The 72,089-nt window shown below is 43.5% G+C and overlaps 3 protein-coding genes across 10 annotated transcripts in view; 1 reads left to right on the top strand and 2 right to left on the bottom strand.

Annotated features, from left to right (window-relative positions):
- The window catches only part of olfml2bb (olfactomedin-like 2Bb), a 59,751-nt gene extending 44,696 nt beyond the window's left edge, over positions 1 to 15,055 (top strand). The window contains exons 6-9 of the mRNA XM_034215428.1: positions 9,830 to 10,354; positions 10,712 to 10,888; positions 12,433 to 12,629; positions 13,629 to 15,055. Of these exons, the coding sequence (XP_034071319.1) occupies positions 9,830 to 10,354; positions 10,712 to 10,888; positions 12,433 to 12,629; positions 13,629 to 14,018 (1,289 nt within the window). The 3' untranslated portion in view covers positions 14,019 to 15,055. The remainder of the gene's footprint in view (positions 1 to 9,829; positions 10,355 to 10,711; positions 10,889 to 12,432; positions 12,630 to 13,628) is intronic.
- Positions 5,378 to 8,104, bottom strand: LOC117545594. Of its 8 annotated transcripts, none has more exons than XR_004568864.1 (7): positions 7,947 to 8,104; positions 6,725 to 6,896; positions 6,309 to 6,491; positions 6,172 to 6,222; positions 6,046 to 6,090; positions 5,832 to 5,896; positions 5,378 to 5,586 (listed from the first exon to the last, which is right to left on the bottom strand). XR_004568864.1 is itself a non-coding variant. In XM_034215446.1 (7 exons), the coding sequence occupies exons 1-7, from the start codon at positions 7,971 to 7,973 to the stop codon at positions 5,431 to 5,433; spliced, it is 651 nt and encodes a 216-aa protein (XP_034071337.1). In that variant the 5' UTR covers positions 7,974 to 8,104; the 3' UTR covers positions 5,378 to 5,430. The 8 variants fall into 8 exon arrangements, 5 of the variants coding, with proteins under 5 accessions (XP_034071337.1, XP_034071329.1, XP_034071351.1 ...); XM_034215446.1 differs by lacking the exon at positions 6,172 to 6,222 and having other exon boundaries at positions 5,378 to 5,523; positions 5,571 to 5,586; positions 6,259 to 6,491; XR_004568862.1 differs by having other exon boundaries at positions 6,172 to 6,491.
- A 13,569-nt stretch (positions 15,056 to 28,624) lies between the features above and the next one.
- On the bottom strand, positions 28,625 to 68,770 carry LOC117545744. The gene is made up of 6 exons (XM_034215687.1): positions 68,705 to 68,770; positions 66,451 to 66,604; positions 65,656 to 66,275; positions 43,547 to 43,703; positions 42,316 to 42,843; positions 28,625 to 28,640 (listed from the first exon to the last, which is right to left on the bottom strand). Exons 2-6 carry the CDS (start codon positions 66,483 to 66,485, stop codon positions 28,625 to 28,627), a joined length of 1,356 nt encoding a protein of 451 aa, XP_034071578.1. The 5' UTR covers positions 66,486 to 66,604; positions 68,705 to 68,770.
- Between the last annotated feature and the right edge of the window lie 3,319 nt (positions 68,771 to 72,089).

The following is a 72,089-nucleotide window of genomic DNA, read 5'->3' as shown; positions in this document are numbered from 1 at the left end:
TGAATCAATATCTAACTAGTTGCATACAGTTGCTCACTAGTGCAAAAAAAGCCAACTAGTTGAAGGAAAGGCCTTTCATGTAAGAAAAATGTGTAACATGTCAGGTCAAAGTCTAACATGTTTATAACAGAACCTGACTAGTGAGAAAAAATGCCCTCCACTAGTTAACTAGTAAGAAAAACATTTGTGTCTCTATTTTACTAGTGACTCCTCTAAGGCTTCACTAGTTAACTAGTGAAATAAAGTGTGTAACTAGTTAGCTAGTAAGGTAAAAACAATTGTACTAGTGTATGTAGTGGACAATTTGGACCTCACTAGTTAACTAGTGCACATTTCGAGCCTCAATAGTCAGCTTGTAAGACCAACAGAGGCTTCAACTAGTTAACTATGAATATTTTGCCTTCACTAGTGTTAGCAATTCTAGAACCCTAAGAGCCGGAGAGACTGAAAAGAGTCAAGGGAAGCTTATAAAAGTTAACAGCATTTAATTTCACAAAAGATGCGGTGGTGTACAAATGAAATTTCAAGCGGAGGAGCTCTCCTCATGTGTTGGTCAGCCGAGGTCAGGAGAAGAAGAGATTAGTGATGGGTCGTTCGTGAACGATTCGTTCTTTTTGAACTTTTTGAGAATATGAATAAATCGTCACCGATGTAGAGGATATATATTTTTATTCACTTTGAACTCGGCCAAATGGAGTTTAATGCTTTGGGATTTAAGTTAGGCCACATAGTACGTGCATGGGTTTGAAAGTATAACGTGCTAGCCTGCTGTAATACATCGTATAGTCAGGCACCAGGGGCGTCGCCTGGACCTGGAAACATTCGGGGCTTAGCCCAGTGTCGCTACAGTCAAATGTTCTACTGCAAGACTCCCCACACGCACATATACAATTGCGCCATCTGGTGTCACAAACTTAGCTTTGTTATGGCAATGGATTGTGGGAGATTCTCATAGCACGTGAGGATCTCTTGAGGGTAAGGTGCCTGTATTATCTCGGTGGACAAAATGTATGTTTTTATTTTATAAGGACAATAACGTACTGTTGTGTTTGTTTAGTTTAATGTTAATTGTTTAATGCTCACAGTCACAGCAACATGTTTTTTGTGAGATTTGTCTATATGATTTATCAACGTGATCATCAATAGCTAATCTGAGCACCAGAACCCAGCTCACGTGTCCTTTTATGCTGTCCATTTAAATGCAGGTATGTGAGTTTTATACACCAGTTTATTTATGTTTAATGTTTCACATTGCTCCACATGATGCCTTGACTACAAAGTCTTCCATGTTTCTACGCTTCTTCCTCTGTGTCACAGTTTCGGGAATATCAAGATCATTGCACAGGGCCTTGGTCTTGTCATAGACCTCATGTGCTTTCTCGTTACTTCGGTAACTTTTCAGTGTGTTCTCAACTGCTGTTTTGTAATCTACTGGCTGCACCAAGTCAAGTGTTTCTTTCTGCAGGTAGTTGTGCAGGCCCTGAGTGGTTGAGAGCAGTGTCTGGAACATGACAGCATGTAGATGGTACTGAATTTTCAAAGCTTGCTTTCCAGTCCCTTTGCTAGAGGGGCTGAAAGGCTCCCTAAAGTCTTGATCAAAGCAGGGAGGTTTTTGACATGCCCAGCGAACAAGTTGTTTGTCCCCTACCTCTAGCTGTTTCTGAAATGTTTGCAATCTCTGATGGTGGACAAGAGATGTGGAGAAGAAAGAGTAGAGACACTCCAGGAGATCAACGCAGGTATGTGAGTTTTGTACACTAGTTTGTATAAGTTTAATGTTTCACATTGCTTGTGAAAAATATACTACAGCTATACGATCACTGATGTTTTGTTGTTGACTGGACACTTATTTTGTAAAATAGATAGCATGAGAGGATCTCTTAAGCAATGCAGCTCATGTGTCCTTTTTATATGCTGTCCATTGAAATGCAGGAAAGTAATCACCAGCTCTGAGTGATCTGTTGCAGAGGGGACACTACACCGGAGTTACATAAGCAGAGATAAAGTGCTATTTTGGGGGGAACTCACCTCCTCTGGGGTCCCCCAGGAAGACTTTTTTTAAATACTGAAGTTAAAAGCATCAATCTTGTGCACTTTGAGAGCAGCATTAAGAGATATGGATACATCTCTCAACACCCATATGTCAAAAATAAATCAAAGAATCAGAAACGGGTTTATTATTTAAAAACACTTATTATTAACATAAATTATTAGAAGTTGTTAGTAATCAGATTAAACAGAAAAAAGGGATGGAAGGAGGAAATAATAATCCCTCATCTCTTGCTGCTTCCCACATCACTTGCAGTTTGCGGTTGAAATTATCTCTTTTGCTGGCCAAATGGAAAGCAGTGATGTCTCACTTGCCTTGGCCCTGTATCTGCAGTCCCTAAATCAGTCATGTTACCCATTGACTCTTGTCTGTTCTGGTGTTCCTGTTCATTGTTGTCTCCATTGTCGTTCTTGTCTGTTGTATCTCCTTCTTGTGTGTCCCTTTCTCCTGTTCTTCATCCTCTACTCTGTTTGGCTCATCTGTGATGACTGTGTAGGTAAACACAAACAAGTATGTATCAGTTTCCAGCTCTGTCAAATAAATGAATTTCAAGATACACACTTCATTAAAATGAGTGTCACCACACTGTCACAAAATGTAATACTAACCAATTGAAAATAGTTAAATTTACATCTCTTGTAGATATCACTGTTAGAGTAGTTATCTGCCAATAGGACAGAATCATTCCTATACAAATGCAGTTTGAGTAATTCACTTAATATATTTACTTAAAACTTTAATATAGTCATTTTCACTTAATACTCTAATATAGTCATCTTTCTGCATTCAACACTAAGGAAAGCTGTACAATTTCACATGATAATGAGGAAAAAAGGCCTCCGACAATGCAGATCATTTTTTGATCATATCAATTTTAAGATGCGGGTCAAGGCTTAATATTTGGGAGCATAGTGTCCCTTGCTCCCTTTCAGGAGCCCCACTGGATTGGCTTTGATCTGAAATATTTGTATAAAAAGCTTGTTAGCTGGCTGTCCATCTCATAATGTTCACATAGAAACTAGCTGTCAATAGGAAATATCAATCAGAAGAATTATATTTTCATGCAAAATCTGTCACAAAAAGAGGTTGCACATTTAAATGCAGGTGTTGTTATGGCAACGTCAGTGGCCAGACAGCCACATTTACTGCTGCAAATACGTTCAAACATGCTGTCGACACGTAAAGCAGTGGCAACTATGCCACCATTTCAGCTGACTTTTTCTCAGAAATACTGTCACATAACATCCATATATATATATATCAGTGCTAGGTTGATGCTTAGCTAAGCTAACTATGAAACACTTTAACTGACAGGACTCAGGAATCAGGATCAACTGTGTACTACTGTAAGGTAGCTTCTAGCTTCATGTCGAACACAGACAGTAAGTCAACATTTCCCAGAGAGCTTTCTTTGAAATCACCAAGTAACGCTAAAAAACACAACATTTAGATTGTTTGACAAAGTGTTTATTTAATATATCTGGCTAGCTATAGCTACTTGCTAACGGTTTAGCTTACCCCCGCGATTCAAAGTAACGTCAACATAGCTATAATGTATGCTTTGCTTACATGTTCGCATAACTTGTAAGTTTACTGACAGGTACATACCTTGTTCATCTGGCTCAGGTGGTGGCTCTGGGGTTGTTGTGTGAGCCACCACTTGAGAATTGCCGTCTTTTTTATTAAATAAATGTCTAATGTCCATCTTCAGAATCTCCGCGTCCGGGGGTGACAGTTTAAAGTTTAAACATTGTCACAGAGGAGAGGTACGTACCTGTCAGCCAATAAAACACGTTTATTTCCATGCAACTCTCTGATTGGTCTGGTGGCGTCGTCTTGCCTCTGTGTTGCATTCACTGAACATGGGAAATTACAATTCTGCCGTCCGTCCTATAGGTAAAGTAGGTTAATGTATTATATTATTGAGGGAGAATTTGTCCGGGGCTAAAGAAAAAACATCCGGGGCTAAAGCCCCGGATGCCTACCCCAGGCGACGCCCCTGTCAGGCACACATTTATGAGATTTAACAATGGCCAATTATATTTCTTAAATAATATGTAGCTTATTCCCAGAGCATAATTTATGGGGCAACAAGGTGAGGTGTAAAGTGTGTTTTAATATCATACATGTTACGCCAGCAAACTTCTTGTACGGACTTCGGCAGTAGTGAAGACTCACTGAACGAATTAAGTACAAAGACGAATTGTTCGCGAACGTGCAAATCACCCGAAGTTGTTCGCGAACCGGTGAACGAATCTTTAAAGTGAACTGAATCAAAAAATGCATGTCCCCGAAGCGAATCTAAATGCCCATCACTAGAAGAGCATCCATGGAAGAGATCGATTCTTGGCTTACCCTTCCTGTTGTCATCTGAGGTATTCTCCTGTTGGCCGGCGTCGTGGGGGCGGGTCCAATGCAATTCCTGCCTTTTTCTGTTGCTAAATTACATCATTCTGGTGTCTGTGGTTATTTAAACATTCCCTAATAAACGTGATTTCAGCGTCAATAAATGAGTGTTAAACCCTGTGTGTTTAGGGTACAACATCACATGTCACTTCACCTTCAATTCACGGTTTGAAAACGTAGCATTTCGCCACATGCTAATGCTAACCGGAAATGAAGAATTTTCAGAATAAAAGTTTTAAGTTAATAGTTAGTTTGAACTTCCGTTTTTTTCAGAATAAAACTGATTTAAATTAAATAGTGTATTTAATTCAAATTACGCCATATCAACATTGATTTTAATTTATAACACTAGTTAACGTGTAAGCTGCAATATGTATCCACTAGTTAACTAGTTGCCGTTCATATCAATAGTATGAAGCTGCAGCGTCGGAGACGACACTTGTAGAACCACACACACAGGTCCCGCGTCACGAGCACACACACAGGTCCCGCGTCACGTGACGGGAACCACACACACAGGTCCCGCGTCACGTGACGGGGTCCCACGTGACCCGCGTCACGTGACGGGAACCATATTCTGTTGCACGTTCACATGAATGTTTATATGTATATTCTGTTAATTTAGTTGAGAATTTCAAAAATGAATAAAAATGAATTTCAAAAATATATTCTTTTATATGTATATTAAACAACACTGTTAATTTAGTTTTGGGTATGTTTATAATTCTCGTTTCATTATTATTCAAAAGAAAACAACACTGTTAAACACTGTTCCTTCTACAGTATCATAATTCTCGTTTCATTATTATTATTAATAAATCAAAGGTGTCTTCGAAGAGGTGCTAGATTACTGAAAAACAACTGTTAGTGTGTTCATGCACCAGCCTGCAAAAGATAAACAAGCAGTTTGACCGAGAGGCATTTCAGTTCAGAATACATTTTTATTTATTTTTATTGCGGGGTCTGCTGATTCTTCACTGGGGGTGAGGCGGGGTCTGCTGATTCTTCACTGGGGGTGAGGCGGGGTCTGCTGTTCCCTCTCTGGTCGTGGCACTCTGAATATTGGCTGAAGGGTTCCCTCCAGCAAGCTTCTGGCCTCCAGAGTCCAAAAGGCAAACCTTTGGCCATGCCTTTGAAACAATAAGAACAAGACGTCATCTAAAGTATTGCATAGGGAAAGGCTAAGGCATTGGTGCACAATTGATATGCATTAATAATCTCAACAGATATTGCCATCCAGAGTCTTACAGCTCTTGTTACTGATGGTCTACTGATCTGTACATGGTTAACCTAATATAATAGATCATCTACAAGTGACCCTCAAAATAAAGTGTTACTTAAATCAAAACACACATATTGTTAAGGGCTTTCATACCCTTGTATTTCAAACAGCTCCATGAGAAGAAGACACCACCACTTCCTAATCAAAGGCATGTCCCTCTGAATGAAATTAGAAAGTGACAAAGACAATTTTTGATTCACAATGTCCACAATAAATCATTTTTCTTCAACATGAACAGTATGATGCAACATAAGCAACACTTTAAGTAGGCATTTACTTCTTTAGTAAATACAAATCCTAAACTAACCTCCTGGAATTGAAACCCGGCGTTTGTAACAATGGACAGAGTGTACTGGAACAGAGAAGATGGAAAACAAAGCATTATATTTACAATGTTTACAGAAGCCTGCAAACGTGCCAACTGATACCCTACCATAAGCATAAAAATCCCGCAGTCATTTCCACAGATCTGGCGTGGCAAGCCCTAAAATCAACATCAAAAAAAGATAACATTAAATACATGACTGATAGATAAACCCCAAGTCTTCTCCGTCACATGATGATTTGTACATGATGTGCAGATGATGGGGATTGCTGGATCTGGGATGATGGGGGTTATGGCAGAGTGCTTTGCCTTGCACAAAGCGAGGTGCTTTACAAAGCCAGATTTGCGAGTATGCATGGATTGGCAGTAGCAGCAGTGAAAATGATAGTCTGGTCGGCAATTTAATCCACATCTGTGAATGGTATACCCTTAAACATAAGAACATAGAATTGTAGTATTATTATTTTGTGATCATATTATTTAAAAGTGTAAATTATGAATACCAAACATCTGGATCAAGTAACTGGTCACCACAAACAAATCATAGGACTTGTTTTGATGTATTGCTCAAATGGAACTGATCATAACATTTAGGCTGCTTTTAATGCAGACACATTGCAACTCCATTTGCATTTCACAAGAGAATGTAAGCTAACTTTACCTTCATGGAGAACTGCACGCTGGAAGTGGCTCTCGAGATGGCTTTTCACCTTGCAGTGTTTTGTTGGAGAGAATAAACGAGAGACACAGAACGGGCAGTGGAAGTCATTGCAACACGTCGTGCACCGTTGAAGGTCCGGCAAGGATCTCCCCTCTCGGATTGTAATATGCATCTTGAAAAAGAGAGAGCCTAATTGGTCAAACTGAACATTTTGAAACAATTTCACAGACAGACATAAATTAGGCTTAATTGTTAGATTCTGACACGACAGATTCTAACCTACATAATAGGCCGACATAACTGACTAAAACACCTCATGCAATATTACAAAACATGTCAAAATGATGACACTGTCTGATAAACGGTAAACAGGCAGTCAGCACAGTGAAGATTATTTACAATGAATTCAAATTGTAATACAATGACTATTAAAGAAGCATTTACACTGAAGACAGAACTTAGGCTACTGCTGATTTAATGTAGTGGACATATTGACATGCTTTTGTCATCCGTTGAAGTTTAATTAATTAGCTGACTATAATTAATCATTAGGGTTGGGAAGTTTACTTTTTTAAATGTAGTAGGTTACAGATGAGTAATTACCCTGTTAAAAATGTAATAAGTAATGTAACTTGACTATGTAACTATTTGTATTGAAATTCTAATGTTAATTATGGTTATTTTATGTTTTTTGTGAGTCACTTTGGATAAAAGCCTCTGTCAAATAACATAACCATAACATACAGTTTCATTAAACAAATAAACAAAACAGTTGGTTTTGCAGCGAGTCATCATAGGCTAACAGATGACATTTAGCACTTGTTGCTTGTATGGCTGTTCAATACAACAGAATAGTTGTTAACTTAAAAAAAAAAAACATGATTCACATTACTCACACTATTACTGTAATTAGTGATTCAATTAATCAACTATGACACCTAGTTGGGCTTGCCAAAATCACGCTAGTTTCATTAAACAAATGATCAAATATGCTAACATAGCTAATGCTTTTGCTAATGCTTTTGCCGAAAGCTATAGCTAATGAATAGTTGTTTTTAGAGACTTTAATACGGTTAGAAGCTATCATAAGCAAACAGATGTTTGTTTGTATTGCCTTAACACTATCATAGTTCATGTTGGCTAATCACACTTCATTTCAAGACACCGGAATTGTTATTAATGTTAAACAAATAAAACTGTAAAAGCACTTCACATTACTCACATTCTCTGCGTTGACGTTCACATTCATGTGAACGTGCTCCGTCACGTGCCGCCGTGACGCGGGACCTGTGTGTGTGCTCGTGACGCGGGACCTGTGTGTGTGGTTCTACAAGTGTCGTCTCCGACGCTGCAGCTTCATGCTACTCGTTCATATGGCCAACACGTTAACTAGTCAGCCATATGCAAATGAAGCAGGAGGGACCCAGATTCTGATTGGTCAGTTCAGCTCTGTGAGGGAGAGCCTTAGGGGGCGTTCTCCTTGTTTTTAGCAACGTCTCGAAGACGTGAGGTGCATCAGTCGGGTATTTAGTGCCTACTGTTAAAATATTGTCCGTGGGAAGTCAGTCAATGTGTGTTTTTCCTAGAAAAAAAATACATGTTTCTGTTTCTGCTTTGTTCCGCTTTGTGTGTGTGTGTTTTTGTTGGTGCGAGTGTGAGTGTGTGTATGCTTGTGTGTGAGAACACCGGGCACTCGAGACACAAAAGTAGTGGATATGATCGTGGGATATTTTATAAGCGGTGCTCATGAAATTAATAAAGCAGAAACACTGGACAGATCTTAAAATCAGGATAACGATAGATCTGCATGAAGATAAACAACCTCTCCGTATTTTGCCTTAGACTAATATTTACGGAGGTCACGGCGATCTCTCAAAGCTGTGATCCGAAGAGGGTTACTTCCTCTTTCAATCCATCAATAATGTCCCCCTGTTATCACAATGCCATTCTAATCCAAGCACCTTTCAAATTGCAGCTTAATAAAATATTTTAAAGAGGATCTATATTCCTGCCTGCAGTCCTAAGGCAACTTTCTAATTTTAAGAAAGTCTTCAATGTTCTTACCTAATTTGATATACAGTCATATGATCATCATTTTTTTGGTAAATATGGTCATATGACTGTATTTTAAAACACAGTGTATTTAAGCTCTTAAAGAAACTATTTGGGCTGGGTGGCGCTCTATAGCTTAGGGTCAATAGGAGACCTCGATGCATTCTTTCCCCTCCTCCTCATTAGCATGCTGTGCAACTAGTGTGACTAGTGAGCATTTGGGACAGAGGGTCAGAGGGTCACTAGTTCATCAAAAAGCTTACAAGTTGGGACTTTGGCGCTACTAGTGCTGCTCCTGGCGTCACTGGTAAGGCTTATGTGGTAACTAGACGGACAAAAGTGCCACTAGTTGCTGAAAAAGAGTGACTAGTGCAATGTTTTATTTAACTAGTAAAGCAGAGTGCTAAACTAGTTTGACCATATATCTAACAAGTGAAATCAAAGAGCCAACTAGTGTAGGCAGCTGCCGTCTGATATCAAGGATATGGAATAACTACTCAAATGGCTTGCCATACCCATCCCTACTTGGTATGTTAGATGTTTTCCATCATATTTTAAGTTATCTCACAAACTTCTTAGCAAATAAAACATACAAAACATGTTATCATTCATTCAGATTGTAATCACAGTCTTCATATTCTTTTTGCTTTGTGTTTGGCCTCCACCAACTCCTTAGAATTATTATTGTTATTTAGCAGCTAAATGCTGCACTATGCTCACCATCTTGCTGATCATTTTGTTTGTCTGCTATGATGGGCAAGTAGTGTTCAGTGAGTATACAGATGTCGGCTACTGTTGCGTATGACACAATAAGAACATTTAGGCTGAATCTAAACACTGACGTTGCTGGCTGTAAAACCAAAACAATGAGCTGAAAAGAGCTAAAATATTGTTGGTTGTGGTTGTGTAATCATTCGCTGTAGGTTCATTACAATAGCCGTCTCTTTAATCAATCTTGATCCATTGTCAATACAAAAATATTGATTGTAGTCTCTCTGAGGTTCTGGATTGTTGCCTTCTCTTCATCTATCTGTCATTTAACTTGTTTTATAGCGACTACAAACACTTCCGTGGACTTAGCGATCGCTGAGCCCCCTCTACCTACCAGGACATTCCCCTCCAAGAGTCCGGGACCTTCCACTACTAGCATACAACTAGACTCTACACTCTCATCAGGGAGCGTGAGCAGGCCTGCAACCGCCCAGCAACCAACAGCCCCCCAAACTACCACCAAACAAACCACTACTACAACCACACCAGTTCCCACCACCAAACCAGCTGCTGAATCAACCACTAGCATACCGCCTACAACTCCAAAAACAACTACAACCATCAAACCAACAACAGCATCAACCAATACAATAACACCAACAACTACAAAACCAACTACAGCCGAACCAGTTCCTACCACCATCAGACCAACAATTACCCAACGCAACAATCAGCAGACCATCTCACTCTCAGATATGTCTCCACCCATCAATGCATCCCCCACAGCAAAGACTCAGCCGGCATCGAGAAGTCGGCTTACCTGGACGGAGAGCCCTGCTGACCAACCAAAGACCACCAAGAAGCCTTGTAAGGATACATGTTGTACAGTGGTCTATCCAGTAGTGAGTGCATGTCTATCTGTCTGTCTGTCTGTCTGTCTGTCTGTCTGTCTGTCTGTCTGTCTGTCTGTCTGTCTGTCTGTCTGTCTGTCTGTCTGTCTGTCTGTCTGTCTGTCTGTCTGTCTGTCTGTCTGTCTGTCTGTCTGTCTGTCTGTCTGTCTGCCTGCCTGCCTGTCTGTCTGTCTGTCTGTCTGCCTGTCTGTCTGTGTCCACCAACTCCTTTGAAAATATAGTTTTTTAGAAGCTAAATGCTTAAAACTACTACAATATGCTAATCTCTTTATAGACTCTTGGTTCACAATGTTACCTGTGTGTGTTCTTGCAGCAGTGTGTAAGGACACATTAGCCAGCATCTCTGAACCGGTTCAGCTGAACTCTTACGGCCTCAGTGATGGAGCCTGGATGAAAGATGCTCACGGCCATGGCAACGTCATCTACCTTACTAATGGTGACTATGGCAACAACCTCCTAGAGTTCCGAGACATGGAAACCTTCAAGTCAGGTAAATATGAAGCTACTCAGAGCATCTTTTGCAGTTATGTGGCTAAACAGTTTCCAGAAATGTCCACCTGTATAGCCCATGTATTGATTTCATTCAGCAGTGGGAACAGTATCAGCCGCATGCCTGGTTAGTGTTGCGTGACATGATTTCTGTGTGTTTATACGTACAGTATAAGTGTGTGGTCGCATTCTAGTCTAGTCACTTCTGAGTCAGGCAGCATGAAACTTTGCATCTGACTGCTACTGCTTGTAACAACTGCTTGTTCTTCTTGCCGTATTTGCCATGAACTGTTATTGTTGAGGTTAATCTCGCCCCCGGCTCCAGCATAACCCTGTTAAATATTCAGTTCTTGGTTCTCGCAAAGCATTTTTTTGGTTCCAAATGTGAACCAGTGTTCTGGGCCGAGAGCCGGCAACGTTATTGTGCAAACAGAAATAAACTGGTTTGCAATCGGGCACTGGCTCGGTTCTGGCCTTTGAACCGCTTTGGTGGAATATTCCATAATTAAATAGATGGTTTCCATTGGCTTTCTGTCAAAGGGAAACAGGGAGATGCTGACTTTTGGGTTGGCCTGCAAAAACACATCATCCCTGAAGCAATCCTTTAAAAATCCTTCATAGGTAAAGCTTCATAAATATGTGCATCATAAAGGTGATTTAATTATGTCATCATATTTCGCTCCTGTATCAGACTCCACTGACAACTGGAAATGTCCTATCAAAGAGGGAAATGATCTAGCTGCAGTACATCTACACCTGAATAAAAACCAAGTATAACTGAAAAACAAAACAAAAGGAAAAGGCATTTCGGCCAGATTAAAATAATCACAATTTGGAGATTTAAAACACAAGATCTTGCCCTTTTTTACAGATAAATGTGGCCTAGAATGTAATGCCATCAGTAAAAGGTGTCTTTACAGGGACATATTTTGAGTTGTAGCACACTATTTGGGAGAATATGTGTCTTGTTCTTATTTCAAGCATTTATACAGTATAAGGATTTGTCTCTTAAAGAGGCCCTATTTAGCTTTTTGGGGGTTTCCTTTTCCTATGTTATATAGGTTTTTGTGCATGTAAACGGTCTGCAGAGGCTAGAATCCCTGTTCCCTCCAGAGGGAGTTTCTCTCCCCCCCTGCCTGAAACGCCTACATCGGACTCCTTTGTTTACTTCCATAACATACTGACATCTAGTGCTTCTATTGGCTAGCGCTCCATGAGGACATCTCTAAGTGATTGACCAATCACAACAGAGCCGGCCAGCTAACCAATCAGAGCAGACTGGGCTCTGGTTTCAGACAGAGGGTGAAAAGAGGTGCTGCAGCACAGGCAGACTTGTCTACATCCAACTCACAGATGTAACCTTGCTTTGATAAAAAAGATTATTAATTTACCCCTTTTAGAAGTGAAGATATAGTCATTTGTTCTGGGCATGTCATTTTCGAGCCTGAGACCTGAAAAACAGGCTCAGGGCTTAACAGGTTAAAGGGCTTGTAGTGGATTGAGACTGAACAGCTGCATGTGTTTCCTGTCATTCCTCCTGCTCAGGTCAGGCGAGTAATTCTTACAAGCTGCCCTACAGTTTCACTGGAACAGGCCACGTGGTGCTCAATGGAGCTTTCTACTACAACCGGGCCTTCAGCAGGGACATCATCAGATACGACCTGAGACACAGATATGTAGCTGCCTGGACAACACTACATGATGCTCTGCTGGAGGAGCATGCTGTCAGGACAAACACTGATGTAAGACACATGCTCTGCTGTGTGTGTGTGTGTGTGTGTGTGTGTGTGTGTGGTGTGTGTGTGTGTGTGTGTGTGTGTGTGTGTGTGTGTGTGTGTGTGTGTGTGTGTGTGTGTGCGCGTGCGTGCGTGCGTGCGTGTGACCGTACCAGTGGGATATACACTAGGGACACTTCAGAGGGTCATAGAAGGTCAGCGCGGGGAACAAAAACACTACAAATCACTAGAGGTCAAAAGGGCACATAGTGGGGTATACACTACTGCTGGAGTTAGTTCACTGTTCATTTACAGACTCAAATATAAAGACATTTTACTGACTGGACCCACATAAAATATTTTCAAAGGAAAAGTAAAGATTATGCAGAAAGCATTTATTTATTTAGTTTCAGAAAGTGAGAAGAGAAGATGAATACAGTCTTTGAGTCAAGTTCATACAGTATGGCCAGTTAAAAAAATATTTCGGTATAATTACTCCAAAAATATAAAAACTGTGTCAAACAGAGCGTTAGACGGCAGAGACAGCTTTATTGTTGACGTCACGTTGTTGTTTACGCCATCTTGTTTACGGGTGTCATGTTCTTGCCAGAATTGATATATCTTATAAACAAGATCAGCGCCACAGGATTGCCCTCATACTATATTTTTCTAGAAAAAACCCTGACACTGGTTAATTGGATTATAAAAACTTTCGGATTAACTTTACCCTAAAATACACCCCAATTACACAATAATACACCCCTATTACACCCATGTTAACCCCATGTTACTCTCACTGTTATTACACCTATATTTTACCCATGTAGAAGCAATTTTACACTGTTATTAGACCCATATTAGATCAATGTAACAGCAATATTTTCCAAATATACCACCGTATTTACAGTGTTATTACACCCTCTTTACACATTGCCACAGCCTGTCAAATGAATGTATCCCCCAGGATACAGAGACATGTAAGGGTTGAGTGAGGGTCCCCCCCAGTGACAGCATGTGTGTCTCCAGGTGCAGTTTGCTGTGGATGAGTCCGGCCTGTGGTTGCTGTACCCGGCTCTCGACACGGAGGGCTTCCACCAGGAGGTCATCCTGCTCCTCCACCTGCGCCACCGAGACCTGCAGCCCATACAGAGCTTCCGCACAGGTCTGCGGCGCGGTCGCTACGGAAACAGCTTCCTGGTCTGCGGCGTGCTTTACGCAGTGAACAGTATGGAACATCGCTACGCTAACGTGACCTACGCCTTTGACACACACACGCTCACACACACCGTGCCGAGCCTGGCATTCACCAACATGCACACACACACCTCTCAGGTGGCCTACTGCCCCCTGGACAAGAAACTGTACGCATGGGACAACGCTCACCAGATGACCTATGACCTCGTCTTTGCTTATTAGCGCTATGAAAGGACAAGCACCCCTGCAAATCCAGTAAAGAAAGGACAGTAGAAATAAGATAATACTATTTATCAGCGTTTTGTTTCTGAAGGACTGTAGATCAGTCTGACTGAATGTGTTTTTTATAATGTCCTCAGCGTCTGCTTTGTCACACACACACCTGAGTCAATAACAAGTAGCGAGAGTAGCATTTAACTCAGAAATGATGTGGAAATGTTCTTACATTTGGAAATAGAGAAAACTCCAGGGACACATGAATGAATGTATCCATTGTGTGAAATCTGTGTTCATATATTTTTATTTTTATCCAAGTGGAAAGTTTTCAGTTTGAAAATATGTATACCTGTCCCTCTGCATATTCAGACTGTGATGGGGACATCTCTGTGGAGTATGCACAGCACTCTCTGTCTTTGTCCCATTCTGTAACATGTGCATCCTGAAATTGTGAACAGTTTATTGTTCATGAATTATTATGAGTTTGGAGGATTTCCCCCATGTGTACACACTTTGAATTAACGTTTAAAAACACAATGGTCATCAGAGCGTCCTGGCTTTTGTTGCTGTTACGACCCTCTATGAGTTCAGTGCTTTGCAATAGGAGTTATTAGTGTCATGTTAAGTGGGATTGATGAAGTCTGTAAACCATTATAGATTTTTTCAACTCTTATGTCTTATCATTTCATTTCAAACCTTTATTTACCCAGGTGCATCCCATTGAGATCATTGATCTCTTTTTCAAGGGAGACCTGCTAATATGTTTTTATGTTGGCCGACTGCTAGGAATATTTGCTTTAAATAAAGCAAATATCGATTTGAATAATGATTCTACTTGAACATGTTTCATAAAAAATCAGAGTAATAACTACATTTTGAGTGTGTATTATATGTGTGCTTAGCGTGTTGCATGTTCACTCCTGTGCAGTAATGTTCTCTAATTAAGGCTCTGCTTGTTCAAAAAGTCTCCAGACAAAGTTGATTTCAACTGCTTCCCCACAAGTTTGCCTTTTTTTAATTTATAATAAAATATTTGAAAAAGATGAAGGTTTGGTTTAATGGTTTTGCACAATTTAAAAATGCACAAACATAACAGATAATAAATTATAAACAGTGCAGGAAGAGTCGAAAACCCATTTCACTTATTTATTGCCTCTCCCTAAACAATGTTATAAATCACCATTTTATATAAAACACAAGATCAATATACAAACAACAGCTTCAATTAAATCAAATGGCAAACTTTGAGAACAACATATACTATACTTAACATATAAATGAAATAACACCGATGTGAACACAGTATAAATGTCACGATCTGTCTTTATGGTGTCTTGTCTTGTCTTGTTTCATGTTTTATGTTGAAAGGTCTTCACTTCCTGTCTTGCCTGTTTCTGTCTGCGTTGTGTCTTGTTTAAATCTGTCTGTGGTTCCCGGTCGTTAGTTTCCCTGGTGTGTCTAATTTACCCGATTGTGTTCACCTGGTGTCCCTGTGTTTTCTCCTCCCTCCTCACCTGTGTCTTGTTTCTGTGATTAGTCTTGTGTGTATTTAAGTTCTGGTTTTTCTGTCTGTCTTTGTCGGTTCGTCTTTTGTCATGACTTGTTCGTCGGTGAGTGTTCTGTTTTGTCGTTGTTATCACCTAGCCTTGAAATAAAGGAATTGTCACTTTATTCTGCATTTGGGTCCTACCTGCTTCACACACCGTGACAGAACGAACCGACCACAAAATGGACCCAGCAGATGATCCATGGGAGGTTGAATTACAGCATTTAACCTTCTATCTGGCTTGCTGCTTCGATTGGTGGAAGGGAGCGTCCAGTGTTCGGCAGAAGAGGGCCGATCTGGTAGAGGCGCTCCGGTTGGCAGCAGAGAAACCATGTTTTGTTGAGTTTTTACCTGACTGGATTTTGGACTTCCTTCAAGCATGTGATTCCAGGCATGCTAGCTCCTTGTCTCCCAATTCCCAACCTGGCACCATACGCCTTGGTGGGTTCCGCCTGAAGTCAACCCGTGCTTCTGCCCCAGTTCCTGCTCCTGTCCAGGAGTCGTATTCCGGAACTCGTCAGGCTTATGGAGGTCCACGGAGTATTCAGGAGGCTGCTAAGAGGAGTCGTCGCAAGGCCAGGCTAGCAGCCCGAGCCCCAGCAGCCATGGTTCCGGCTCCAGTACAGGCCCCAACAGCCATGGTTCCGGCTCCAGTGCCGGACCCAGCAGCTATGGTTCCGTGCTCCAGTACCATCCCACATAGCCATGGTACTGTGCTCCAGTACCACCCCACACAGCCATGGATCCGTGTTCCGGTTCTTTGCCCAGCAGCCATGGTTCCAGCTCCAGTGCCGGCCCCAGCAGCCATGTTTCCGGCTCCAAAACCGGCCCACACAGCCATGATCCAGGCTTCAGCTCCGGACCTTACAGCCATGTTTCCGGCTCCAGAACTGGATCTTACAACCGTGGTCCCTGCACCAGAGCTGGCCCATGGTTCCGGCCCCAGTTCCAGCCATGATTCTGGCTCAAGTACCGGGCCCAGCAACCATGGTTCCGACCCCAGTTCCAGCCATGGTTCCGGCTCAAGTACCGGCTCCAGCAGTCATTGTCCCGACTCCAGCACCTCGTCTCCTGCTGGCTCCCCAGCCGACGCCAGCTCCCCGAGTCTTGTCGGCGTACCGGCCGACTCCAGCACCTCGTCTCCTGCTGGCTCCCCAGACGACGCCAGCTCCCCGTGTCCTGCCAACCCTTTGTCCTGTCCCGTTGGAGGCCCCGTCGACTACTCCTCTGCCGGGGGTCCTACCAATCGTATGTCTGTCCCGTTGGAGGTCCCGCCGTCTACTCTCCTGCCGTGGGTCCTGCCAGCTTCTTGTCCTGTCTCGTTGGAGGTCCCGCCGACTACTCTCCTGCCGGGGGTAATGCCAACCCTTTGTCCTGTGCCGTTGCAGGCCCCCGCCGACTACTCTCCTGCCGGGGGTCCTGCCAACCCTTTGTCCTGTCCCGTTGGAGGTCCCGCCGTCTACTCTCCTGCCGGGGGTCCTGCCAACCCTTTGTCCTGTCTCGTTGGAGGTCCCGCCGTCTACTCTCCTGCCGGGGGTCCTGCCAACCCTTTGTCCTGTGCCGTTGGAGGCCCCGCCGACTACTCTCCTGCCGGGGGTCCTGCCAACCCTTTGTCCTGTCCCGTTGGAGGTCCCGCCGTCTACTCTCCTGCCGGGGGTCCTGCCAACCCTTTGTCCTGTGCTGTTGGAGGCCCCGCCGACTACTCTCCTGCCGGGGGTCCTACCAACCCCTTGTCCTGTTCCGTTGGAGGCCCCGCCATCCTCTGTCTCACCGGGGGTCCTGCCAATCCCGTGTCCTGGTCCTCTTCCGTGCGGGATCCTGCCGAGGCCTGTCCCACCAGCTCCGGTTCCTGTCCGGCCGACACCGGGTCCTGCCCGGCCTCCGGCGCTGGCCCGTCAGCGCCTGCCTGCTCGGCCTCCGGAGCTCTCTGGTCTTCACCCTCGAGCCCGGCCCCCTGAGAGCCGCGGTCTTCGCCCTCGAGCCCGGCCCCCTGAGAGCCGCGGTCTTCGCCCTCGATCCCGGCCCTCTGTGAGCCGTGGTCTTCGCCCGCGATCCCGGCCCCCTGACTCTGTCTGTGGTTCCCTATCAGTTTCCCTGGTGTGTCTAATTTACCCGATTGTGTTCACCTGGTGTCCCTGTGTTTTCTCCTCCCTCCTCACCTGTGTCTTGTTTGTATGATTAGTCTTGTGTGTATTTAAGTTCTGTTTTTTCTGTCTGTCTTTGTCGGTTCGTCTTGTGTAATGACTTGGTCTGTGGTGAGTGTTCTGTTCAGTCTTTGTTAATAGTTTAGCCTTGAAATAAAGGAGTTATTTTTGTCACTTTAATCTGCATTTGGGTCCTGCTTCCTACACACACCGTAACACGCTTTTAAGTCAAATAAATCTGCCAATAGAACAAGTGAAAATGTGCTTGGTAAGATTTCATGAAATAATACGAGATGTTTAGATAAATGAGTCATTGTATAACTGGTAAAACTTATTTGGAACTCTATTTTACCAGAATCAGGAAAAGTTGTGTTACAAAATAAGCCAGAAATGCTCAAAAGTTTTCTGTTTCACAACATCACAACTCAAAATAAGATGTTTTCAATAGTCTTTGACTTAAAAAGATACTTAAGACGCTGAAAAAACTGAAGCATTGACTTTTAAGTTCAACTTAAAGGTCACCTATTATGCAAAATCCTGTCCTTTATACATAAACATGTGTCCCCTCTGCGTTAAGAGGTTCTGAAAGTTTCAGGAAAAAAGATTCTCTCACTTTTTGTCTTGATCCATTTATATAAAAACCTGTCTGAAATTGAGCTGATCAGATTTTGGCCACTTTATGATGTCATAACGATTTTTTTGGCTTGTGTAACCATTAGCCAACCACCAACCAAGGTAACCCCGGAGTCACACCGGAGTACATTTCCCGTTTAGTTCCGATAGTTCCTGGGATTTTGCGTTCACACCAAAAAGAGAACTTAGTTCATGAAAACTTTTACCCCCTTTTTAGTCCCTGCTAGAGAGGTGGTACTTTCCTGGGGAGAAAAAAGTTCCAATTTCTGATTGGCTGGGCGAATTGCAAACCACACCCCGTAAAACTCTGAAAAGTTTTGTGAAGCCGCCATTGTATTTGCTGGCATTAGCATTATTAGCATTAGCCGCCCCGCGCACCAACCCAGCAGCTTCTACTGATGCCAGTCCCCAACTCCGGGGACTTCCGGCCGGGGACTTCGGGTGGCAGTATACGCCGTGAAGTCGGCTTCATTTGCATAATCTTCCCTCAGGGAACTTATTCCGGTGTGAACGCGATCGGCTTTTAGTTCCATGGAGGAACTAAGTGCTGGGAAGTAAGTACGGCAAAGTACTTGGTGTGAAAGCGGCTAATGTGTTCATTTTAACGTAGGCGTGTGGCGCAGTGGACTAGTGCATTAGTGTTCGGATCAGGGGAGCACAGGTTCAAACCCCACTGCAGTCAGCATGTCGTTGTGTCCTGGGCAAGACACTTCAACCCAAATGGCTCCTGTGGGGATTGTCCACAGTATTGAGTATGTAAGTCGCTTTGGATAAAAGCATGTAACATGTAACGTGGGGAGTGGCTCCTTGTTTTCATCTAAAGTAACAGACAGAGAATCAGCACTTTTGAAAAAGGGCTGAAACAGAGGGGATTATGGGATGCTACAATGATCTGTTTGGTGTTTCAGCCAAACACTTCAGAGACATGTTTTGTATCTGAGACCTATAATATATTGATGAAAAACAGTATAATAGGGGTGTTAGGATCTGTTTATTTTTATGTTTTATTTTGGAATTGTCTAGGACTGTCGGCTTCCTGTTTTTCATTCAAGGATGTTCACCCCCTGTCTGTCATGTATGTATTTGTTTCCTGTCTGTTTTTTCCCTCCTGTGTGATTACCTGATTCTGTTCACCTGTGTCTTTGTGTTTTCCCTCCCCTCCCCAGCTGTGTCTTGTCGTCTTGATTGGCCATGTGTGTATTTAAGTTCTTGTTTTCTGTTGGGGTTTTGTGGGTTCCTTTTTGTGCTTAGAGGGAGATAGAGTTCCTGTCTGGTTTTTTGTTGATCCTGTTGCCTTGAATAAAGTTTTTTGCTGTTAAACAATCGCCTGTCTGCACTTGGGTCCTCCCTGCGCTGCTCAACCTTAACAGAAGGAACCCACCAAGAATGGACCCAGTAGACAGCCTGTACGAGGTGGCGTACAATTTAATGTGCTTAAAAAATGACTGTCGATATGCCTCCAGTAGAGAAGAGAGGCAGTCAATTATCTCTACGGCATGCCAAGAAGTAACCTCAAGGCCCTGGTTAAGGGAGTTGCTACCCGAGTGGGTGGAGGACTTTTTCGGTAGCTTTGAGGTCAAACCTGTTTCCCGGCCTGCTAGCCCCTGGCATGCTAGCCCCCTGCCGGCCACAGTTCCCAACAAGGCTCCTTTCAAGGACCCTTTCGCTGGGTCTCGTCTGGCTTTTGGAGGAACCTCTGAGCCTCCACAAGGCTTCAAGGCAGCATGGAAGGAAACGCAAGTCCAGGATTCCAGCCCGTGCCCCAGCAGCCATGGTCCCAGACCCAGAAGCCATGGTTCTGGCTCCAGTACCGGCCCCAGCAGCCATGGTCCCTCCTCTAGTCCCTACTCAAGTCCCTTCTCAAGTCCCTACTCTAGTCCCTCCTCTAGTCCCTCCTCTAGTCCCTTCTCAAGTCTATTCTCTAGTCCCTTCCCAAGTCCCTTCTCTAGTCCCTACTCAAGTCCCTCCTCAAGTCCCTCCTCTAGTCCCTTCTCAAGTCCCTTCTCTAGTCCCTTCTCAAGTACTTACTCAAGTCCCTTCTCTAATCCCCTCCCTAGTCCCTTCTCTAGTCCCTTCTCAAGTCCCCTCTCAAGTCCCTTCTCAAATCCCTTCTCATTTCCCTTCTCTAGTCCCTTCTCAAGTCCCAACTCTTGTCCAAACTCCATGCTTTGTTCCGTTGGGGGTTCTGCTGGGGGTCTTGCCAACTCCATGTCCTGTGCCGTTGGGGGTCCAGCCGACACCTGTTCTGCCGGGGGTCCTGCCAACCCTTTGTCTTGTCCCTTTGGGGGTCCCGCCGACTACTATCCTGCCGGGGGCCCAGCCAACCCCATGTCCTGTCTCGTTGGGGGTCCCGCCGACTACTGTTCTACCGGGGGTCCTGCCAACCCCATATCCTGATCCGTTGGGGGTTCCGCTGGGGGTCCTGCCAACTCTGTGTCCTGTTCCGTTGGGGGACCCGCCGTCACCTGTCTCGCCGGGGGTCCTGCCAACTCCTTGTCATGTTTCGTTGGGGGTTCCGCTGAGGGTCCAGCCAACTCCGTGTCCTGTCCTGTTGGGGGTCCCGCCAACTACTGTTCTGCTGGGGGTCCTGCCAACCCCATGTCCTGTTCCGTCGGGGGCCCTGCCGACTCCATGTCCTGTTTCGTTGGGGGTTCCGCTGAGGGTCCTGCCAACTCTGTGTCCTGTTCCGTTGGGGGACCCGCCATCACCTGTCTCGCCGGGGGTCCTGCCAACACCTTGTCCTGTTTTGTTGGGGGTTCCGCTGAGGGTCCAGCCAACTCCGTGTCCTGTCCCGTTGGGGGTCCCACCGACTACTTTTCTGCCTGGGGTCCTGCCAGTCCCATGTTCTGTTCCGTTGGGGGTCTCGCCGGGAGTCCTGCCAACTCCGTCGCCTGTCCTGTTGGGGGTCCCGCCGACACCTGTCCCACCGGGGGTCCAGCCAGCTCTGAATCCTGTTCAGTCAGAGATCCAGCTGCCACCAGATCCTGACCCACAGGTGTTCCTGCCTACACTTTGTCCAGTTCTGTTAGGGGTCCCGTTGACGTCTGAGGTCCAGTCGACACCAGCCCTTGCTCCGTCCGGGGTTCCACTGACACCAGCCCATGTTCTGTCCAGGTTCCCGTCTGTGCCTGTCCTGTCGGGGGTTCCGTCTGCACCTGTCCCGACGGCTCCGTTTCCTGTCCGGCCGACACCGGTTCCTGTACCACAGGGGGTTCTGCCATCTCCAGCTCCCTGTGCTCCCGATTCCGGCGATCCAACTGACCCCGGAGGGGCCCCATCGCGGCCTACGCCGTCTCCCTGCCCGTCCTCCGGAGCTGTCCCGGCACTGCCTTCCTGCCCGTCCTCTGGAGCTGTCCCGTTGCCGCCTTCTTGCTCGCCATCGAGCCCAGCCCCCTGAGTTCCCCAGCCGCGGCCTTCGCCCTCGAGCCCGGCCCCCTGAGTTCCCCAGCCGCGGCCTTCGCCCTCGAGCCCGGCCCCCTGAGTTCCCCAGCCGCGGCCTTCGCCCTCGAGCCCGGCCCCCTGAGTTCCCCAGCAGCAGCCTTCGCCCTCCAGCCCGGCCCCCTGAGGTCCGCGGCCTTCGCCCTCGAGCCCGGCCCCCTGAGGTCCGCGGCCTTCGCCCTCATCCGCGGCCTTCACCCTCAAGCCCGGCCCCCTGAGTTCCCCAGCCGCTGCCTTCACCCTCGAGCCCGGCCCCCTGACTTTCCCAGCCGCTGCCTTCGCCCTCGAGCCGGGCCCCCTGACTTTCCCAGCCGCTGCCTTCTCCCTCGAGTCCGGCCCCCTAATTTACCCCGACAAGGCTTTCAGCCCTGTCTTCGGCCCCCTGAGTTTCCCCGCCGCGGACTTCCCTGCTCTGTTGATGTTCCCTCGGGCCGTCCGCCCGAGTCCCCCTTCTTGGCCTCTACCTTGCCCCCGGGCCATCCGACCGAGTCCCCCTTCTTGGCCTCTGCTTTGCCTCTGGGCCGTCTGCCCGAGTCCCCCTTCTCGGCCGCTGCTTTGCCCACGGGCCGTCTGCCCGAGTCCCCCTTCTCGACCTCTCCCGTGCCGCCCGCCCTGTGGTTTCCCTCCTCTCCCCAGCTGTGTCTTGTCGTCTTGATTGGCCATGTGTGTATTCAAGTTCTTGTTTTCTGTTAGGGTTTTGTGGGTTCCTTTTTGTGTTTAGAGGGAGATAGATTTTGTGTCTGGTTTTTTGTTGATCCTGTTGCCTTGAATAAAGGTTTTTTGCTGTTAAACAATCGTCTGTCTGCACTTGGGTCCTCCCTGCGCTGCTCAACCTTAACAAGGGGACCTTTTAATATTATTGCTTTCAAATAATTTTCATAATGCTAATGTATTACATGTGCATTATGTATTAATACATTTAATTCAGTTTCAGTTTTTTCAGTGGATGCATTGTCTAGTAAAAACAAGACCCTATATATCACTGCATTGTTACATTACATTACATTACATTACATTGCATTTAGCTGACGCTTTTATCCAAAGCGACTTACAATAAGTTACTACTAGTTATAATGTCCCATATCAAGTGTAAAGACGTATTCGGATTAGAAATGAGACAGGTCCAGTTTTTGCTGGAGGTAGACTCCTTCGGCCTCCCTCTCTCCTCAGCCGGTCCGGTGCTGTGGAGATTATTTCTGAGTGATTTAGTTTCCCTGGAAGCAGCCCCTAGAAGGATCCCAGTGGTGGGTGGAAAATGAGCCGCAGCCAGATGCTGGTGAACGTCTGGGTGTTGGGGACACACAGCACACTCACATCCTATTGGATCCCACACACTCTGATAATACTTTAAACAGAAACACTTTTCATTGTGGCCTGCTTTGTTCAGCACAGCACATTTCTCTTCAGTTCACACATACACTCCAAACAATGCACTAAATTAATGAACATATGGAAATAACACATTTTCAAAGCATGCCGGCCCATAGGGAGATATTAGGTCTGCTTCATGGCCAATTTATGGTGCTCTGCTCCCGGCCTGCAGCTTCTGACACGTTCACTAATGGACTCTGCAGAGAACTCAACAAAACTCTAAGGGAAATATGAATTGCAAAAGTATTATTCATATATTCAATCGACCACATTTAGCACCAACTCTGATAGAAATCCACACATACAGACATATTTTCCTCTGCATTTATGGTAAAATTCAATCTGCACTGTGTTTTTGCAGCGCCAGCATAAACCCACTGCATCCATTAGACTTTAGAAAAGAGAGGATTCACAACAATCCCAAATATATTAAGAATATATGACAAACTCAAACCATGATCACATCTTGTTTTAACAATCGATAGATTATTTATCTAACACATACAAAAACCATTGTATCATAAAATGTTGATTATTTTACATTTAGAGTTATTAAAATAAAGCCAGTTAGGACTATGACACCTTGGAGGATGATATTGCGTGCGTTCAGCTTCTGATTGGCTTACATAATTCTCTTTGATGTTTTTCGATTTCTCTGTGACAAAGTGCTGAGGCTCTAGAAAATCCCGTTTACTTTGTTTGAGTTTATTTTACATTACCTTCATTTCATACCAGCTGAAGATTTTCTTACTCTTGCAGCTTTTTTTTTGGTGGCATCACTGAGAGTATGAGCACACGGCACAACAGCTACCTTTATGAAGTATAAATGGGCCTTTACCTACGCTAATATACAATCGACCACACACCTCCAATGTTTTATCGGGAAGAGTTCATCGTCATGCAGACCTGCGGAAAGAGTTTGAGTCTACCTTTTTTCTCATTTCAAAAATAATAAGAGAAAGTGTTAAAGTGATTCAGATGAATGTTGGTGTGTGAGGCTGTGGACTAGAAATGCATAAATGTTTCCATAGAGCTGATTGGACCCTTCAGAGAGGACATCAAAAGTTATATAACCTGTATGTTTATGTGGTGGAGTCTGTGTGTGTATAAGTGTGTATATGTGTGTGTGTGTGTGACCACCTAGCAGGATAACAAGAAAGGCGCCTATTCACATCAACTGAATACTGAAAGGTCTCGGCAAGTTGAATGTGTACAGTGTGTGTGTGTCTGTGTGTGTGTGTGTGTGTGTGTGTGTGTGTGTGTGTGTGTGTGTGTGTGTGTGTGTGTGTGTGTGGTCCCCTTACAGACATTAAGACCAAGTGGTTTGAGTCATTTGTACAGAACACACACACACACACACACACACACACACACACACACACACACACACACACACACACACACACACACACACACACACACACAAACATACTCATGCACTGCATAAGCCGCGAACACACAGCATACTTTGCAGTACTTAGTGCTGGCACAGATACCTCATTCACACCAACGGTGTTTCAGGGCCGGTTCGGAGCTGGAGCTTGAAAAGCACCGGGTTTTCCTGTTCACACCGCAGCGGAGCAGCCTCTTAGCTCCGGAATCCGGTTCGTTTCAAGCACCAAAAATGTGTCCGGCTAGAGCAAAAGCACGTCACGCTTACGTCGAGGCGGGGGCAGGGGCGGGATCAACTCCTGAACAACAACAAAAAGCCCGCGTTTTATCCAGTTTGTACACAACGATGGAGAAACTTAACAAGCAGCAGTGGTCCACTGAAGAGACCAGCCAATCAGAACTGGGGCACTTTTTCCCCCCAGGATAGTACCCCTCTCTAGCAGGCACTAAAAACGGGGAAAAGTACTCCGGTGTGAACGCGGCTAATTTGTGTCTGGTTTAGCGATAGATTCAGCTACTGCTATGTTAGCCATTTGGTATACCTGCACTAATAACTCCATTAGTGATGTATGGAAAAAGCTCTACGATCAGTTTACTGCTGTGTTTTGCTTTGATTTCTTATTTATATTCTATATTCTATCTTCTATCCATTTTGTGTTTCATGGGTTTGAATATTTGGCTTACTGTAAACATGATGTAGTTTCAACAAAGTGCAGGAACAAGCTGATGCAGAAAGTCAACTGTTTATGATGCTTTCATCTTTTTACAACAGAATCACAGTGTGAATGTTTATAGAGGTTTAACTATTTCATTGTACCTTGAAATCAGATGCAGCCAGACCTGGAATGCTGTAGAGGAAATACTAGAAAGCAGAGCAGGGAGGAGTGATGAGGGAGAGGAAATGAAAAGAGATGAGAGGAGACAGGAGAGACATGATGTGTCTCCCAGACGTCAGATCTCACATCTGGATTATCACTCTGAGAGCCAGACAGGCAGGGAATAATGCAGCTGACAGAAAAAAAGAACTGCTGTATTCCATTGGACAAAATAATGGAGGCAACACAAAAGGAAAGACCCAAGAGATCCAAAGGAAGAAATATGAATAAAATAGTGCAGGAAAGTGAGCATGTAAACTATAGACATAAGTCAAACATATAGATGTGAAATAGTACAGGATAAAAAGCTGAATGTAAATGAACTACAGTGGACTAAAATACGGATTATTCTAATTATATATTAAAATGTGGACTGTAAATGGTTAAGCAGATCAAAGAGCTTATGGAAACATAAAACTGAAGAATAAAACATAGTTTCAGGGCAGGCTAGAATCACACTTGACTCACACACAAAATGGAAAGTCATTTGTTTGCAGTGTGTGTCTGCAGCCAGAATATAATGAGAAACAGAAGTAGGTCATTGTTAAAGTTGGGAAGAGCATGAATCTGCAAGTATTTACTCAGACCTCCACCTACAAAAACCATTTACATTCTTCCATCTAATAACTGAGACCGCAAACAGTGATCTAACTTTCTGTTGGTCCCAGGGCCAGCCCTAGACTTTTGGGGGCCCTAAGCGAGCTTTGGCTTGGGGGCCCTCTTCACTCTAGCGCGTTCTCACCACACACAACACGGAACCAACTTTTGTCTTATGATGTTAGCATAAGCACACATATTGTATAAATAAGCATGTAAACACCGTGGACCTAACCTCCTCTAGGGGGGTCCGGGGGCATCCCCCCCCGGGAAGATTTTTTTTTAAAATATTGAAGTTAAAAGCATCAATCTGGTGCACTTTGAGAGCAACATTAAGAGATCTATGGATACATCTCTCAACACCCATATGAAACAGAACTGTAAGTAGATTTTTCTTTATGGATATTTTACAAATCACTTAAACTGTATTCTTGTTTTGTCATATAGTATTTCATAATTGTTTTTCATTTATTCTCTCTGGCCGTCCATCTCATAATGTTCACATAGGAACTAGCTGTCAATAGGAATATCATTCCGGAGAATTATAATTTCTTGCAAAAATCTGTCACAAAAAGAGGTTGCACATTTAAATTCAGTTGTTATGGCAACGTCAGTGGCCAAACAGCCACATTTACTGCTGCAAATACGTTCAAACATGCTGTTGACACGCAAAGCAGTGTCAACTATGCCACCATTTCAGATGACTTTTTCTCAGAAATACTGTCACATAACATCCATATATTTCAGTGCTAGGTTGATGCTTAGCTAAGATAACTATGAAACACTTTAACTGACATGACTCAGGATCAACTGTGTACTGTAAGGTAGCTTCTAGCTTCATGTCGAACAGTAAGTCAACATTTCCCAGAGAGCTTTCTTTGAAATCACCAGGTAACGCTAAAAAACATTACATTTAGATTGTATGACAAAGTGTTTATTTAATATATCTGGCTAGCTATAGTGCAAGTAGCGACAGTAAAAGTAGTCATTGTGCAGATTGGTCCATTTCAGAATAATATGATATGTTTTATAATGATTGATCATGAAAGTGTTCTCAAAGCTGGTAAAGGTGCAGCTAGTCTGAATGACTTTATATACTGCAGGGTAGCTTGTGGATTTACTACAGGTGGAACTAAAGTCTGATTTAAGACTTGATTATATTTCACATCATTCATCCACATCTGTGAAGTAACTAAAGGTATTAAATAAATGTAGTGGAGTAAAAGTACACCATTTACCACTGAATTGTAATAGAGTAGAAGTACAAAGTAGCATAACATTGAAATGCACAAGTAAAGTACTACTTAAAGGACAGAAAGAACTTTGTTTCTATAGGTAAATACACATCTGAGTTGACAAATATGACATGTGGGGTACCTCAAGGCTCCATCTTGGGGCCTCTTCTCTTTAACATCTACATGCTACCACTGGCTCAGATAATGAAGAACAACAAAATAAGTTACCATAGCTATGCAGATGACACACACATTTACGTAACAATTTCACCAGGAGACTATGCTCCAATTCAAACACTGAGTAAGTGCATTGAACAAATCAATGACTGGATGTGTCAGAACTTTCTCCAATTAAACAAAGATAAAACTGAGGTAATGGTCTTGGAGCCAAGGCAGAACGTATAAAAGTTAGCGCTGAGCTTCAGTCTGCAATGTTCAAAACAACAGATAAAGACAGAAATCTAGGTGTAGTCATGGACTCTGACCTGAGTTTCAACAGTCACATTAAAACAGTTACTAAATCAGCCCACTATCACCTAAAGAATATATCTAGGATTAAAAGACTAATGTCACAGCAGGATTTGGAAAACCTTGTCCATGCTTTTATCTTCAGTAGACTCGACTACTGCAATGGTGTCTTCACAGGTCTCACAAAAAAATCTATTAGAAAGCTGCAGCTAATTCAGAACGCCGCTGCTCGAGTCCTCACTAACACTAAGAAAGTGGATCACATCACTCCTGTTCGGAAGTCTTTACACTGGCTTCCTGTGTGTCAAATAATAGATTTCAAAATACTGCTGCTGGTTTATAAAGCTTTGAATGGTTTAGGCCCAAAATACATTTCTGACCTCCTGCTAAATTATGAACTATCCAGAACTCTCAGGTCTTCAGGGACTGGTCAGCTTTCTGTCCCCAGAGTCAGAACTAAACATGGAGAAGCAGCGTTCAGTTATTATGCTCCAAATATCTGGAACAAACTCCCAGAAACCTGCAGGTCCGCTGCAGGTTTCAAGCGACTTTTCTTTTTGTCGCTGCTTTTAATTGAACTATTCATATCTTAGACTACACTGTAACTTTTATCCATGTATTTTTTCTTTTAATGTTTCTTTTATTAGCTTTTCTTTTTAATGACTGATTTTAAATGCCATTTTCTTAATGTCTTTCATTTTTTGTAAAGCACTTTGAATTGCCTTGTGTTGAAAAGTGCTATATAAATAAACTTGCCTTGCCTTGCCTTGTCTTACTAGTATCCTAACATTGTACTTGAGTAAATCTACTTAGTTACTTTACATCCCTGGTCTGGTGCATTCAGACGTTCTCATGAGAGAACAGCTGCTGTTTTCATCTGATATAAAAACAGCCGGTCCTCTCCATCCTGCTCTCACTGCTGCTCCTTTCTGCAGGAAACACAGAACAGAAACAGAATGTAAACATGTATTACTTATGAATAATAGTTTGGTCTAAAATCACACTATGCAGAAATATCTGTGAGAGATATAATGTGTCTCGTCAAATGTGTGAGTTTGTTTATGTGTTTTGTCTGTCATTTCCTGTTTTATTTTGTATTTACCTCTTGTCTTTCATTTGTTTCTTCCTCCCCGGTAGTAGTAGACCGATTCACGGCAGAGGTCATGCTAACCCATGAATTCAGGATTCATGGTTTCCCCAGTGATGTGGTGTCCGACCGAGGTCCCCAGTTAATCTCCATCTTCTGGAGGGAATTCTGCATGCTCCTAGGTGCCACCGTCAGCCTGTCTTCCGGCTACCACCCCCAGTCCAATGGCCAGACAGAACGCCTAACTCAGGACCTCGAGACCTGCCTCAGATGCCTCGTGTCCCAGAGCCCGAGGTCATGGAGCGACCGACTCACTTGGGTGCAATACTCCCACAATACTCTTCCCTCGGACATCAATACCTGGTCGAATGGGAGGGATACGGTCCTGAGGAGCGCTTATGGGTAGCTCCCGCAATTATCATTGATAAGACTCTGATCAGGGACTTCCACGATCGTCGTCCTGATCAGCCTGGGCCCTCAGGGGTTGTCCCTAGAGGGAAGTTTCTGTTGTGTCTCGTCAAATGTGTGAGTTTGTTTATGTGTTTTGTCTGTCATTTCCTGTTTTATTTTGTATTTACCTCTTGTCTTTCATTTCAGACCCTGTTTCTTCCTCCCCTCGTGTGTTTTTCCCGCCTTCATCAGTGTCTGCCCCGCCCCTGATTGTTTCCACCTGTTCCCACTCGCCTCATGTTTAAATAGTCCTGTCTCTTCCCTGTCCTGTGTCAGTTCGTCTTGTTTGTTTCTCCGAATGGTCGTGCCAAGCCTCAGCTCTGAAAGGATCACTTTCGCTCATGTCAGGTTTTGTTTCTTTTGTTAAGTTTTGTAGGCTTAAGTTTTTCTTAAGTTCTCTTCTTGTTATGGCTAGTTTTTTCCTCCTTGTGAGCGCCTATTGTTATTTCCAGTACCTACTCTGTTAAGAGGGATTACCTGAACTGTGAAATTAAAATGACGTTTTTTGTCTCTGGGTCGTGCATTTGGGTTCATCAGTTTGTGTCGAGATCCTGACAAAGGCCCAATCTAATGCAGCTGAAAACACTTTATTTGGATGTCAGTGATCTGTTTTTACTTCTTTATCCTCAGTTTAGAGTCATTTTGAGGACTTGAAGAATAACGGTTGGGAGCTTTATATGGCATGAGTATCAAGCCATTCTGTTATGTTATAATTCAATTGTAATTATACTTACCATCATCTACAAAAGTAAAAAAAAGGTTTCAACACAATCTGCTAACTAAAAATCATGTTCAGATGTGATACGATAATAATAATAATACTTTATTGTAAGATATGAAAGAAAGAAGAAAAAGAAGGCTGAGAAGGATCTGATCAACCATCCACTGTCACTGCTGTAATACACACTATAACCATTCAAGCAAGAATCAGGCATTGGGACAACAAAAAGAAGCCAGTGAATATTTTCAGTTTTAAGAAACATCTGCTGTTACTTACTTTTATGACTGCAATCACTCAGAGTGGACTTTATTAGCAGACTGAGCTCTGCAGAGCTCCAGCAGATCACAAACACCATAAAAGAGCAGGCCATGTATGTGTCAGCACTTAAATAAGGATGTTCAGATCTACCATGTTTTGAACCCCTCACAGGCCGTAAAGTTAAATGAAACAATCTGAAGAGATAGCTTTTACGGACAGTTGAAGAAAGTGTAAAGCGTCTGCCATGGGGAGTTCATGTTGTATTTAAAGTGTGGGCAGCGGGCTCTGGTCTTTAAATACATGCAAGAGATTCAGATAAGTTCATGATCTCCACCAGTGTAAAGTAACTAATGGCGCGTTTCCACTGCAACGGGGTAGCCCCGTTTAAGCGTCCCTAAGCGTCCTCGCTCTGGCCTCGGGCTGCCTCGCTGGCCGGCCCAGGCCGTGGCGCATTTCCATTACAGTTTAGGACCTGGGGTAGCAACGCAGTGTAGGCGGGGCGATCGGCTTTGTTTTTGTTCACATTTCGAGTTGTTCCGTCGAGCTCCCGCTGGATTTGATCATCCCCAATGAGATGTAGGAACGTCGTCACCTCCTCGGTCGACCACGGTGTGCTTTTCTTATTAGACGTAGCCATTTTTGTAGCTCATCCGTTTACAAAATGCTGTTTATAAAAATGCTGCAAGCTTGCTTCTAGATATATATGCGACGCTAGGGATGAACTCGCGCGCGATCTTGTGACGATTCTCTCTGACCAATCAGCAGTCGAGAGTGTTGACGTCACTAGTTCAGCCCTGGCCCTGGTCTGAGGGAACCACGATTTTATGAGGCCGGAAAAAGAGGGAAAAAGTACCCGCTGGCCGGTACTAGGCTATATTGAAACGCCACCAAAAACCGGCCTGGCCGCTTGAGGACGGTTAAGGACGCTTAAACGGGGCTACCCGCTGCAGTGGAAACGCGCCATAAGTAAATGTACTCAAGTACTGTACTTAGGTACCATTTTTGAAGTACTTTTACTTTACTTGAGTATTTTAATTTAATGCCACTTTGTACTCCACTACATTAATTTAACATGTTTAGCTACTTTTCAGAACTGTAAACACAATGCATTTCTAAAAATAAACCAGTACTTTTTAAGGTACAGAAAAGTAGAAATATCCAATGTAACAACAAGTCAGAAGTTGTTTATCTACAACAGTCAAATGCTACTTGATGCAACATTACTATCCAATAAGTATAATAATAAATCGAACAAGCACACACAGCCGGATGATGTTAAAGGCTGCTTAATATTTCAAAACATTTTTAAATGAAAAAATACAGGTCACATCATGCTGAAATGATGAGTGTATATGGCTTTTGCAATTTGATAGTTATAAGAAGTGAACATTCAAATCACTGCAGAAGTGTTCTTTTGTATCAGGGTGGCAGTAGCCCAGTCTGTATGGAACCGAAGGAACGCCGGAGTGTGTATTGGTAGCTGAAGAGGTGAAAAACTGAATTTCCACTCAATTCATTAATGAAATTTGAGTTTAATCTTAAGAGGTTTAAACAGCACTATAAAAAGCATCAGAGACCCAACATAACTTTTTACCATGAACAAGAACTTGGACGACCATCTTCCTGGACTTCTTGGGTTGCAGCAAGAGATTTAAATAAAGTATGTCTAATAATATTTTTAAAAGCGTGTGCGTCAAGCAGAACTACAGTAACAAGCGCAACCACTATCCAAATGCAACCTCTATTGATGGCGATCTGCAAGATGAGAAATGACAAGAAACCCTGGCATGATGTCCTGCATACCAAGGGGCATGATGCTCACAGAGAGCGAGGGAAATTACTCCGGAGTCTGAGCTTAAAGCAGCATATCATTTTGTCCTCATGCGCCAATGAGCAGCTCTCATAGGAAAGAACGAGACCCCGCCTCCCACGCTCTATCCAGTTCTTATTATACATCCATGGGTCAGTCACACACAAGTCACAGCCATAGTCTCCCCTTTCACGCAAGCCCCCAGGAAGTGCGCCGGACTCTGTGCCCAAAATGTGTTGTGTCCAAACGGCGGTACAGCAATTTCCGTATCAGTCTGTGACGTCACCCGGCCCAAAAAGACTTTTTCCCATTGACTAACATGGGGAAAGAGGCGTCTGTAAATCAGACAACCAAATAAACTACCCAGTATGAACTATTTTATAGCCCTTATTAGAATCATTAAGTCCTTATAGTTGTAAAATGCACTAAAAGCCGAATCTAGATTTATTTTCTCTCTCCATTCATTCTAGTGAGCCGAGAGTGGGAGCTCGGGGGGCGGGGCTTAAGGGGCGCATGCTCTGTGGGCGCACATACGGGTTCTTCTCATGGATGTATAATAAGAACTCAGTTGCGGTCGAATAGTCCGTTTTGTTCATGGATGTATAATAAGAACTGGATACAGCGTGGGAGGCGGGGCCTCATTCCTATGAGAGTTGCTCATTGGCGCATGAAAACAAAATGGCCCAACTTTTGAGAGAGCGAAACGTCACAGATTACCCGTCATGCCTGGCTGTCAGAGCAGAAGAACCCGAATCCAGCTATACAAATGTTAATACTGGTTAGTTTAAAAAAACGTATCCAACGATTTACAGACGTCTCTTTCCCAATGTTAGTCAATGGGAAAAAGTATTTCCGGGCCCAGTGACTGATACAGAAGTGTAGTACCGCCGTTTGGCCACAACGAATATTTTCTTCAGAGTCCGGCGCACTTCCTGGGGGCTTGGTTTTGCTTAGGAATCTTCCTAACGGAGTGAAATGACCCGGAGTACCTCAGTGGCAACCATGATAAGAGCGGTTCGAATTCTCTAGATCAGTGGTCACCAACCAGTCGATCGCAATCGATCGCGCACCGTTAAAAAAAAAAGTAACAAAAGAAATAAAAGTAAAAAAAATATAAATAATGTTTTTTTTAAATAACGTTTTTAGATGTAAGCCTATCATCCACCACCCCGTTATGACACAGACAGTCTCCATAGGCGGCGCATGAGGCTCAGGTTTGGGAAGGCTAAATAACTTTTTTTTTACCTGACGCTGCCCGCCTCCCGTCTATAGAAAAGAGATCAACTAAATGAAAGCACCGCCTGCTGACCAATCAGAGCTCAGTGTGCGGAGTTTAAATATATCAAGTCATATTACAGGATAAAGGAAATAGAGTTTAAACTGCTGTAGCCTATGCAGAGAAGACACCGACGTGTCGCACTTGTCATTCATATCACATCATCAATCAGATCATCGATCATATTATATCACAATATTTCCTTATCTGAGTCAGCTTCTCGAGCCGTATCTGGCCGTGCAACACTTACATTGTCACATATACTGTATGCAGAAGTATTATTTTAATCAACACATTAAGTTGACGAAACACTCAAATGTAATTAAAGTCAGATCCACTCGTGTCTGGGGCAGTGATCATACAACTGTTGTACGCATTCAAACCTATAATTTAAACACTCTGTAAATTATTTATTTTTTAACCAGTTGTTATTTACCTTGCAGGTGCAACTCTGTGGCTTGTATCCTGGATTATATGTTTAAATCATGGATGTTTAAAGTTCATATTTGTCTAATATTAGTTTACTTTTCATTAATGAAGTATGACGCTGCGCTGTCAATACACTTGTCCCTGTTTGTGATTGGTCAAATGTAGCTAACCCCGCCCCTGGCTTGATTTACCGAGTTGATAACCAGAGTCGTAGGACCGCTTAGCGAGATCTCGTTTGTTAGAGTTAGTTAATATAACTCAAACATATCCAGGGTCTGTTGAACTGGCTTCGTAGTACAGGGCACAGGTGGCTGCATAGCAGCGCTAATGTCAAAGACACAAACATTATAGGCTACATTATATTTTTTTATTTTACCAGAATGCAGTGACACAAATATTTGGGAAGGCTTAGCCTTCCCTAGCCTACAGTACCCGCCGCCCCTGACAGTCTCTGGTTTGTACTTGTTTAACGTTTGTCCAGTTTCTGAACAGATATGAGGAGCTGTGAGCTCTGAGTGCTAACAGCTAACGGCTGCTGTTGTGGTTTTCTGATTCAACGTCAGTGACGGTAGGCTGAGATCCTCACCGCTGATTGGCTACAGCGCGTCATTCGCATCAACCGCGTCTGTCCGCGTCTTTGCATTGACTTTACATGTAATCGCGCCGCCCGCAAAAATTGCATCACGTCAGGTGTGAACGCACCAATGGTCTATGCACGGATAAAGAATGTTGTTAGAATTTTGAATTTTTAAGAATTGTGTTAAAAATAACTAGTTTCAATGTTAATGCTAAATGTTGCACTTGCATGCAGATTCAGTGGATAAGCCTCACAGTTAAAATGGCACTTCATGTTATCTGCTAACTGCAAGATGTTATTTTTTTCTTTGTTGTTGTTGCTGCCAACAAAATAATGTACTCATTCACTCAAACAAATGGAAAATAAGCTACATACATTTATATTTAGGATTGTCCATCCATCCATCCATCCATCTTCTCCCGCTTATCCGTGGTCGGGTCGCGGGGGTAGCAGTTCCAGCAGAGAGCCCCAAACGTTCCTTTCCCTGGCCACATCAACCAGCTCTGACTGGGGGATCCCAAGGCGCTCCCAGGCCAGCGAAGAGATATAATCCCTCCACCTGGTCCTAGGTCTACCCCTCGGTCTCTTCCCAGCTGGACGTGCCTGGAACACCTCCCTAGGGAGGCGCCCAGGTGGCATCCTTACTAGGTGCCCGAACCACCTCAACTGGCTCCTTTCGACGCGAAGGAGGAGCGGTTCAACTCCGAGTCCCTCCCGGATGACTGAACTTCTCACCTTATCCCTAGGGAGACACCAGCCACCCTGCGGAGAAAACCCATCTTGGCCGCTTGTATCCGCAATCTCGTTCTTTCGGACATGACCCATCCTTCAGGACCATAGGTGAGGGTAGGAACGGAAATAGCCCGGTAGACAGAGAGCTTTGCCTTCTGGATCAGCTCTCTTTTGCGGGGTCTCGTTATTTCCTATGAGAGCTGCTCATTGGCGCATGAAGGCAAAATGGCCCAACTTTTGAGAGAGCGAAACGTCACAGATTACCCGTCATGCCTGGCTGTCAGAGCAGAAGAACCCGTATGTGCGCTCACAGAGCATGTGCCCCTTAAGCCCCGCCCCCGAGCTCCCACTCTCGGCTCACTAGAATGAATGGAGAGAGAAAATAAATCTAGATCCGGCTTTTAGTGCATTTTTATTTTACAACCGAACCGGTCCTGGAACCGCGTTGGTGTGAAAGAGGCATATGTGACTGACCCGAGTTTGCACCTCGTCGTTCTGATAGCTCCGCCCCTTCGCTCCAAACCCCCTCCCTCCCCCCACATCTACAGGTGAAAATTACTTTAGCGACACATTCATCGCAATAAGTGTAGCAAAAGCCAAGGCCGCAGACTATTCGTCGATGTATACTGCCACAGAGCAGATTCGTGACGTTGTAATGACTGATTTGAGAGGTTGTAATAACCAAGTTGCAGTTGTAATGGAAAATATATTTAAAACATATATATTTTTCTGCAAGTGAACATTTCATCACTAAGTTAATTTTTTTTTCTACAAGCTACAAAACTTTTTTTTTTCCTGTGACTTCAAATTTGGTTCACAGATACGTGGATATTTTATAAGTGTAGATGTATACACACAAGCTCAGATTTTTTTTCTGCAAGTACTCACATTGTACTCTACAAGTGCTCACATCCTACCTTCATATATGTGGCCCCTGAACTAAAATCTGTTTGACTCATTGATCTAAATCAACTTGTGAGTATAAAGCCTGAAAAGCATTTGAGATCAGTGACGTGCACAGGTACGTATAGAGTATAGGGGACAAACCAGGGGACTTTACTTCCTCTTGAAACTGTCGGTTATTTACAAAAAAAAAACCTAAATATAGCCTATTTGTTTTTATTGTGCTTCGGTCTTTCTGTGTCTTTTCATCTGCTCCGTGAACTCCCTCAACGAGGCCGCTCACTCTCTTTTCTTGATTGCCCTCTCTCATACCTCATTCACACCAACGGTGTTTCAGGGCCGGTTCGGAGCTGGAGCTTGAAAAGCACCGGGTTTTCCTCTTCACACCGCAGCGAGCAGCCTCTTATGCCCCTTTCACACCAGCGCTTTTTCAGCTCCGGCTCGGAGCTGGAGCCTGAAAAGCGCCGGGTTTTCCTGTTCACACCACAGTGGCGCCGGCTCTTAGCTCCGGAATCGGGTTCACTTCCAGCTCCAAAAAATTGTCGGTCTAGAGGCAAGAGCTTCGGAGCTAAGAGGTGGCGTCGCTTACGTCTCTCTTACGTCGAGGCGTGCAGGAAACTAAACCCTCCTCCCCTGAACATGGGTCGACTGTCATGCCTGCCTACAAGCAGTAGTGCTTATAAACACACTTTATAAAGTCAGGCAACACTAACCAGGCTTCGTGTGATTCTGTTTATTTGTACCTTATTTTGACCATCCGTTCATTGTTATTGATCATTGTGGAGAGAGGCAGACGTTTTGTTTTGTATTATAGCAGCTATCGGATGCAATCAATACATGGGCTGCACAGGTTGTCGTGTCCGACTATCACAAGTAGAATCATTATAAAAATACGCCGGTAAAATGTGCCTGTAGAAAACGGTTTATGCCACAATAGGATAGCAATAGCAAGTAGTCAGTTTAGCTTCGGTTGCTATGCTAACATCACCCATTTTATACCAGAGAAACTTTCATAACAGCGTTGTGATACCAAACAGCGTCAATTCAGACTGACACACATTAACTTAGGCTAAGGGGAACTGGGGATATGTATCAGCTGCTTGTGTGAGTCGGACAGTGAATACTTTAGAGCGGCCGCAGCAGTGTGAGCTAACCGGGAGCTAACGGAGGAGAATAAACTCCCGTGGAAGAGCAGCCAACACTGCAGTGGTCGGTAAATGCTGCAGAAACACATTAATAAACAATGAACCACGGCACTCTGGAGCAAAGTATAAGGTTGGAGAAGTCGTTATTCAAGTTATTCTGGCTTTGTGTGATTAAAAGCAACACGATCATCGACCCGACGCAGTTCCCCGTTGTTGTTGTTGTTGTTGTGAGCGCCGTAATGCCGTTGGGGAGCAAATCAGCGATGTAAACGGTGACGTCATGACGCAGCAGCGGCAGCACCAGTCGAGTGCTGGGCGGTGTGAACAGAGCGGGAGCAGAAAAGGGAAACCAGAGCTGAACCAGAAAAGCTCTAGCTCGGAGCTAGAAAGGGAAAAGCGCTGGTGTGAAAGCCGCATTAGCTCCGGAATCCGGTTCGTTTCAAGCACCAAAAAATTGTCTGGCCAGAACAAAAGCACCACATACGTCACGCTTACGTCGAGGCGGGGGCAGGGGCATATCAACTCCTGAACAACAACAAAAAGCCCGCGTTTTATCCAGTTTGTACACAACGATGGAGAAACTTAACAAGAGTTTCAGAGTTTCAGAGTTTCTGCCATAGGCTGTATATATAAAGGTTTCTGCTCATGGTGAAGCAACGTGTCTGCGTGTTAAGGTGGAACCTGAGCATTCACGTTGATCACCTCTCATTATAAATCTATAAAACTATAAATATTAAACTTTACTTCACGTGTTCATTTGAGAACAGCTGTTACATACCTGGGTGAAGGTTACAGTTCATTTAAATGAAAGATACAACGTTACTCCACACTCATGGTTCAGTCCACCTTAAGAAATAAGACCGACCTCGGAAGCAGTTGTGTTTTAAAAAAACCTTTATTGACACAAGTACACTTTTTTATAAGAATATAACTAAACCACAGAAATGACTCCGGAAAAGCTGCAGATAGAGCCATACGAAATGATTGCAACTGATTTCATCCGCGCGGTTTGGCTTTATGAAGCAGGCATGCAAACGGTTACGTCATGACGCAAACGACGACGCAAAGACGCATTACCAGTTGGACTCTGGGCGGTGTGAAAAGAGCCAGAGCTAAACCGAAGAACTGGTTCTGAACCTGAAAAGCTCTAGCACGGAGCTTGAACCGGAGTTGCGTTGGTGTGAATGAGGTATCTGAGAACACTTCACTGTCCCGCTTCATTGTAGGATTTCTGCCATGTCTCTACTTTAGTTTGACCATCTCTGTTATTAAGTTATGGAATTCTAAATAAATAAGTAATTAAATACCTTACCGTTACTACGCTCATAAAGAATTCTAAGAATAATGCGTATTGAACTGGTTTAATTAATTCGTGATTTTATTTAAGGTAGCCTAATTAGTTAGAAGCCCTATTTTATCAGTAGCCATGTCTGCCGAACAGTTACAATGGTCAAACTACATTAAAACAGAATTGTCCCCATTTTTCTTTAATAGTTACTAACATTAGATATTTTAATGAGATATGGACTGCAGAAAATGTGCCTGAATAACGAATTTAGCAGTTGGACATTGTAAGGTAAACTTCTGTGTAGCAATGCAGTGGGAGTCACCGACTCAGGAAGGAGACACGGTAGAGCAGGAGCTTTGATGTCAAACACTGGAGGTTTATTTGGAGTTACGGCCGGAGAGATTCACATCACAAGTCACAGCAGTCACGGTCTGACTGCACGGGTGGATTGCCACGTCAATTCTGGAGCGCCTCTCTCTCGTTAGCCCATTCAACTGGTTTCACAGAGAGTAATCAACATATTTTGATAAGATAGTTTAACCAGTTGGGCACACTGACGGCCCGTCTACACTACAGGCGTCAAAAAATGCTTTCAACGCTTCGCCCATTCATTTGAATGGGGTGACGTAGGATATTTTCAAACTTCGCCGAACTGCATTGTGGGTAGCTTGGCAAGGCGTTGCAAGCGTCAAAAGTTGAACAATGTTCAACTTTTGAGGCTCGATGCTTGCTCGAAGCTGGCGTCAGCTAGCAAATCCCGTTTTTGCAATTCCCGCCAGTACAAGCGCTAGCCAATCAAACCGCGTGTATGCTGATCCCGCAGGTCTTGACTATTTTCCATATGTCATAAAATGGAGGACAAATTAATCATTGCCGTGGCAAATGTCCCAGTCCTGTATGACTGTACTCTGTTCACCTACCGGGACCTAAACCGGAGGAACCAGGCATGGCGGGAGGTGGCAGAGACAGTTGGTGAAACTGGTAGGTTTTCAACTGTTTGGGGAGTTTATATCCAGTTTACTTCGTTTTAGCATTGAATGGACAGCTAGTAATGTAGCATAATAACATATAATATATATGAATATAATAATAAAAAAACATTATAATAAGTATAAGCATAATATATAACATAACATATAATACATGCACAGCTATCAAGCATAGACAGTATATTTAGCCAGCTAGTAATGTAGCATAACATATAATATATATTAATAAAAAAATATTATATATAATATAAGTATAAGCATAATATATAACATATAATACATGCAGAGGGTGTCGTTTTTCTCATACTGATATTCTGAACAATCTGTGCTGTTGTATTTGCTGTAAAGTGTCTCTACTGTAGGGTAATTGTATTATATGTACAGCACTTTGGCTCGACCAAAAATCGTTTATAAATGTGCTATATAAATCAAACTTGATTTGATTCACAGCTATCAAGCATAGACAGTATATTTAGCCAGCATGGAATGTAGCATAAAAATAGCATTCATTAATGGAAGAATAATTTAGTAAATTCAAGAAATTCACTTTATTATTTATTAACTTTATTATTTCATTTCATTTTATTAGATAATGTCTGCAAGAAGAGATGGAAGAGTCTGAGGGACAGGTTCCGCAAGGAAAATAATATGGAGAAGGAGGCCAAAAGAAGCGGGGCAGGGTCTGCAGGGGGGTACAAGCCCTGGCGTTTCATGGCAGTGATGGGGTTTTTAACCCCATTCATCATAGACCGTGAGACGTCCAGCAATGTCCCCCGGCAGACCCTGCCTCCATCCACCCTGGTGGCAGAGGAAGAGAGCCAGGTAGACAGTGAGTCAGCCAGCCAGTCCACCAGCCAGTCCGCCAGTCAACCAGCAGCAGTCAGCCAGGAGGAGAATGCTGAGGTCCGGGGCAAAACACGGGGTAGGGGGAGGGAGATGTCCCCGTTGAACGAAGTCTGCTGTCTGCTGTCAGCAATTACCCAGCAATTGCCCAGCCAACCCCACCAGTGGTGGAGGAGGACGAGGACTTGCAATTTTTCAAGAGCCTCTTGCCCACCATGAGGCAGATGACAAGGGCACAGAGGGCAAGAGTCCGCCTCGGGGTACACCAGCTAATTTTTTACGTGGACCAGCAGGACAATTTAATAATTTTTTCACACATACTGATCCACATTAAAAAAATGTACACTCATCACACACACTTCACTCAAATTCACCAAATAAAACATTATTTCAAGTATGCTATGGCTATACTGTGTCTTCACTTGTTCATGTGGTTTGTCAGTTGCAACATACCAGAAGCTTCATGTATGTCGGTATATATAATGTGCTTTCTTCTGTAATTGGTCATGTGAAAACCTATTGAAATTATGAGTGGTTTATCAGTAAAAACAGGGCTGAAAGAAAAAGGTTGTTAGTCATATCATAATATAATAATATCAATATAAGAAACATGTTTATTAGGAATGTTTGATTTTAAAATGGCTCATTTGGAATATTTGCTCTTTAAAGAAAATGGGTAGCTCTTAAAAGAGCTTTTGGTTTGGAGGAGCCATGGTGACCCTACACCACTTTATGCTGCCATGACACTACACCCTCCTCATTCAAATAGGAGCAGAGGGTCTCCCGCAGTTGGATGGATCGGCGTGTGGCGTTGTTTGAGCCCATCATAGGTGCATCGCGCAGGGTTGGAGCTTCATCACTCGACTCTGCGACGACAGGGACGACAGGTGTGCGTGATGACCTTCCTATTGTTGTAACTCTTTATTATCAGGGTGTACCAAGAAGTCAGTCAAGTCGCTTCAGCTGATTCAAAATGCTGCAGCTCGTGTACTAACCAGAGTTAGGAAAAGGGACCACATTACTCCTGTTCTGGCTGCCTTACACTGGCTCCCTATAGAACACAGGATAGAATTTAAAATTCTTCTTCTCGCCTACAAAGCCCTTAATGGGCAGGCGCCATCTTACCTTAAAGAACTCATTATACCCTACTGTCCTACTAGGGCATTGCGTTCCAAGAATGCAGGGTTGTTGGTTGTTCCTAGAGTCTCTAAAAGTACAATGGGAGCCAGAGCCTTTTCTTATCAAGCTCCACATTTGTGGAATCAGCTTCCAGTTTGTGTTCGGGCGGCAGACACCCTATCCGTTTTTAAGAGTGCGCTTAAGACCTTCCTTTTTGATAAAGCTTATAGTTAGGGCTGATTAGATCCAGCCCCTAGTTTTGCTGAATAGGCTTAGTTTGTCGGGGGACATCTTACTTCTTCCTTCTCTCTGTCTATACCTGTGTACTCTCATGTTCCGATTAACCCAGCTTCCCCAAATGTCTTTCTTTTTGGTGTCTATATACGCCGGGATCCGGAGTCATGGATGATCCTGCGCTCCTCTGTCCTGGATCGCGAGCCCTGGATCTTGAGTCGTGGCTGTGGTCCTGGATCATAGGTCCTGGATGGATATCCTCGTGGATTCATCTTCCTATTATACACACATGCATTTCCAAACATTTGGACTACCTATGTTGCAAATGTATTATCTTTTCAATTTACACACGGCATCTATTGCACATCTGTCCGTCCTGGGAGAGGGATCCCTCCTCTGTTGCTCTCCCTGAGGTTTCTCCCATTTTTCCCTTTAAACTGTGGGTTTTCTCCGGAAGTTTTTCCTTGTACGATGTGAGGGTCTAAGGACAGAGGGTGTCGTATTGTCATACTGATATTTTGTACAAACTGTAAAGTCCACTGAGACAAATGTAACATTTGTGATATTGGGCTATATAAATAAACATTGATTGATTGATTGATATTGTCTTCCTGCGGAGGAAGTTGTGCAACACACAGGTGGCCTTCACACACAACTCTGTTACCTCCGGGCTGGTGGTGATGACACGCCGGAACATTCTCCACTGAGATGAGAGGATGCCAAACGCACATTCAACCACCAACCTGGCCCGGCTGAGGCGGTAGTTGAACAGCCTCCTTTCACGCGTGAACGGACGCAGCAGGTTGTCCAGCAGCGGAACAGCCTCATCTCCAACAAACACATGGGGAAGAAGGCCCAGCCGCTCTGCTCCTGGGATGACGGTGTCAGGTGGTAGCTGCAGACTGCCATCTCGGAGGCCCTCTCCAAAAGCGGAATTCCTCAGGCTCCCACCGTCGCTGCTCCTTCCAAAACCTCCGACATCCACTACCCTGAAGAGGTACTGGGCATCCACGACAGCCAGTAGCCAGGCCGGAGCCTGGATCACCACGTGCTTCCCATCAATGGCACCAACGCAATTTGGAAAGTTCCAGCGCTCCTGGAACCCAGCAGCAATGGCTCTCCAGTCCTCCGTCTGTGGTACCGGCATGGTCTCCTCGACCAGCGCGGTCCAGATGGCACCCGCAACCTCCTTGACGATGACAGCCACTGTTGCATGCCCGACCCGATAGCTGAATGCTATGGTCCTGTACGAGTCACCGGTTGCCAGGTACCTGAGAAAAAAGTAATATACAAGATTTAAAAAAAAAAAAAGTTATACGCCACGCAGACACACACACCATAGACACACATCACAGACACACACACACACCACAGGCACACACATCACAGACACACACACATCACAGACACACACACACCACAGGCACACACATCACAGACACACACATACACCACAGGCAGACACAAACACCACAGACACACACATCACAGACACACACACACCACAGACACACACATCACACAGACACACACATCACAGACACACACATCACAGACCACAGACACACACACACCAACATACCACAGACACACACATCACAGACACACACACACCACAGACACACACACCACAGACACACCAACATACCACAGACACACACCACAGACACACACACACCACAGACACACACATACACCACAGGCAGACACACACATCACAGACACACACACACCACAGCCACACACACCACAGACACACACATCACAGACACACACACACACCACAGACACACACACACACACACACACACACACACACACACACACACACACGAGAGCAATACTGCGTTTACCTAGCTATCTTAATTAATGTCATTCATCTGAACTACATCACAGACTTCATTCATCCATTGCATGCATTCTCTCCCTTTATATACAGAGTCATATTAAAGAAGTAGAAATACACAAACGTACCGTAGGCAGATGGCGAGTCGCTCGGCGGGTCCGATTGACAAACGCATACGGGTGTCTGCCTTTGCAATCAGTGGACCGACTTTTCCGAGCAACTCGTCGAACGCGTCTTTGCTCATCCTGAAGTACTGCTGAAACAGTACACCATCCAGGTGGAGCTCTTGGACAAGAACGTGGTATTCCCCCCGTTGCAGACGTTTTCTGAGTATTGTATGTACCCAACAGCGACGCACTATACGTGGCCTCCTGCGAGACATTGCATAAACCAACGCTACCGTTGCTACAAAACCGGCATCCATTTTGGCAATAGTGTAGAAGAACCGGGCTTTTTTTTGCTTTGTATGCTGGGGGCGGGCGGGAGATTCCTGATTGGTTGTTGGTCGCCTTGGGCGCGAGAAATCGCCAAGCCTCAGACACGCCCAGCTTCAAGCTTTTTCGACGCCTGTAGTGTAAACGGGCCGTTACGGCCCCTACACACGGCGGCGTGCGTTACCGCTTGGCGGTGGGCGTGTCTGAAGCTTGGGGATTTTTTACGAACAACGCGACCAACAACCAATCACATGAATGTCCCGCCCCGGACATACAAAGCAAAGCATTCATGCTACATCCATGCTGGCTAAATATACTGTCTATGCTTGCTAGCTGTCCATTCAAACGAAGTACACTGGATATAAACTCCCCAAAAAGGCGAAAACCTACCAGTGTCACCCACTGTCTCTGCCACCTCCCCCCATGCCTGGCTCCTCTGGTTTGTATCCATGTATGTAAAGAGGGACTGGTCATATAGTACCGCCACGATCTTTTTCTCCTCCATTTTTTTACATATGGGAAATAACTGCGGCCTGGCTCTCCCAACATACACGCGGTTTGATTGGCTAGCGCTTGTAATGTCAGATTTGCATACGCAGGATTTGATTGGCTGACGCCTCCGTCGAGGCGGCAAAAGTAGAACATTGCTCTACTTTTGCAGCGAGCACCGCGAGAGAAGCTACGCTTTGCTCCCACAATGCAGTTTGGCGAATCGTGACGTCACCCCATTCAAAGTGAATGGGCAGAAGCGTTGAAGCGGCAACGCACGCCGCCGTGTGTAGGCTCCGTTAGTCACTTGCGTTCGTCATTTATGGCCTCGAAGATGTCATACCTTGGAGTCCACAAACAACAAAGAAGGAAGTGTCCCAGTGCACCCACAACAACAGACCATCTGTGACCTAGTGTTGACCGGTCACAGAATGGGAACAATAACATTATGGCTGAAGCAGCCTATGTCCTTAAAGGAGATAAACAGATGTCAGGGTTGGTCCTGTACGTCATATCTAGGAGTCTAGGATAATTATTTCCCTAACAGACATGAAAGTCAACTGAGTGTCACTTGCAATGACATTGTTGTGCTTTTATTACATTACATTACATGTCATTTGTTGACACTTTTATCCAAAGTGACTTACATACATTCAGTACTGTGGACAATCCCCACAGGAGCAATTTGGGCTGAAGTGTCACCAGGGAAACAACGACATGCTGACTGCAGTGGGACTTTTGTATTGTATTGTAGCCTTTATTTAACCAGGTGAAAATCCCATTGAGATCAACGATCTCTTTTTCAAGGGAGACCTACAGCAGACTTGAACTTCCTATCCCCAGATTTGAAGTCCAGCACACTACCCGCTGAGCCACAGCCACCCCATTTTATATCATGAACCTTTTACATTAAAAACAAGGGGGGAGGCCCTTTTTCCAGTTTAGAGCAATAGCCCCTCCAAATGTCTGTGCACGTCTCTGTTTGAGATAATAATACTCCAGCCTCTTGAAATGATTTCAAAGATGAGGATGTGATCTTTAATACAGTTCTACTGTAACAACTGGATCTCCACACAGGAGGGTTTCCTTCTCTCGCTCCGGAGGGATTGTGGTCCGGCTGTGGGAATTCCCCTGTAATTGATTCCTAATTCCAGTGCTTATGAGAGCATGGAAAACTCCGACCACATCTCCAGACTCTCTTTTCCTTTTCTTTTCTTCTCTTTTCACACATACTTCACTTTACCTTATTTAAACCCTTTTCCCAGCTCTTTTACATTACCCTCTCTTTTTGTTGGCGGTCACAGTTTTCTCCTCCTCCCCCTCTACATTTCCAGTGTGTGTGCTGCAGTTTTCCAGGCGTCTGTTTGACAGGACACCTAAATTACAGTCCGGTTGTCCGAGACAATCCACAGACTGAACTTTGAGGCTCACACTGATCTGATGGCACACAGATCTGGACTCACAGAAAAACAAGAATCTGCACACCTCTGAAGATTTCTACTGTAACAAATAAGGTCGTGAGAGATTCCTTAGACTTGCAAAAAAGATTCTGTGCAGGTAATATTGACAAATTGTCCTAGACATCAGGAGCAGATTATCAGAGAATGGGCCCCTGGACACGGACAAGAGAAATACCCCCCATCTTTCCTTTATTTTCACTGAGGGATGGCCACGGGCTGCAGTTGGAACAAGAACACAGACTTTTTGTGTGTCTTGTTTTGGTGGTTTTGTGTTACTTTGTGTCCCTTTGTGATCTTTTTCCCCCTCTTTGTCGTTGACCCTTTGTATTTTGTGTTTATATTCTGGTGCTTTTCCCCTCTTGTAGGCTATCTGTGTTTCTTTGGGCTGACTTTGAGTCTCTTCCTGGGTGTAGGTGTCTCTTTGAGGGACATTTCGAAGTGTAACAGGGGCCCTTGCCACTTTTACCCCTTTCACACCAACGCGGTTCCAGGGCCGGTTCGGAGCTGGAGCTTGAAAAGCACCGGTTTTTCCTGTTCACACCGCAGCGGACCGCCTCTAAGCTACGGAATCCGGTTCGTTTCGAGCACTAAAAAGTTGTCCATCTAGAAAGAAAGCACCGCATACGTCACGCTTACGTCGGAGGGGGGCAAGATTAACCTGAGCAGTTAAAGGCGAGTACGGCAAATAAAAGTTGTAACAAGCAGTAGTGCTGAGCAAAGTGACTAGAACACAACCACACACATAAAGTCAGGCAACACTAACCAGGCTTCTTTTGATTCTGTTTATGTGTACCCAGAGGTCGCATTAACCGAATATTTTCCGTCTATGACGGATTTTTTTTAACAATGACGGACAAATCTGAAAGCAGTCCGTCATTTTGACAGATTAGAACAAACTCGGAACAGCGCCAAAGTTTCCCCGCAGCGAGGCTCCGGTGACGGGCAGCGAAAAAGTCTAGCGCAACCTCTGTGTGTACCTTACTTTGACCATCCGTTCGTTGTTATTGATCATTGTGGAGAGCAGGCAGACGTTTTGTTTTGTATTATAGCAGCTATCGGATGGAATCAATACATGGGCTGCACAGGTTGTCATGTCCGACTATCACAAGTAGAATCATAATGAAAAATACGCCGGAAAACGGCTTATGCCACAATAGGATAGCAACAACAAGTAGTGAAGTTATAGTCAGTTTAGCTTCGGTTGCTATGCTAACATCACCCATTTTATACCAGAGAAACTTTCATAACAGCGTTGTGATGCCAAACAGCGTCAATTCAGACTGACACACATTCACTTATGGGGAATTGGGGATATGTATCAGCTGCTTGTGTGACAGTCGGCCAGTGAATACTTTACAGCAGCCGCTGCCGTGTGAGTTAACGAGAGAATACACTCCTGTGGAAGAGCAGTACTGCAGCAGTCGGTAAACGCCGCTGAAACACATTAATAAACAATTAACCACGGCACTCTGGAGAAAAGTATAAGGTTGGAGAAGTAGTTATTTAATTTAATCTTGCTTCGTATGATTAAAAGCAACACAATCATCGACCCGACGCAGTCCCCCATTGTTGTTGTAGTTAGCGCCGTTGGGGAGAAAATCAGCGGCGTAAACGGTGACATCATGACGCAGCAGCAGCAGCACCAGTCGGGCTCTGGGCGGTGTGAACAGAGCGGGAGCTGAACAGAAGAACCGGTTCTGAACCAGAAAAGCTCTTGCACGGAGCTAGAACGGGAAAAGCCTTGGTGTGAAAGGGGTATCAAGGTCCTTGAGCATGTGCCTGGTAGATCCGATCAATAATCCATCCATGCTAATGATCATTGTAGATCAGGAGAAGTACAACTCAACTGTAAACACATTTAATACATGGTCCTTCACCTTAAATTAACTTTTCCGTACATGTAACATTCTGGACTGACATTTGATGGTTTATCCAAAATAATGACGACATTCAAGGATCGAAAATCCTCCATAACAACCACGAGCCACAGCGACTCCTCCCTGAAACCAGACATGATGATATTAAACTAATCCTTATTATACAGATTAAATGTATTCCTTCAGGATTTTTTATGAAGTCACAAATAATAACAAAGTACCCATTCTTAATATCAGAAAAACACATGTCATATTCTAAACTTCTAAAAGTGAAAGTGCATCATGTCTAACTCTTCTGCATCCAGTCTGTCTCATATGTCCTGAGTTTATCTCTAAAATCTGTTGCTGCCTGTTCCAAAAGCTCACACTCCAGAATGTGAAGGTGTTTTATTGCAGCTGGTCTGCCAGCTTGTGGCCTTTATGAGTTACTACACATGATGTTAGTCTGTGCCTCTTTAATAATTGTTTAATATTAAAGGTCCCCGTTATACTCTTTTTCATCAGTATATCATAGGTCTCAGATATATACAGAACCTGTCTCTGATTGGCTGAAACATCAAACGATCATTGCAGCATCCCATAATCCCCTCTGTTTCAGCCTTGTTCCAAAAGTGCTGATTCTGGGTCTGTAGCTTTAAATGCTAATGTACTGCTGCTGGCCACGCCCCTCTGAGAAGTGATTGGTTTAAAAAAAAAAAAACACAATGGTGCTCTAGGAGGAGATTCAGGTGATAAGGTGTGTAACCCAAAAAAACAAAGTGACATCACAAAATGACCAAAATGTGATCAGCTCATATTCAGACTAGGGCTGTCAGTCGATTAAAATATTTAATCGCGATTAATTAATCAACATATGAGTGGACAAATATGCTTTATGCTAATGTTTATTATCATTTGAACAATGACAAATATTCTCATGAATATTAAACACAACAACCTCTGAACATTACAAATATTCGCCTCAATTCAACCTGGAACCTCTCTCATTCAATAATACAATACAAATGGTGTGTGTGTGTGTGTGTGTGTGTGTGTGTGTGTGTGTGTGTGTGTGTGTGTGTGTGTGTGTGTGTGTGTGTGTGTGTGTGTGATGGATCGTTGGAGCTATGTGCAACTCAAGGCATATGCTCGAACGGGAGCTGCCTGGACGCTGCAATCATGTTGCGCACTATCCGTGCTGAGTGTGCTGACTTTTCGTACAATGTCCCACTGTCTGGCTTCCTGCATAAAGTCAAGTGCTCGGCGTAGTTGTGGCGAAATGTTTTCATTTAAACAGCTCCTTGTATCCGTTAGCGCAGCTAGCTAGCACCAGATGCTAACAACAACAATGCACGTAAGGTCTCTCTCTCGCTCGCTCGGGCCACACATACACACACCCTCCCGGTCCTCCCAATAGCCAGTCGGTGCCTGCCGGTGAGCGTGGAAGTGTGGTCTGCCACAAGCGGGCTGCAGGAGCGGGGCTGTCAGCATCAGCTTGTAGATGGTATTTTAAACTTGATGCGCTCTGAAACTACGGGGCGGCCGAGGAAAAAAAATACACATGCGTTAATCGCGTTAAAATAATTAGTGGCGTTAATTTTTTTTTGCGTTAAATTGACAGCCCTAATTCAGACATGTTTTTGTTACTGACTCTTTCAGAGTTTCGTAAGTTATGGCGCGTTTCCACTGCAGCACGTAGCACGGCTTAATACGGTTTGGTTTGGCCCGGCCCGCTTTTTTTTGCTTTTCCACTAGGGCAGGGGTCTTCAACTAAAATTCAACGAGGTCCAGTTAGAGAAAATCTCCCCATGCAAAGGTCCGGAACATCAAAATGTCTAACTTGCTTCATGAATTAGTGTGATATATATTGAAGTAGCCTGCAGCTTTATCAACGTCTGCATGTAATCAACAACTGACTGCCAATCAAATAAAGAAAGTACAATTCAAAAACAACAATATTTATTGTCAATTAACATTACTTAAATACTTTGGATATGTGTAATGTTCCTCTCGGGCTGCATTAACAAATAAAATAGAGACAATACATAAAATAGCTTTTGAAAATATGTGCATCTTAAAAGTGCTTAATTTTAGATAAATAAAATAAAGTGTAGCAGCAGCTTGAGTTTCCCTTTGTCTTTGTTAACCGTTTCACATCATGACTTAACAGTTTCAGCCGATTATAGAACAATATCAGTCTTTACATCATAACAATTGAACAGTTTTAAAGTTTCTCTTTCTTTCCCTCTTATATTGCAGTCCCTCACTCACTTTTTTTAAATTCAGTGTGAGAATTGAGCTGGAGCTTGTCCTGCCAGGAGTTTGTAAATCTGGGTTGACATGGAGTCAGGGCCATTCTCACACACATGCAGGTGCTCATTGGTTTCAGTGATGCAAACACAGGTATGGTGAAAAAAGAGAGCACTATTCGAAGCAGGAAAAAAACAGCGTAATATACCATCTGATAAAGCCCTGAGCTAATAATGCTTCAATTAACTGTTCTTTATAATATACTCAGATCAATAGGAGACAGAGATGTTAAGTTAAAAATCAAGGGTTTTTATTATTGTTTACAGCAGGGGTGGGGAACCTTTTTCCTTTCAATTTTTACAACATCCTCCGAGGGCCGTACAAATTATTGAACTCAACCTCTGCTTAAAAAAACTAAAATCACAGCCCATTCAGTTGGCCTTTCTTTCATGCTGTGCAAAGAAAAAGCAACTTCTTAATCCAGATATCTCACCATGACTCACGCATGCATGCATGTGCACGGTGTGGCATGACCACCACAACAGAAAGATATGGACACAAGATGTGTGCAAATGTATTTAGTATCCTATCCATGTGAACATGATTTAAGTGGGGGCGGACCTCTCCTCCTCTAGGGGGGTCCGGGGGCATGCTCCCCCGGAAAGATTTTTTTTTAAATATTGAAGTTAAAAGCATCAATCTAGTACACTTTGAGAGCAACATTAAGAGATCTATGGATACATCTCTCAACACCCATATGAAACAGAACTGTAAGCATATTTTTCTTTTTGGATATTTTACAAATCACTCCCCTTTTAAACTCTATTCTTGTTATTGTTAACAACTTTTTTGTTACTGTCATATAGTATTTTATACCTGTTTTTCATTTTCCGTATAGGTCGAGGTCTGGGTCCGGATCCGGACCGCGGTCCGCCTGTTGCCGACCCCTGCACTAGGGGTATACCGGCTCACGGGTACGTTTTCACTTTTTTTCTGGCCCTCCAAAATCGAGGTTCCTACTGAGCTGAAACCGAGCTGAAAATATGCTAAACTAGTGACGTAAACACTCCCGACTGCTGATTGGTCAGAGAGAATCGTCACAATTGTTGCGCGAGACACTCACCAAGCGTCGCATAAGCACCATTTTTAAAACAGACGAGCTACCGTCAACAAATCCATAAAGAAATGGCAGCAACAACAAAAACACGGCGTGGTCGTTTGACGAGGTACAGATGTTATTCCATCTCGTTGCGGATTAAAACATACAGTGGGAGCTCGACGGCGCAATGTGAAACGACGCCTGGACTCGGCAATGGTGTCCTGCACCGTAGACGGACCACTTTTGGACAAAATGTCCTCTCCGTTAAAGGCAGCTCATTGTGAAATAGCCTCTCAACTGAGATACGGGATTGTCCCACTCTCAATTGCTTTAAAGGTCAACTCAAAGAATGATTGAGAAACAAACAGATGTGCAATCACCGCTTTAACACAGAGGTAACTCCTCTTGCACTTTAGGTAGCTCTTGTATCTTCTCTTGCACTTTATATGTCGTTGCTGCTATATTGTACTGCCATGTGGTAAATACTTGTGTATGCTGCTCTTGCTCTTTTGCACTTTCTGCACATGTAATTTGTTTTTGCTATGTTTGTCAAATGTAATCTTCTTAAATGTTTTATGTGAGGGACTACGGATGGAAATGAGCTCAAAGCTAAATCTGGCACTGTTACGCTTGACACATTTGTTATGTTTTAAGTGTTCATCACTGTGCACTGTCCCTGCCAAATAAACGATTAAATGAAGAAAAAAAATCAAACGCACACAGGCAGCTGTGTTTAAATCCAGTTTGACGGTAAAGAATGTATCCTGGTTTCATTTATCTGGCCTCATTGCTGTGATGTGTAATTTATGTTGATTTAATAGTACCGCATAGTTTAGCAAATAAAGTGATCGATCTCCCAGCTAGCGCTGTCTGTGTAGTATTTTGTAACGTAACGTCCCAAACAGCGACCGTCTGTTAAACGCTATAGATTCTAACGGCAGTGTTTTATTAATATTTAGTTTCAAGCTCTCGTCCTTAATAAAAACAAAACTAGTCGAAGGGAAATGCTCCCAGCCAACTGTCACTCCGACCGACTCCGTGGACTTTTTCTAGTAGGGTGCAACAGCGCTAGTAGACGTCAATGAGCGAGACGACGAACCTGACACGGTTTTGCCATGGTGGGTGCAACCATTTGTTTTCTTTATTTAGGGGGGGAAGTTAATTCTAAACTATTGAGTAAAACGTTTACATAAACTATGGAGAAATTTCACTAACATTTATAATCAACATTTCAAAAAATATTATTAATAAATTAATTGCCTACATTTAGGGTGGCAAATAGGGAGGCAAGGCATTTTTCCACCCCATAGAACCGCCAGTGCACAGCGTCTCCAGCGGTTTCGAGCGGTTTCGTTTGGACGGACACATTTCTTGAGCCGATTCTGAGTGGACGGAATACTTTTTTTAAATCGACTTCGGTTCGAAATCGGTTTCGTCTCCATGTGGACGGGGCCTAAAAGTACGACGGGGCCACACTAAGGAAAAAAAACAGAGATATTTCGAGAATAAAGTCGTAATAATACGAGAATAAAGTCGGGTGATTCTCTGAATCGGGTGCCTTTTGGGTCTTCGCATTTTTTAAGAAATTACCTTAAAATATTGCATTTTTTATCATAACATCTGGTAGAGGACTACTTAAACCTTTGAGAAAACACATTTTCCCACCTCAGGCATACAATCCCAATAATTACTAGGAGTTTCCTTCTTACAAAAAGTTGTTTGGAGTTGTTAGAGATTAAAAGGGATATCTAGTCCGCTTTTCAAATCTCCGCGCGTCCCTATCAAGCTGGTTAATACAGGAAGGAATCCAGAGCTACCAAGTAAACAATATCTACTTTAATGGTAATATGACAATACAATACAATCAATACAGTACAAATTCAACACAGTTAATCCCTGGGATCCCGAATTTACCTGCACGTGAGCCAGCCAGAGGAAAGAGGCTGAACACCGCGTGTGTGTCTGTTTATACTCTTTGACAATGGGAGGAGTTATCAGATCCTCCCCTTTGGAGCTCATTGATTGGCCGCCCAAATATCACAGACACCTCCGACCTTAGGTTTCCCCAACCACTGTAGCTAGATAAGTTGAATGCAAATCAAGACATGCTCTCACCTTCCCCCATCTTCCTTTGTCCTCAAAAACACATGTCAACAGGCCCCAAATCCAGCTCACAGTTTCACCCAAATGATTCCCATTTTAAGCTTATCCATAGTTTGCTAACATGAATAAATACAAATATAACTCTACAAATCCCCCTTTTTATCTCCTTCTCCAGAGATAAACTTAGACAAGGCATTTTGAAATATACCCACTGTCATTCTTTTCTACTGTGTCCGTCCCCCAAACATTGTATAAATCCATCCGAAGCTGGTATTTAGAGTACTTGAAAACTTCATGGAGACAGAACACCACTTTCCATGGCAGTGAAGGAACCATGAGGGGGCAGCTGAGTGCTAAAATCATCTCCCTCAAGCCTACGCTCAGCTGTTTTGACCCACTTGGAGCCTGTTGGTGGGGTGTCTTGAAACAACAGCCGTCTGTGAACAGGTTTTCTAAATTAATTGTAGACCTCCTATCTGCCAGTGCAGCTTCAGAATCTTAATACTTGGATTGTGCCAACTAAATAAGAACCCCCACATCTTTAGGTAAACTAAATAACATATTTCAATAGCTCTGAATTTCTGACAAGCATCCGTGTTTATTTTTAAATGAAATCCTATTTAAAATCTAAATATAATATGAACTGCTAATGTTTCTGGTAAAGAAACACACTAATGTTATGGATTAAAAAACAACCAAAATCACGATACTAACAAAGTGAATGATTTCCTGGTGATACTGCTTCTACCTGTCAGTGCTTAGATATTATTATGCTGAAAAAATGAATACAGAATTCCAACAAACTGTCATCAAATGTCTTTCTATTATAACTTTAGATGAAATGTATATCCCCATAATGACCTAAACAATAAAGTCTATGGCTTTTACTTCTTTACCAGGCTAGTTACATGATGTTGTCTAAATTAAATTCTGTCTCAATACACTACTATGTTTTAGCTTTAACTGTAATATGTTCTTTCTACATTTCAAACCTCAGTTGCTCTAATGTCTGTTAAAATATTACAAAATTGTTTCATTATCACAGGTCAACTTCTTCGGTATTCTATTATTTCTCACAGTAGCCCCTTGGCCACTGCATCTGTGTTACCTGTTATAATTCAAATCAATATTTAGAAACATCTCAACATTCATCAAACAGTATCTTATCCCCAGATATGGAGCAGGTTAATTACATTCAATGCTCAGTTTGAACATCTGGGTTGGGGCGGAAGGTTTCTGTCAATCCTTAAAAGAAAAATTTAAATTGTGAATTTTACAGCCATGTTGAGATTTATACATTATACTCACTCCCCCCTTTTACACATTAAATCATGTGTAACAAAACCCTGTAATGGGAGGGGAACAAAAACGGTCAGGTAATTGGTTAGGGACATAACGAACATTATTTACAATTTGACATCATTATCATTATTTCCACAGTAAACATTTCAGTGAAAAGAAGTGTTCCTCTCCGTCCTTCAGGCCTAAAAGAAACAGAATCTTCAGATTTTAGTTTTACATTTGCAAACCGCCAACTCATGTGAGAGGAAAATATCACATGTGCGGTTGCCCCTTTTTGTGGAATTTTTAGGAAACCTCTCGTTTCCAAAATAATATGTTAGTCCAAAAACATGCTTGGTTGGTTATTGTTTTAGAATCATGCAGTTACACTGATCACATGCCGGCATTCATTCACACTCACACTGTCTGGTTGTCATGTCAAGTTTGGTCAGCTTCACCCCAGAGTCAGTCATCCACAGTGCCTTGTCAAGTTACACTGTCGGTCAGGGTCAAAGGTCAGTTGGTCTCCGTCTTTTTTGGCCATGTGTCGTGCTCTGCAGAGACTTTGACATTTCAGCATAGGCCAGTATCCTTTGTCTACAAAAATACGTCACGATTTCAACTATGATTTTCAAGATGATTCTCACTTGTCATTGGGACTTCTGCCTCCCACTTTTCCTGAAACTTGGTACAAAACTCACTTCCTTCGAGTACTACTTCTACTGCAATCCATTTACACCTAATTAGTATTAAAATGTCTAATGATCTATTTCAGAAACTGGTGTACAATAACTATTATGTTGAGTCAAAACATTACTAGGATCTGTGTCGCTCTGCATTTCATACTCATTTATCTTTAATTCTGGTCTACTTAAAAAACAATGTTAAACTCTTTTAGCAGTGTGTGGAACCTTGGGTGTCCGAACATGCAACAATTACTCCCTCCTTTATCAAGGATTTAAAACCGAAGTCCTATGGTAATAACTATGCTACAATGGTGAAATCAACACTTTAGATTGGAATTTAATATGTGGCTTGGCACCAGCTATTAATACAAATAAAGATTTGTCCTATAGAGTGGTTCCTAAAACTATCCTTTTAATGGTGATCAATATTGTAACCAATGAGATCACTACTTTATTCACACGTGAATAAAAATGTCTTAAAGAATGATTTGTTAAAAGATTGAAAATATTGAAGAATATGGTTCTACTCTGTCAGTGTGTTTTAGGATGATTCTCATTTTACTTTAATAGTTTCCTCTTTACTGATATTTTTAATTTACCAATTGATTAATAAATCTTTCTGTCTTTACGTATTTATGAAGTTAATTCAAGTTATTTAAATGTGCGTTTCGTGAATAAGTGTGTTTATGTGTAAACTCACTCATTCCCGTTCTCCTTTTCTCCTCCCCTGCTTTTCTCAAGCCGTGACCCCGGCCTCCTCACTTCTAATCGACCATGCCAACTCCTCTGATTCTGTCTTCTCTTCAGTCCATCAGCTGTTGAATCCATCCGCTGTAACTTTTTTAGGCAGCCATTGGCCCAGTCACATCTGCAGCCCCATCATGCCACTGTTGTTGCACTCCTCCTTTACAGTCTCTCTGCTGTTTTTATGGAGGGCGGATTCTGCTCTCATGTCTATTGTGCCAAATCTCGCAGCGCAGTTTGGAACTTCATGTCCTGTTTGAGGGACCGATGAGAGTATCTCTCTGTATGTCAGCATGCTGGTTTGGTTCTGGATGCCACAGGTGGAGATAGTTCTGGCTGCAGTCTTGATGTAGTCTTGTTGTTGTTGTAGGTTCAGCTCTGGTTCTCTGTCTGTACGATGGAGAAGGAGGAGTCTCCTGTTGGGTTAGGTCTTTTGTCTGCTTGGAGGGTCGGGATCGAAGCCTTTCTAACTCAGAGGGGGAGTCCAGGTCTCGGGACACCTTACCTATAAGAAGTCTAGCACACTGATGTTAAATAAATCCAACCCTTTCCACTCTGTCTCTTTCTAATCATACTATCTGTCTTAGTTGTTAAATCCCATCTAAACAACATAATTAATGTCTACTAATGATATTACAAAAACTCACTCTAAAAATTGTTTCATCCATTGCTACATATTTACCCAACACAACTCTGAAATACTTACATGTTTCCAGCATCACATATTCCACACACTACGAAAAAAGAAAAAAAACATCCCCATATTTTCTCTCATTTTAAATCCCACTGTCACTTCGAACAATAGTAAACCTGCAGAGCACATCAATCGGATCACAGTAATGAAATTTGAATCAAGTGTAGGCCTCTGTCTACTTTCTGCAAACAGTTCGAGTGTAAAATGTGTTTTTCACAATGTATTTACACTCTACAGATTCTTGAGTTTACTCATCTCCTGGTGCTGTCGTTGTCAATTCCTTATTGTTTTGTACCAGTTTTCCAAAATCAGTTCTAATTAATATACTGGGCTATTGTCGTTGTTACTATTAACGTGCTTCCCGTCTTCAATACCGGCCAGCAATGTAATGAAAAATGTCAAGGGTGTGCTACCCCCTTTCAGCCACTAGATGGCAGCAGAAAAATGTCAAGGGTGTGATATCCCCTTTCAGCCACTAGATGGCAGCAGCAGAGGTCCGCAGACAATTGCTCACACAGGTATTTTAGGTATAAATCAAATTTACTCCCCGTACAGTTTGTCCAGCTTTTATAATGTGATGTTTATTTCAACAGGCTAGTGTACCTCGAATGATGAAACACAGATCGTGAAGAGCCCTTTATCCCACGTTAGCTTTTCAAATTAAGTTTACAGACAAAGGGAAACGCTCTCCCTCGATTTAACATATAACTGACCTCTGGCTTTTAGCTTTCAGCCTTGGTCTGTTATTTAACCCCAGTTTTAAACGGCGACCCGATCTAAAATATCGTGTTTCCAGGTTTTGTCGTGCAGGAATCAAACCTCGCAACCAAACAAACTGCACCGTCTCCACGCCACTCAGGAATAAACTACCTGCAGATCCGCGCCAAACTGCTCTATTTACGTTACGCAGGACTTTCCGTCTACCTGCCGATCAACGTTCACGTTTTGTATATAACTTTCCTAACATAGTAAAATATGCATTGTATATTCCATTTAAACTTTCTGGTCGTCTGGATTCTTCCTCAGCTTCGTTATATCTGGCACGTCGAGATCACCACTTGTTAGAGATTAAAAGGGATATCTAGTCCGCTTTTCAAATCTCCGCGCGTCCCTATCAAGCTGGTTAATACAGGAAGGAATCCAGAGCTACCAAGTAAACAATATCTACTTTAATGGTAATATGACAATACAATACAATCAATACAGTACAAATTCAACACAGTTAATCCCTGGGATCCCGAATTTACCTGCACGTGAGCCAGCCAGAGGAAAGAGGCTGAACACCGCGTGTGTGTCTGTTTATACTCTTTGACAATGGGAGGAGTTATCAGATCCTCCCCTTTGGAGCTCATTGATTGGCCGCCCAAATATCACAGACACCTCCGACCTTAGGTTTCCCCAACCACTGTAGCTAGATAAGTTGAATGCAAATCAAGACATGCTCTCACCTTCCCCCATCTTCCTTTGTCCTCAAAAACACATGTCAAAAGGCCCCACATCCAGCTCACAGTTTCACCCAAATGATTCCCATTTTAAGCTTATCCATAGTTTGCTAACATGAATAAATACAAATATAACTCTACAGAGTTCAACCCCGTCACAGACAACTTGGAGTCTGTGTGAATATGATTCAAAAAGATATTCAAGTTAATTCTTGTTGAACCTTAATCATCAGAAGTCCCTTGTTTAGGATCACCTATATTAAGTAGATTTTTTCTAGACCATTAGTAGACCATTTGGCTGCAAAAGGGGATCATTAGAACTTTATCCAACATCGGCCTTCAAATGTTATCAAAAATATGCATTCAACTTAGAATTTTGTTTAGGTTTCATATTTTGTCTGATTATCTTGTACACTGTAAACACAATACAACACTTCAAAGTTCATATTAAGTTCATATCACTAAAATATGAATACAAACCTAACAGGGGTTGAACAGGGTTGAACTCAGCATGACGGGGTTGAATATGATAACAGGGTTGAAAGGACAACACATTTTTCTATATGGTATGGATTTATTTAGCTGAGCAATTAATGATTATGCATTCAATTAAATGGACATTCAATTGAATTACAGCTGAACTATCAAAACATTTGATACAACATCCATCCATCCATCTTCTCCCGCTTATCCGTGGTCGGGTCGCGGGGGGTAGCAGTTCCAGCAGAGAGCCCCAAACTTTCTTTTCCCTGGCGACATCAACCAGCTCTGACTGGGGGATCCCAAGGCGCTCCCAGGCCAGCGAAGAGATATAATCCCTCCACCTGGTCCTAGGTCTACCCCTTGGTCTCTTCCCAGCTGGACGTGCCTGGAACACCTCCCTAGGGAGGCGCCCAGGTGGCATCCTAACTAGGTGCCCGAACCACCTCAACTGGCTCCTTTCGACGCGAAGGAGGAGCGGCTCAACTCCGAGTCCCTCCCTGATGACCGAACTTCTCACCTTATCCCTAAGGGAGACACCAGCCACCCTGCGGAGAAAACCCATCTCGGCCGCTTGTATCCGCGATCTCGTTCTTTCGGTCATGACCCATCCTTCATGACCATAGGTGAGGGTAGGAACGAAAATGGCCCGGAAGACCGAGAGCTTTGCCTTCTGGCTCAGCTCCCTTTTCGTCACAACGGTGCGGTAAAGCGACTGCAGTACCGCTCCCGCTGCTCCGATTCTCCGGCCCATCTCACGCTCCATTGTTCCCTCACTCGAGAACAAGACCCCGAGATACTTGAACTCCTTCACTTGGGGTAAGGACTCATTCCCTACCTGGAGTGGACAGTCCATCGGTTTCCTGCTGAGAACCATGGCCTCAGATTTGGAGGTGCTGATCCTCATCCCAGCCGCTTCACACTCGGTTGCGAACCGATCCAGTGAGTGCTGAAGGTCGCAGACCGATGAAGCCATTAGAACCACATCATCTGCAAAAAGCAGTGGTTCAATCCTTAGTCCACCGAACTGCAGACCCCCTCCCCCATGACTACGCCTCGAAATCCGATCCATGTATATTACAAACAGGATTGGTGACAAAGCGCAGCCCTGGCGGAGGCCAACCCTCACCGGAAATGGGTCCGACTTACTGCCGAGGACCCGGACACAGCTCTCGCTTTGGGAGTACAGAGATTGGATGGCCCTGAGTAGAGACCCCCTCACCCCATACTCCCGCAGCACCTCCCACAGTAACTCCCTGGGAACTCGGTCATACGCCTTCTCCAAGTCTACAAAACACATGTAGACCGGATAAGCGTACTCCCAGGCCCCCTCCAGGATCCTTGCGAGAGTAAAAAGCTGATCCGTCGTTCCACGACCAGGACGGAATCCGCATTGTTCCTCCTCAATCTGAGGTTCGACAATCGGCCTGACCCTCCTTTCGAGTACCTTAGAGTAAACTTTCCCGGGGAGGCTGAGTAGTGTGATGCCTCTGTAATTGGCACACACCCTCTGATCCCCCTTTTTAAATAGGGGAACCACCACCCCGGTCTGCCACTCCTTCGGTACTGTTTCCGACTTCCACGCAACGTTGATGAGACGTGTCAACCATGACAGTCCCTCAACACCCAGAGCCTTCAGCATTTCCGGGCGGATCTCATCCACCCCCGGGGCTTTGCCACTGTGGAGTTGTTTGACGACCTCAGTGACCTCCCCCCGGGAGATTGGTGTTGATCCCCCGTCATACTCCAGCTCTGCCTCTAACATAGAGGGCGGAGTTGTCGGGTTCAGGAGTTCCTCAAAGTGTTCCTTCCAACGCCCTAACACTCCATCAGTTGAGGTCAACAACGTCCCATCCTTACTGTACACAGCTTGGATGGTTCCCTGCTTCCCCCTCCTGAGGTGTCGGACAGTTTTCCAGAACAACTTTGGTGCCGCCCGAAAGTCCTTCTCCATGTCTTCTCCGAACTTCTCCCACACCCGCTGCTTTGCCTCGGCCACGGATGAGGCTGCTGCCCTTCGGGCCTGTCGGTACCTTGCAACTGCCTCGGGAGTCCCCCGGGATAACAAATCCCTGAAGGCCTCCTTCTTCAGTCGGACGGCTTCCCTGACCACCGGTGTCCACCAGGAGGTTCGAGGGTTACCGCCCCTTGAGGCACCTAGGACCTTGAGACCACAGCTCCCCGCCGCGGCTTCGGCAATAGAGGCTTTGAACACCGACCACTCTGGTTCAATGTCCCCAACCTCCACAGGAATGCCCGAAAAGCTCCGCCGGAGGTGTGAGTTGAAGGCCTCCTGAACTTGGGCCTCCTCCAGACGTTCCCAGTTCACCCGAACTACACGTTTGGGCTTACCAGGTCTATCCAGAGGCTTCCCCCGCCACTCGACCCAACTCACCACCAGATGGTGATCAGTTGACAACTCCGCCCCTCTCTTTACCCGAGTGTCCAAAACATACGGCCTCAGGTCCGATGATACGATAACGAAATCGATCATGGACCTTCTGCCTAGGGTGCTCTGGTACCACGTACACTTATGAGCATCCTTATGTTCGAACATGGTGTTTGTTATGGCCAATCCATGACTAGCACAGAAGTCCAGTAACAAACCACCACTCCGGTTCAGATCAGGGGGGCCGTTCCTCCCAATCACGCCCCTCCAAGTGTCTCCATCATTGCCCACATGTGCGTTGAAGTCTCCCAGCAAGATTAAAGAGTCCCCTTCAGGAGCCCCATACAGGACTCTTTCCAGGGTCTCCAAGAAGGCCGTATACTCTGAACTGCTGTTGGGTGCATAAGCACACACAACAGTCAGAGTTTTCCCCCCCATAACCCGCAGGCGTAGGGAGGCGACCCTCTCGTCCACTGGGGTAAACTCCAACAAAGAAGCACCTAACCGGGGACTTGTGAGTATCCCCACACCCGCCCGGCGCCTCACACCTTGAGCAACTCCGGAGAAGAATAGAGTCCAACCCCTATCCAGAAGTAAGGTTCCAGAGCCGACGCTGTGCGTAGAGGTGAGCCCAACCAGATCCAACTGGTAACGCTCCACCTCCCGCACAAGCTCCGGCTCCTTCCCCCCCAGAGAGGTGACGTTCCACGTCCCCAAAGCCAGCTTCTGTCGCCCGGGTCTGGTCCGTCGAGACCCTCCGCTTTCACTGCCACCCTTCTGGCAGCGCACCCGACCCCATTGATGTTTCCCGTAGGTGGTGGGCCCGCGGGACGGAGAAGCGGAGGTGTTGCCCACGTTGCCTTTTCGGGCTGGGCCCGGCCGGGCTCCGTGGCAAGCCCGGCCACCAGACGCTCGCCGACGAGTCCTCCTTCTGGGCCTGGCTCCAGAAGGGGACCCCGGGCTTCCTCCGGGCCGGGTATCCTCACTTCTTGTATCGTCTTTCATGAGGTCTTTTGAACCAATCTTAGTCTGGCCCCTTGCCTGAGACCAATTTGCCATGGGAAACCCTACCAGGAACACAAGGTTCCAGACAACACAGCCCCCAGGTTCATCAGGGCACACAAACCTCTCTACCACGGTAAGGTGCTGGTTCTTCAGAGAGGTGATACAACATGAACATGAAGTATTTAAAATCACATTTAAAAAACATCAAGCACAAATTCATCAAAAACATGAATGGAATGAATCAGTCCATATGGTCAGCAGTAACAACAATTCCTAATATAATGTAAAATGTAACTAATTTTGATTGCTAATTTGGCTACTAATATTCAGTACATAACGTTGAACTCTGAATATTTGTATAAATCACTGACCACAAGTATAATAAACGTTTTAATTAGAAACATATCACCCAAAACATCATTTTAAACACCAACATCAAATAACAGCAAATCAACACAAAAAAGGAACTATTTACAGTAAAAACAATATGTATTACAAGTCTTCATATTGAGACCATAGACTGTATATATAAATGGACGTAGGGTCCGTGATGTCACCCATAGGATTCTGCAGAGTTGCCGTGAAGCCCTTAGTAGGCGGAGTCGGCCACTAACGGCTCGACAGTTACGCCAGAGTTCAACTCCCGCCTTCTCCAGCCTGCTCCAAATAAGGGCAAAGAGGCGGGACCTGCTGCCACCGAGCTGGAAGTTCCAGAGCTAGCTGAAGCTACCAAGCTAAGCTAACATGCTCCCCATCTGCACGCTGCCGGCGCATTTTATGTTTCTAAGGTAAGCGGACATGAAACTATTCAGCAAAACTATAAATAATAATCTAAGTTATTGAGCTTTTAGCATAATACTTCAGAATCTTAAAACCCCTTAACGTTTGTATGCAATTGTGCTAAATTCAACACTGGAATCAAGCAAATATTAATATGTTTGCATGACATTAGTTATTTATATTTTGATATCACTTAACTATACGTTTAATACATTTAAGTCAAGCTAAGGTACATGTGATGGTAGCTAGTTAGCGCTCTTACCTGTGAGGCCTCCTCCAAACAGCATAATAACCAGACTGTATCATTAAAACTAAGTACCAGTTCTAGATCCTTGACTTTAGACAAACAATTCAAAAGACAAAATGTATTTAAAGACCAATCTTTATTTGAATGTGCCTCTTAACCTGAGATATTAGTTATACAGTAATAGTATTGACAATCTAAAAAAACTGAGCAACTCAACAGTCAACTTTATGTTTCTTATTGTCTAAGCATTTATTATTTTCATTTTCCCCCTCTCATATTCAGTGTGGACGGATTGAGACAGCATGGTGTCCAGAGAGCTGCTGAGACTTCAGGGAGAAACCTCCGTGTGATGGACGTCCTGTCTGTTGGTTTGGAGAGTACTGAGGGTCTTTCCTCTGCGAGGAGGACCAGGGCTGATGAAGGAGCCCATGCTGGGCATAGCTGATACCAACTGCACAGGCCTAGTCTGTCACTTTATTTGACTAAATGTGTTTACTTATACATTTAATAGGTTTACACCTTCTGTCCATATGTGCTTTTTATTTAAAACATTTGATTAACTTTTGGTTCACATTTCAATAAATTGTATTTGTATTTGCACTCCTTTTGTCCATTATTCTTACTGAAAATGTTAGATTACACATTCACATCTGACTGAAGATTGGCCCCATTTATTGGTGACGTTGCAAAACAAGGTACATGTTGTGAAGCTCATAAAGTGAGGCAAATAGAAATAATCAGCTGATGGAGTGTAGATGTGGAAATAGCTGCATTCGATCAGCTGACTGTTTTTACAATAAAAGTACTTTCTTAGTGAATGTCCTGTACTGGTCTTAAAATCTCATAACATCAGCTTTTAATGTTCCTCTTGGATGTTCTTCTTGACCCTCAGAGAAGGAGAAAATGTCCTGTCTTTCAGGCATGTCCTTTCCTAACAAAAATTACAGGAAACATAAAACATATTATTGCAGAACAAGTGTGTTATTTATGAAAGCGGTGTGTTTGTGTGTTTAGGGGCTGTAGATATAATTATTTTGTAATTGTAATGTTTTTTTTTTTATTTCAACAGAGCTACAAAGACAATCAGATTATGAATGAACAGTATGAAGTTCATCAACATTGAAATATATGTTATTATCAAAATAATATTTAACTGTTATCAAAACGTAGTGCAACTGTAGAAGCTTGCTCTGTTGTCTCACTGAAAGAATCACTTTTACCACGTTTTTTTCAGACAATATTGAGAGATAAATAGTAGCAGTTCTCACTGTGTTAAATATCTTTGCCTTCAATACATTAAATTAGAAAGCTGACAAAGTCATATTGCTTGTTATCATCTAAATGTAACTTTTTGCATGGAAAAAAAACCCTCAACTTAACTGATGTGTAGGTGATCTAGTATTTAGTATTGTTTAATGGAATGTATATCAGTGTATTCAAGTCAATACTTCATTCATTTAAACCAATATCTTTCTTGATTCTTTGTACAGTATGAAAAAAGAGTCTTTGTACCTGTGCTGAAGTTCACTGCTGTGAGGAGTCCAGTTATGTCTCTCACTCTCTGGTCCAGCCTGTCTGCATCACCTGGACACCTTAAACAAACAAACAGATATATGTAAAGTACCATGTGTACAAACAATATAACTGATTCTCTTCTGTTGAACATGTTGGATTGTGTATTGTCCGAGTCAGGGTCCTTTTTATTTTACTGTAACTTTGGAAGTTGTGTTACCAATGCTTACTGTTTATTTGATACCCATTTGGTAATGCAATTAATAAAAACAACAAGGTTTGGGTTCGTTCTTCAGATGACTGTGACGTTAACGTGTAAGCTCAATAATGAACTCCAGCTCAACCAACCATATTGTAATATCTAAGTAATCATCTTGAAATATGACATTAATAATTGTAATATACACACATCTTATTGTGAGGTTAATTTCCCATACACTACTTTGACATTAGCTTGTCTACATACTTGAGCATAGCCAATTTAAATTAACCTTAGATGCATACAGTTCTACCTACATAATAAAATATCTCTAAGTTACAAGGATGTAACCTTATTTTATCAACCTCAAACAGAAGCCGTTTGTTCAACAGTATTATCCCACTTAACACTTGTCTATTTCGTTGTAACCTTTATATACAGTCTATGATTTTAACTTGGAGGCTACGATTACAATCGTTAGCACCGATGTAGCTACCACTAGCTTACATGCTAACCCAAGCCTTACCATTCATTACGTAGCTGATTAAAATCATTAACACATAAATAAAGCACTAGAATTTCACTTACCGCAAAACCGCATTCATGCACCGTCTGTTTTAACCGCAGAGCGAGTCACAATAGTCCGATATATAAGCATGAAGAACAAACAACCACGGCCGGCTACAAGTTGTGTTTCTTGGATGAGCTGAGCAGGCAGAGTCCCTGTAGCTAGCTTCACGGAGCAGCTAGCAGAGAGACAAGAAGCTAACAGCGGCAGGCACTTGACAGAGCCGTCACTCAATGTGACCACGCCCTAATTTATGCACAAACTTTAAGACCTAATATAAATAAAAGGGTCGTGTTAGAAAACAATTCACTCACAGATCCATAATCATGAAGGTGGAATCTAACTATATCGATAATAAAATGTATGGAGCCAGGGGTAGAAACATGTTTTTTTCTGCTGTAAAGTTGGGAATTTTAACATGGGGGGTCTATGGAAATTGCTCCTTTCTGCAGCCATCGCCTATCGGCCAATATATGAATTGCAGTGTGTGGCACTTCTGTATTGGCTTCCCGGCTCTACCCCACAGTTTGCCGCTTGATTGAGACCCATCCTGCCATGCAGAGCCACTGTTGGAGAACAGCTTTGTGAATGGCCCTGTTGATTGGGCTTGTGGGGGTTGGGGTGCAGTTGGCCGAAGGGCTACTGGCCTGGAGGTGTGAGTGGAGTGTTGTGACGTGGGGGGATGGAAAATTGGCTGCCAATGTTCCTGTGGTTGTGTACTCTCTCTTTCAAGACTATGGAAGGTGTTTAAAATAGCTATTTTTGCCCGATGTTTCCTGTCTATGTCCAGCCTTTGTAGCAGAGGCACCAGACTCAGAGCAAAGTAGTATGACTCTTCAAGTGGTGAGTCTGGCATATGTGTGGCTGGAGGTTCCTGCAGTAGAGAAATTAGTTGCTCCCCAAGGTCTGTGCTCTGTGGCCTCCTCTTTGTGGAACGCTGGGCCGTTGCTGCTGGTGTGGATCCCTGGGGGCTACGGGACCTAGAGGGCCTCCTCTCTGCAGAGGTTGTGGGTACCAGAGGTGGTGGGGCTGTAGGTGGTGTGGGTGTGCGTGGGCCTGAATATCCAGATGCTGCTCCTGGTGTAGATGCTCTCTCTATCTCTTCTAATGGGGAAGGATTTCCCAAGCTGCTTGTAGAACTATATTAAAAGAAACAACAACATGAAATCAATTAAAATATTTGTTCCTGGGATTAATTTATGCAATATGAACATATTTATGTAATTTAAAATAAACTCTTTCATACCCTTGCAATACATCATGACAAATTACAAAGTTACAAAATTATATAAATAAAAAAATGTGCATACATACCTCCTTTGCTGTTTATATGGCAAAATGAAGGACATTATGTCTGAATACTTCCAGGCCTTCTGCGAGCCACCTGCAGATCCACTTGGGATGGACTTCTTCCTGGTTTTGACGAAAGCATCCCTCAGTGACTTCCATTTCGCCTTGCAAACCTCGACTGAAAAAAAGAATAGATTCCGATTAATAAAATGATATCACTTTTAATTATTTGCTTGTTTTTCCCTTCACAGATACTTGGCTTCCGGGGACTCACTGGTCAGCCTAGCATTCAGCTATCGCCAAGGATGCACTACTGTGAGAGACGCTGTCCATTTGGTGTGTGCAGCCATTGAAAAAATGATGATGGAGAGGTTCCTACCCAGGCCAACAGAAGACACGTGGAAGGAGGTTGCACAAGGATTCTGGGGAAAATGGAATTTCCCAAATTGCTTGGGAGCAATAGACGGAAAGCACATCGTCATCCAAGCACCACCACGGTCTGGGAGTCAGTACTTCAACTACAAGAAGACATTTTCCATAGTGCTTTTGGCACTTGTTGATGCTGACTACAGGTTCCGAGTGATTCAAGTGGGGGACTTCGGAAGAACAAGTGATGGCGGGGTGTATGCCGGATCGGATTTGGGGAAAGGACTGGAGGCCAGAACACTTCATGTTCCAACCAGTACCTCTCTACCTGGTGCTGCTCACCTGGGTGAGATGCCATTCGTCATGGTAGGTGACGCAGCTTTCCCACTCAAGCCATACCTGATGAGACCATACCCTGGAAAGAACCTCACTCAACAAAAAAGGATTTTAAACTACAGACTTTCCAGAGCAAGGATGGTGGTGGAAAATGCCTTCGGCATTCTGGCTTCCAGGTGGAGAATCTTCCATCGTCACATCAACCTGCACCCGAAAAACGTGGACAAGCTTGTGGTGGCTGCATGCATCCTACACAACTTCCTGCTGGCCCCTGTGGAAAACCAGAGGTTGCTGGATGAGGAAGAGCAGCAGGGGAGACACATGACACCAGTGAGAAACATGGGAGGAAACAGGGCATCAAGAGAGGCCTGTAATGTGAGGGAGGCTTTCTGCACATTCTTCAACTCTCCTGAGGGCAGTGTGTCCTGGCAGGACAGGATGGTGTGATTACTGGAACACACAAAAGTTACTACACTGACAAAATGATTGAAAGATGTGTTTTTTCATTCCAGAGAATTTGGAAAAAGCAAAAAAGTATTAGTTGTTGTACTCCCAAAGACAGGTTATTGTTGCATTTGTAAAAAACTGTTCTTTATTTTTTAATATCCTATGTTATTATGTATTTTTTTGATAATACATTTCATAATAAATAGTTTTGTCTGACAAATGTCTGCCAAATTATTCTTGTCTGTCCTCACAATTTATCTGACTATAAATACAAGGTTATACTATGGGTAGTTTGTTTTTTCAATGATGTAAAAAAATATTACAAATCAAAATGTAGTAGCCCTATATTTGATGAATTACTGTACTATTGTACAATGGCACTTGTGAAATATAATTTCCTGTTTTACTACAATACACCTCAGAGGGAAATATTATTTCTTCATTTTACATTTTTCTGATAGCTATACTTTAAAATTAATACAAAATAAATTGAATATTAAAATATATTATCATTATAATGGGTTAAACAAAACTATTGATCCCTGGGCAAAATTCACAAGCTAAAGTATAGTTAAAAAAACAGTATATAACAATATATATGATGGGAATGTATGCATGTAGGTTTTTACAAAATGTTCTCAGACAGAAGGGTGTCGCTCTGACCATTGTCAGGCAATTATCATATGGATGTTGGGGGTTGTAATTAACATGATGCTTCCCCTTCTGTCATATAATATATATACAGTATATATACATATATAAATATATATATATATATACTGTATATATATTATATGATTTTGTATTTATATTGTGTTTGAAATTCCACAGCTTAAAACAAAGTTGTTATTTAATAGAGTTATTGCATTTAACAGAATCAATCATGCATACAGATGAGACACAGGATTGAAGTCAATACACAAGATCTTATTTCCTATATCCAAATATAAACATACATATATAAATATATATATATATGTTTATATTTGGATATAGGAAATAAGATCTTACTTTCTTGTGAAGTGCAAGTTTACTAATTTTTTTAATGACTTTCACAACATGTTAAACTACTGAATGGCTCTGTACTGTACATACAAGTATTCATTAACTTTAAAACATTAATATTTACCTTCCACTCCAATAACTCCACCGACTAAACACCAGACCTTGTCCTTTCTGACGTTGTCTTTGTAGTATTGATGGTGTGTTTTTCCACTTCGATGATTAAACGCTCTTCGTCCATTTTGGGTGTCGTGTTGTGAAAGGGGGTCTGCAACACGAGTTTATTTGGGGGATGGGCCTGGGCCGGATGAATGTTCCACTTCCTGCCTGCGCCGCGTCAAAAATAGGATTCATCCTATATTTTTGAAATTCCTTGCGGCGAGGAGCTTCTGGGACGCAGCGTGTCTGGTGGAATAGCACCCATTGACTAGAGTGGCCGCGATCGCTAAAAACGCCGCAGCCGCAGCGCAACGCAGCGCAGACGCTCCTGGTGGGATTAGGGGGTAACCCTTACCCTTAACCTTACCCTAACCCTAATCCTAAACTTAACCAAGTCTTCACCCTAAAATGAATGATTCCCCTTATGGGGACCTCCATTTTGTCCCCATAAGGGCAGTGAGTCCCCACACGTGACTGTGTAAACAGATTTAGGTCCCCACAAGTATAGTAATGCTAGTCCACACACACACACGAACCCCTAACAACATATTTCCCTGACCTTGAGGACTCAGATCTGGGCTGCACTGCATGCTGAATATTAGGACTTTGTGGAGGAGTGTTGATATTGCTGAAAGCTTCCCTTTCTTTCTGTCTTCTTTTAGCTTTCCTCCACATCTTACGCTTCTGTCGTTTAGCTCTGTCACTCAGATCACAGATAGTTTTCTTTTTCCCCTCCTCAGTATTCCTTTTCCACCTCTTGCGCTCACTCCTGAGATAATTCTCCCTCCTATCTGGGTCTGCATTCCTTCTTGCCTTGTACTCTCTTTGCCTCTCTGCTGCTGTTTTTCCCATTGTGATGTCTGAAAATATTAAACATTAAAAAAACATTAAGAATGATAGACATTACCATTTAGTCATCTAAGAAATATCAAACATTCAACCCTGTCACAACAGTTCAACCCTGTTATAATAAGAAATGTGACAGGGTTGAATGTGACAGGGTTGAAGTTCTTGACAAAAAGTAGCCATGAGACCTTGTTTAGCTAAGACATAGCACCACATGGAATTTAAGGACATCATAAAATGGTAGTATTTTGCACAAGTATTGTTTAATTTTTTCTAAAGAACCAGTGGCGTTTTCTCCTGGAGGCCAAGGGAAGCCAGGCTTCTCCTGTTTTTTCGGATTGTAGTTATAATTTTAATAAATAAATAAAAACGTTTAGTTTCTGAAATTATTTGTTGTGTGTTGCTGCCGGCCCGTCTCTCCCCCATTCCATGCCCCATTCTCATTGAGTATTTTACAAAGAGTGAAACAGCGCCCCTCTAGATGTTATGGTGAAACAGTAGATTGCACTCAATGTTGCGAGAGGAGGCCAGCCGAAATTGGCTTCCCTTGGTGAAAAAAAAATGGAGGGATTGACCAATCAGACAAGGCTCACGTCATGCCCCTGCCAACCTGTGATTGGTCAGGGCCATGCCAAGGGAAGCCAGAGGCGGCTGGCTTCCCTTGCCTCACAATCCAATCAAATCGCATCAATTTAGTGTTGCAGTGACGCATCCTAAAACCCGGAAGTAAGCTGCGCTCGGTTTCCCTCGACAAAAAAGCAATGGGATTTCTCCATAGGATTTTGGAAAATAGCTCGAAATAAGGTCAGTGGAAAACAAACCTGTTTGATAAATGCACGTTTTGTTCAGTCGGATAATATCCACATGTCTACCCTACTTTTCTAATTTTCGAATCATAAATCTAATCGATATAGTGCTGGTGGAAAATATTTTTGGTGGGGCTGTTGATATACTGAGTAAAACATTTTTTTTTGGGAGAAATGACCCCTTAAATTAGGACTTCTGGTGATGTAATGGCGCGTTTCCAGTGCAGCGCGGAGCTCGCTTTAATGCTGCGTTCAGACCGGACGCGATGCGAATATTCGCTTCGCTCTAAACGCTCCTATCGCATCGCTCTAGTCGCTCGAGTTTCACCGCGGCTGCCAGCTGTGTTTACTCGCATCATTCAAACAAGACGCGCTGGCTCGGGAGCCACAACTACAACAAAATGAACATATTTTACCGTGATTAAATTGTAATACACATTTCTAAATGATGCCGAAGTAACAAAATACTGATACCGGTTAGTAAAAACCATGAATTAATGCTTTGACAAGTCTGCAGACAGACGGCAGGCGAAAAACCTTTTAGAATGCTTGTTTTCTGAATGGAGCTTGGCTAAGCTAACGTTATATACCGTCCACACTCACAGCAACGGCCTATACAGACATAAATAAACCAGCGACTGTATTCTCCATGACACAGACAGTCTGTGGTTTGTACTTGTTTAACTTGTGTCTAGTTTCTGAACAGATCGTATCTGTCCCAGCCAGGCTGTTTGAAGAGCAAGCATGGGAAACAAAAGACAGCATTTACCTGTTTGCATCCAGCTAGCCATGCCTTTCTGGTGTACCAGCTACGTGTCTTTTTCACGAGCTTGCTGCGATATATACAAATCGGGTTGGTCCGGTCCAAGGTCTTTAAGTATCAATTTATCTCCCAAACTTCTCCTTTCGAAAGGATTGGAGAGTAGCTCTTGCACGGAATTGGGTGCGGACTGAGGTCCGGCGACTCCACCGGCTGCACACCATTCTCATCCAACTACTAGTTGTTGGTCACTCACGAGTCTAAAAAAACAACGCGTTGCTTACGTGCGTTGGGCGCCAACGTGAGCGCCCTCGTGACCAAAATATTTGACGGCGCTGATTGGCTGAAATTATGTTTCGGCGGCACAGTTTACTATTGAGACTTTTGCAACGTGCTGGTTGCTGCTGTTTGTCTCGGGGGCTCCGCCCGGTAATGATAAACTAATGCCATGGGCAAGGCCAGGCAGGAAACATGTGACTTATCAGTAACTTTAGACATCGTAACACAATTTTAAACGAGATTTTATTGTAGATGATACATTTTACTGATACCAATTGTATGATATTTACCTTGTTCATTAAAAATAAAAATATAAAATATTGTTTTTCCTCAATAGACTTCTGTGATGTCACTCCCTCAATGCAGATGTCACATGGACTGATCCATTATTTTAATAGGGGGGTAAAATGTATAGCGTGACGGGGTTGAACCAAACTCGGGGACGTGTGTCAATAGTGCAATTTCATAAGATAATTCATGTATTTTTTCAGATTCTTTTTTTTCTCAGTTAAAGTATACACGCATATGATTATATTAGCATCAAAATGTTGGTATAATTAGCAATTGCTATTTGTTTAATATTCAATGAATATGTGATGATGCTCAGTGAGGACATGCAAAAATATGTGTTGTCTACTACAAATACAACTAATTATTATAAA

This window comes from Gymnodraco acuticeps, unplaced genomic scaffold, assembly GCF_902827175.1.
Source record: "Gymnodraco acuticeps unplaced genomic scaffold, fGymAcu1.1, whole genome shotgun sequence".
In the NCBI taxonomy this organism is placed as follows: Eukaryota; Metazoa; Chordata; class Actinopteri; order Perciformes; family Bathydraconidae; genus Gymnodraco; species Gymnodraco acuticeps.
This window is presented reverse-complemented; position numbering and strand designations above follow the sequence as displayed.

What these genes read in the sequence shown, in the direction of transcription:
- LOC117545744 (XM_034215687.1), bottom strand. Translation starts at nt 66,485, where the DNA reads ATGTCCTTCATTTTGCCATATAAACAGCAAAGGAG. An exon ending in CCATATAAACAGCAAAGGAG is followed by an intron (nt 66,276 to 66,450) that starts GTATGTATGCAC and finishes CTTTTAATATAG; the next exon opens with TTCTACAAGCAGCTTGGGAA. An exon ending in CGACTCGCCATCTGCCTACG is followed by an intron (nt 42,844 to 43,546) that starts GTACGTTTGTGT and finishes CTTTTTTCTCAG; the next exon opens with GTACCTGGCAACCGGTGACT.
- LOC117545594 (XM_034215438.1), bottom strand. Translation starts at nt 7,973, where the DNA reads ATGAATGTGAACGTCAACGCAGAGAAT. An exon ending in TGAACGTCAACGCAGAGAAT is followed by an intron (nt 6,897 to 7,946) that starts GTGAGTAATGTG and finishes CTCTTTTTCAAG; the next exon opens with ATGCATATTACAATCCGAGA. An exon ending in GCGTGCAGTTCTCCATGAAG is followed by an intron (nt 6,492 to 6,724) that starts GTAAAGTTAGCT and finishes CTTATGTTTAAG; the next exon opens with GGTATACCATTCACAGATGT.